The sequence below is a fragment of the Tamandua tetradactyla genome, chromosome 12 (assembly GCF_023851605.1).
Source record: "Tamandua tetradactyla isolate mTamTet1 chromosome 12, mTamTet1.pri, whole genome shotgun sequence".
NCBI classification, from domain to species: Eukaryota; Metazoa; Chordata; class Mammalia; order Pilosa; family Myrmecophagidae; genus Tamandua; species Tamandua tetradactyla.
This window is the reverse complement of record NC_135338.1, coordinates 2,604,568-2,668,090: the sequence shown is the minus strand read 5'-3', so window position 1 is coordinate 2,668,090 and position 63,523 is coordinate 2,604,568. Positions and strand designations below refer to the sequence as shown.

At 39.0% G+C, this 63,523-nt stretch overlaps 1 long non-coding RNA gene across 2 annotated transcripts; it reads left to right on the top strand.

Moving 5' to 3' along the window:
• The first annotated feature begins 2,954 nt into the window (after positions 1 to 2,954).
• LOC143651715 (uncharacterized) lies at positions 2,955 to 29,483 on the top strand. 2 transcript variants are annotated; one of them, XR_013160170.1, is made up of 4 exons: positions 2,955 to 3,196; positions 4,299 to 4,422; positions 26,554 to 26,669; positions 26,780 to 29,483. It is a non-coding gene; the product is annotated as an uncharacterized LOC143651715 (long non-coding RNA). The 2 variants fall into 2 exon arrangements; XR_013160169.1 differs by having other exon boundaries at positions 2,957 to 3,218.
• Positions 29,484 to 63,523: the final 34,040 nt, after the last annotated feature.

The following is a 63,523-nucleotide window of genomic DNA, read 5'->3' as shown; positions in this document are numbered from 1 at the left end:
GGGACAAGATTGAGTGGTGAGAAGATGAGAATTTGGATGAATTCTATTGCAAATGGTAAGGTGTTTTAATATTTAACTTGAAAATCCAAAACTGTTCAGTGGAAGGTTTGTTCTAATCACTTACTACACAAATGCCACTGCCAGGAGAATTGAAGAATTTATAAAATTATTTCCACAGACATAAATTGTCCAGTAAAACTGAAGCTTATTCCTGTGTTCTATTTCTGGCTTTGCCACCAAGGAAAGCTATGATCTTGGGATTACCTTGACCTTTCCTTCCTGTCTTTCAACGTCTGTTAAATTTCTTCAGGCGGCCCCAGATGGAGAGGGGATTTGAGTTATTTGGTGAGTCATTATTGACAGTGGGACAGAGGGTGTCCCGTTCTAGTCTGACAAGGCGCTCTGCACTTCTAGTCTGCAGTGCGGTCCATATGGGTCGAATTAGCTAGCTGCTCCCCAGAGGTTTATGCTCCATAGAGGAGAGTGTGATATGGAGGCTGCCTTCTACCTGAGACACAGGAGTATGTTAAGCAAAGATGAAACAGTTCAGCTCAGAGGATTTACACCCGTTTTGGAGGAGGCAGAGAAAAGGGACAAAGGAAAATATATAAATGACCTTTAGGTTGAGTATGTCCCAGTGTCATTAAAACCTTGGTAGTGACCTTTATGAAATACTTTGAGAAAGAAAAAATATACCTCACTAAGGGCAGAGAGCATTCTCCCCCTCCCCCGCCCCGCCCCAGGCACCTGTGCACACACTTGAATAAGTAAAACACACAACTAATTGCTGTGCTCAGGGCTTGTGTAAGTACACAAACTGATAGCGGCAAAGCTAAGGTGAAGACGAGGATCTTGGGCCAGACAGGCAGACCCATCCGTTATATGCTCTCAATTACCTTTGTCTTACGGGATGCTGGGAAAGAGTGTGAGCAGAGTGGAACTAGCTTAAAATCTAGTATAACAAATACTGCAAAAAGGAATCAGGAGTGTGCTTTGGGAATGTAATAGGGGCTATTACAGGGTAAGCCAGTGTGGAAAGAGACATTTAAGCTGAGAGCTGATGCCTGAGTTGCACCTCAGTCTGAAGCCAGGCTGAAGGGAGGCACATCAAAGAGGCAGCAACGACACGCACAAAATGCCTGGGGCAAACAAGAACACTAACCCTTCGAGGAAATGGAAAAAATCCAGTGTGACTGGGCCTTAGAGAGCAAGAAAAAGAATCTCCTGAAGTTGAGCTGAAAAGGAAGGCAAGACTGATTGAGATACCAGCTCCTTTCTTCCCGTCTGGTGAAAAGGAAAGAAGTAGCGGTGATGTAATTCTGGCTGGAGCCGTCTCCTGGATTTGAGGTCTAGTAGTCTCAAAGGCCTCCGTTCATACCTCACAGCTGAAACACTAACATGACCACAGTCATCTCGCTTTGACTTATTACTTTTTCTGGACACTTACATTTTTTACGTTATCTTTTTTTTTTTACATGGGCAGGCACCGGAAATCAAACCTGGGTCCCCGGCATGGCAGGCAAGAACTCTACGTGCTGAGCCAATGTGGCCTACTCTTAAGTTATTTTTTATTTAAACCTTAGGCTGAACAAACCATTTACTCAAAATTTTTAAAAAGTGTTACATAGTTCCTGGGCCCCAGAGGGAGCAGGGGCTCCTGAGAGTTTTAGGACCACTTCATGCAGTCCCTTCAGTCTTGCACAATACCTGCCTCTGAAGGAGTCAACATGCCACACACAGCAGCACTGCCCTCACTTCAAAGATAGCAACATTTCTTTTTAATTGATCCCCAGTGGTGCTCTCTTCCTTCAATCTGTGATCCTGTAGGGAAAAAGAAGTGGTGTGCCTCTTTCTTAAGTCAGATTCCCTCTCTGAAAAATTTCTTTACATGTTTTGTTATTTTTCCCTTTTCAGTTTTGTTCACTTGCCACCCAAATTCATTCATTTTGCAGCCTTAACATGTTCATCTCATCCCCCAAGAAAAACCACCCCATTAAACAATGACAGCAAAAGCAGTGGTAACTAATATAAATCTAACTTGAGCAAGATAGCTAGCAGAGATAATGCAATCTTTTCTGTGAATTTATACTAAAGTGTAAATGGCTGAAACATGCATAGCTCTCTAGTCTCATTTTGAAATATGACATACCTTTGCTTTTTTTTTTTATCCTTTTTAAAAAAATTTGAAATATGGGCCTGAGATTTTAATTAGCGATTAGATCAAAATGAAGGCTTCCTAACTGTGTTGAGGAAGTAGTTTAGTCCATGGCGGCATTTTTCTGAAATTTCTGTACCATGCCCGCAGGTAGCCACAAACAGCTCCAAAAAAGAATCAGGCTTTTAGCTAATTTTCTAGTTAGTATTTCCCTGTTCAAAATGTATCAATGCACAAACCTGCAGACACAAATGCCAAAAAGCTGGGGAGAAGAGTCTCGGACAGCAGACAATCCTATACAGCTCGCCCCCCCCCCCACCTCCTTATCCCAGGCCACACACATGCCTTCTTCTCTACCCTCGCCAGGATCTCCAAGGCCAGCAGCATTCCAGTGAGAGTCTCGGTGTCCTCACAAGTACCGAGCAGACCTTGCTGCTTCCTCAGTCTCCCTTCCCACCCTCCACTCCAAAACCTGACCCAAATGGGTACACCGAGCTAGCGTCTTCCGCGAGTGACCCCCACCCGGGCAGAGGCGGTCTCCATCGCCGGCCCAGGCCCCGGGAGCAGGCGCTGACCACGCCCCCAGAGCCACAGCCCGCGTTCCCAGGCCGAACCTGGGCGAGCGCCGCGGGGGCTTCTCGGTTTGAGCTCTTTGTTCGCGGCCCCGTCGGCGTTCCTGCTCTCAGCCTCGCCCGCCGCACCTCCGCCAGCGCGCGCGACCTACAGGAAAGTTGCTGCGGAGCCGTGGAGGGGCGTCATCGCCTCCTAGCAACGCTCCTAGCAACCGGGTAACATCTGCTCCCGCTGGTCCAATGAGAGCCGAGAACAGCCGCGCGCCCGCCTCGCGCTGGGAACTCAGAGTGTTGGGCGCTGGGGAGACTGCAGGAGCCAGGGCTGCCCGCCGAGCTGCAGGTGCCGCCGCCGCCGCTATCGCCCCGCGGCCGCGATCGCTGTCGCTGTCAGCGCGGGTCTGAAGAGTGACAGCGCCGCAAAGGCAGGAGCGAGCCCGGAACCCAAACAGGTGCATGCGCCCATCGCCTGGTGAGTGGACCCTGCTCGCAAGGTATGTCTGGGATCGTCCAGCCGGGAGCCCTCCTCTGAAGCTCAAGGAAAGACTCTTTTTTTTAAATCGAGGGTGGGCATTGGGACGTTTCCGGATCCCACCCCCACCCCCGGCTATTGGAAAGTGGTCCCCAAGAACCGGATTTGCTTTATTTATTTATTTATTAACCTTGGGATTGGTTCTTGAGGATTCCTCAGCCCATCATTTTTAGGTTTGTGTTCGGAAGTTTTTAATCCTTGTTCTTCCCTTGAATTGGCTGCCCATGTGAGTCTAGGAGAGCTGGAAGCAGCGAGTACCCACAGGAAAACTGTGGTTAAAGCTAAAATGACATAATGTAGTTCTGCTAATTCAATAAACACATATGGAGATCAAAATTCTTTTTAGGTCCTGCTCTGGAAAGGACTGCTTTGGTCAGGAGCAGCTTTTCACTGTTACTCAATCTCCTGAAAAGTAACCATAGTAACGCACCTCTCTTTTGATGGGATCCTCCTTATTGGCTGCCTATCTTCCTTTGGAAAGCTCATCTCTCTAAATATAGAAGATGATGAGATCTGTAAGCATACATCAATGTAGAAAAGGTGCAGTTAAAAATGGTCCTTTAAAGAAAAACTGTTTTCAAAGAAAAAGCAGCATTTGAGTATTTCAAATCTTGCCAGAAATACTGTGTATTCCAGAGAAAGATTGGGTTAGCTTTAAGTTAACTGCTGGATAGTTACTTGAAGGGAAACACTTCTTGAAATTATACAAAATCTGTCATTTAAAAACAAATTAAGGGTATCTAACTTTGATTTAAAAAAAATCAATTTACTGATCATCTCTCAAAGATAATTGCTCAGTTGCATAGTTATTTCCAAATTTGTTAGGATAGCTGAGATTCCTCATGTTTAAAATTAAATCCAGAGAACCTTAAAGCGAGTGTATGTGTTTGAAGGTCTCTCTACCCTATCTTGTCTGGATGGACCCTGCCTCACACATCTTAGTGTCCTCCCATCACAAGCTGTCTCCTGACTTGATAATCAGCTTTTATCTACACAGTCCTGACTCGTTCAATATTATTTGTGTCTGTCTCCCTGTTTCAAGATCTCAGGTAACCATTCATGAGCCTGAGGCTGTGAGAAATGCTCACTGTGCAAAGGGGGACTCTCAACAGATTTTCTGAAGCTGTCCTAGAAATACACTTTTCAGATTGATTCAGCATTACCAGGTAATAATTAGCTTAAAAGAAATTACTGCTTAACTATATATCTGAGAAATAAATGCAAATGTTGCATTTCCATAACTTACGAGGTCAATATAAAGGGTTGTTTATATAGATCGTTGCTGTGGAAGTCAATAAAGGTTTTCTGTAGACAGAACATTTTGTAGGTTGTCAGATTTTCCTCTTTAAGACTCATGTGAATATGGTGGGCCAAATTAGATAGCCTGACTCTGGGAACATGTCAGAAGCCCTAGGGACACACTGTTGCATGTCTGAATTAAGGAAATGAAGGGAACTCTCCAAGTTGCAAAAAGCAATTGTGGTGATGTTTAAATTTAATTTGTATTAAGGCCATGATGGTAGACACCCCTGAGTTTTATGCATTTTAAATGCAGTTTTAAAGACCGGTAGTTTTGAATTAGTGTTCAGCCCTCCAGGATTGTGTAAGTTTCATATGTACTAAGCTACCCATGTATGGTTTCTGCAGGTCACTAGCCTAGCAAATCAAAGAAATTCATCCAACACACCAGGCTGTATTATTCCCTTTCCTTTATTCCATTTATAATAAGAAATAAATGAAAATTTTTTCTGTTCTGGTTGAATAGTTTGATGGATACCATGAGACTTCAAAGGCACTGATTTCTGTAGTTAGTTATTGAGATACCTGTAGTTTAATACTTTGAAGCATTAAACTTTACAATTTGAACCAACACGAGACCCTTGAAACCAATGTTGGTTTTACTAGCCTTCAGTGCTGCCCACTTCTTCCTTTCCCCATAATAATTACTATACTTTGTGACGAGAAAGAAATCTGAGGAGACCAGTAAGATTTACTGCCATCTGCCATAAGATGTGTTCTATTCATACTGTTAATCTGAGAAAACTTTGAGTAAAGCAGCTATGATGCCTAGTTCATTTCTGTGCGGTAGTCTTGTGCTTTACTAGTTTATATATATCCTATTTCTTATGTAATATGCATAGAAGTTAAAATTATTCAACATCCTTTAATTTATGTGAGCAAGCTTGTCCTTTCATTGAGACCATTGCCACAGTCACAAAGGTCAAATGAAAGAGGTTCTTAAAGTTTAATTTTGATTCTATCATGAATGTATCATGCACCGAAAATGTACTGTACTGTCATGAGCTGATTTGCTTCAAAAGTCTTTCACCAGAAAATGTCATCGTGCTATGATTTAGCCTTAAATAAATAGAAATAAATCAAGTGGCATGATTGTAATATAAACACTTAGTACCAGAGACATTGGTAGATCCAAAGTTAAAGTGTGAAAAAATATTCCACCAATTTGTAATTAAGGTTATAGCCACTGCCATTAATGCTGACACCAGTTGTACTTGTACTTATCATGGATTACAAAGAGGGAATGCATTTAAGGGCGTAAACCATAGATAAAGCCAGGATCAAGCAGGTTAGAACTGAAACCAAATTCTAATTTCAGTCTTCTTTTCTCATACACTCTTTGGGGAAGTTTTTAGGTCTATATGAACATTCCTTGTTTAATTTTATGTCACATTTCCTTCATGGGGTTTAGAAGATGCTTTGAAACACGAAGAAATATGGAAATTTATCGAGATGATGAGGACCTTGCCACCACACCTGGACTTTCCACTGATGACTCATGCCAGCTGGCTTTAGCCGTCAAATCACTGACATCCCAACAATGGCTCTAAAGCCAAGGAATAGCCAGTTTTGATTGCTCTATTTATTTGTCAAAGCAAAATGCTCTGGAAACCCAGAAAAATGTAAAATAAAATAAGCATCCCAGAAACAGAGGTGGGAGTAAACATCTAGCACACAGACTAAGGAAATATACTTTCTGGACTTAAGAGGAGCCAATCCCTTGTCAATTCATTTTTTTCTGTTGTCCCCCCTACCTCGCCCACATAAGTTGTTTATCTGAATAGTATATATTAACTTTAATGTTTCAATTTTTTAACCTCATTTAATTTACCTTATATTTTCTTTTTACTTCAGATTAAATTTATAAAAAAGGCTAATCACTGAAATAACTCTCATTGATGGTGGTAGTAGGATATTAACAAAAATCATTAAGGGATTGATAGTATCATGCTAGGTATTATACACAACTTTATATTTATGAAATTAAAAACTGTTTTTCACACTATAAACTATAGAAAGAAAAGCACAGTAATAAGTCTTCTTGGTAGGTTGAGATATAAGGATCGATCTTCTAAGTATCAGTAATACTTAGTGGATAAGGAAGGGCAGGAGATATTTTTAAAACGTTTATAAAAAGGGAGTATCAGTTTAAAACATCAAGAAAAGTTGGGGAACATAGCAAGGAGAATCTTGACTCAAGAGCCTGGAATTTCAACTCTGTTCCCCTGTGCTACTTTTTTCACCACTTTGGTTTCCTCATATCTAATGTGGGGATCTACTAACTCAAGCAGATTGCTTGAGTTTAAGCATGTTGCAATTTAATGAAGGACCTGTAGCTTTTTAGAAGAAAGGTGCCCTGTAAATGAAGAACATTTCCTCACTAGAGCGACTGAGTGAGGGTGGGGGTGGGGGTGGCAGGTGGGTCCCAAATCAGGCACCGTGTGTGCACGGGCAGAGACTCTTCCAACTTCAGAGAAAAGTTCTCAGATGATCTTGGTGAGTAAATTTAATGACCACGTCCATTTTGTGCTTTACTGTAATCCTTCTGGGAATGTGGGTCTGGATGGATAGTTTGGTAATACACAAAAACATCAAGTGCTGGTGGTGCTGATTTCAAAGTGGAAGACAATGAGCGTGGTAGAGATCAGGTGCTTTTCAAAAGACAACTGCCATGAGGGGTTTAAACCTCCCTCTCTCAGCACCAGTTGGGTATTCAAGGATGTTGCAAAATCTTCATAGGTATATTGGTAATACATTTTTTGGCACCCATATCCAGGAATCTGCTTGCATGTTCAATCTTCTTCCTCACTCACTCCCACCAAAAGGTAGTGTGAAGGAGAGCATCATTTCTCCAAAACAAGAAATATACAGCTGGGGGTTGGTAAATCACAAAGTGTACCCAGGAAGCCCGCCATACTCAGTCTCTATCATTATCACTGGCCATTGCAGAAGTTGGGCTTTGGTGCAGCATCTAAGGTAGTTGACTTCATCATCACATGGCTGGTCACATCCCATTTAATGATGTTCTCTTTGGTTCAGTGACCCAGTGGTAGAAGCACATAGATGTGTCAAACCAGTGGTGTTTATTTAATGTTCCATTGTCCTGTTTGGAGTTATCTGGAGAGGAATGGAATCTAGTACCAGACAATGTTGCTGGTCCCTTGAGATACTTGTTGGCTCTCAGTATCCTTTAAAATTCCTAAGAACATCTTCCAGGAGCAGCAACTTGCTGTTAATTATAACCTGACAATAAAGTCAATATTGTGCTTGATAAATATGGAGAAGAAGATTGCTCCATTGATTCAGAGCTAAAAACTGGCACTGAGTTCTGCTATAATAGAGCATATTGTCCAGGAACATGCTAGGCAAGGTATTGTAAGGAGGAAGAAAGGTGGCTGGTGGAGTATTGCTAAACATCAACAAAGCTAAAAAGATCTACAACAGATATGACATTACAACTATGAACATTGCACCCATCTACCTTTTTGAATATACTCGTAATATTTGATGTAACCCATGCTCAACACTAAAAAGAGGTAAATTCCCTACATATAAATTACTCCTGCTGAGTAGGATATATATTTATAATTTCCAAAATCACTTCCATAAAAATACCTAACGTGTTAAATGGAAAATATGAGCATATGTGATGAAATGCGTCCAAAAGATCATCTCATCTAATTTATATACAACTCAGTGAGTCGGATATCCCCCTTAAAAATGAGGACCCACAGGCCCATTGAGGCTAAGTACTTTCCCTAAAGTCACTAAGCAAATAAACTGTACAGCTAGGACTTGAACTATTGTTGTGGGACAGCATTGCAAGAGCATGCAGTTGTATTTTAAGTCATGCGACAAGGCTACAGAATGTGGCTACTAGATGTGTGACAGGTGGGATAATTCTAAACCCAAGTGTTCACTGCTCTTAGAGGGAGGATGTCACCACCAGAGTATTATTTAAACAGATATGGCCACTTCTACATCTTAAGGCTCCGTGCCATAAAAAGGGCAGCCAGCATGAGACTGGGACACTGAGACCATGATTTGACTTCAATACAACTTAGTTGTTCTGAAACCAGAATCTAACTTCCTTGTCCAAATTCCATCAGCTTCTACCTGTCCTGACTCATAAGACAGTCTAAACTCTGTTTTTACAGAGTATTCGTAAAAATGTTGTGAGCAGGGGAATAAAAACCTTAAAATTAAGATATGTTAAATTCATCACTTCTCCACCATCTCTCAGGCTTTCGTAGTCTTGAACAAAGGATGGATTTTTGCTATAAGAGTTGTTCTTTTACTGTTGTCTGTTCTCTCAAAGTGTTTGTCAATTAATTTGCTGATGATCTTTCCTTGATGTACTGCCCCTGGGCCGTGTAGCAAATGAAATCACTTGAACCAATAATAAGATTTCTTTATAAATTGCACTTGCAAGAACTCGAATGTTAGGACGGTCATTCTGTTTTCTGACTTCTAATTGTTTGGAGAGGTTTTACCCTACACGATGCTTGTGGCCAGGTACAGATGTTTTATGTCCCCAATGGTGACAGCATTAAAAACAACTGCATATTCAAACCAGCATTAGCTATTTCACTTTCAAAGATAAATTTAGGCTCAGCCTAATTCATTTTCATAATTTATGTGCTGTTCTCAGAGGTCAGGACACTGCCTATGAAGACATAAAGTTATTTTACATTTTTGTCTATTTCATCAGCATTATTTGAATAACAGGCTGGACTGAGTTTGGCTTCTTGCCTGTGGAAGAATGACAAATAGATTTATATATGTTTAGTGGATTCTAACAGGCAAACTTCTTTGGATATTCAGATTAACTTTAATTTAGTCTCTAAAAGGTTATCTGGATGTTTAAAAAAACTTACATTTTCTTCACCCAAAAGGTATGACCAGTGATAATAAACCAGAAATATTTTTTGGACCTGTTCTAGTTTTTTTTTTTCCTGTTGTAGTTTTTGTACTATACTTTTTTTTTTTGTATGCTGTATGGTGGGGTCACATTTCATTATTTTTCCATGTGAGTTGCCCATTATTGCAGCTTCATTTGTTGAACTTTTGTTTGGTTTTTTTTGGGAAAGTGCATGGACCAGGAATTGAACCCGGGTCTCCCACGTGGCAGGCAAGAATTCTACCACTGAACTACACTTGCACCCCATCTGTATATTTTTTAACTTGACCATCTGAAATATCTTTTGTAGACTTCTAACTATATAATTATAATCCAGTACCTCTCTAAGGCAAGATGATGGAAAGAGTCTTTGAGACCAGGCTAGGATTTGCTTCTACGTGACCGATTTGTGCCCATTGGCACTAACAGTTAGCATTTGATTGAGTGCTTACTATGTGCTAGGCACAGTGCCAAATCACTTTCCATGAATTATTTCAAAGATCCCACTAGCCAGTATTATTTCTATCCCCACTTTACAAATGAAATTACTTAGGCTTGGAGGGTTTATGTAATTTGTTCAAGGTCACACAATTAGTAAGGGGGCAGAGTTGGAATTCAAACCCACTTTCTTCTGACTTTAAAAACCAAACTCATAGTCACACACCATACTGTAAACCATGGAATCTTTTTGGAGCAAAGTTTCCTCATCTGGAAACTGGATGGGTTGAGCCAGATGAACAATAAATAGTTTCCAGCTCTGAATTTTTTGAGACCCAGTCCAGCCAAGAAAACAGATGTAGGAACTTATGTTCGCCGTACATTTAAGCCTGAAGGTGGCAGAAAGCATCCTCCAAAATTTGATGTCAAAAGCACTGCGAATAGCTTAACAGCCTGCAAAGAGGTAATTGTCGAAGTGATATCAGCTGTGAAAGCTTTTCAGCATTTCAACAACCCATGGGGGTGTTTTTTAAAAAAGCAATAAGCTATGGTGGCTAAGTGTATGGCCCACATAGCTGAGACTCAAATCTATATGCCCTGAGAATTTACTCTGCATTTTCAGGGTCTGAAACATTCAATATCTTAGGCTTACTGCTTGAGTACCGGCAGACAGAATCCTTATGAACCTTGGAGACATTTAGTATGATTTTGTGGTCTTGATATGTTAAAATATCTTCCCTGGAGTTTCATTTGGAAGCCAGAACAATAAGTTTTTTGACATTTGGTTCTCACAGCTGCCACCTGGCCTCCCTTGTATCATACATTAAAAAGTTTTTAATTGGCCAAACATGATATAGACATTGCATTACTTTGGAAAATAAAATAAGCAGAGAATTTTAAAGATATATTTTTAAAATGTCTGCTTATGATATTGTCACGGTTCTCATTTCCAAGTCTTTCCTCATCCTCTCCTAAAATATAATAATTCATTGGACCTTGTAAAAAAAAGTTAGTGACCTGTCAGCTATAATGCTACTTAGAGTCATTAATGCTTCTTAATCTGAACCCAGGAATTCATGTTGAAAAGTGACCTCGTTCTTTCTTCACTGTTGAGCTAATTGCCGTCTGGCTTTGTTCATGATGGTAAAGTATCTCAGCCCTTAGGAGGGAAACAATAGCAAAACAAAACAAAAACAAAAATCAATCAAGCCAATTGCTTGCACTCTGATGATAGCATAATCAGTCCATTGGCTGAATTCTGATGATAACATCATCAGTCCATTGGCTACAACGTGCTAGTAGCTCTGCTGCCATATCTGTCTCATGCTTTGATAATAAATGCTCACAAAGTACAGGCTTGGACCAGCAGCAGCAGCATTACCTGGAAATGGTTAGAAATGCAAATTCTCTACCCATACCCCAAACATCCTGAATTAGAAACTCTGGGCGTGGAGCCCAGCAATCTATATTTTAACATGCCCTATAAATGATTTGATGCTTGCTAATTATTTGATTAAAGCCTTGAAAAATACACCTAACAAAATGCAGTCTACTAAAAAAAAAGGTCCTGAGAAAACTGGGTTCAGCGATGATTCCTTTGTCTTCAATATAATACATTTTGTTCTTTTTAAAAAACCTCTTAAAATCAGTGAAACTCCAGGTAGTCTTTGTTTTGATTATGAAATATCTTTACATATTAGTCTCTTTTTCAACCAGATATGCCAGTGGTTTGAAATATTTGATTCCCTTACAAATCATGCTAACTCTAACAAGGCTTTCTTGGGTTTATCATCTACAGTAGAACCAGTGAATATTTGTAATGCGTAGGCGTCTACTCTGTAGCGTCTCTTACTGGTTTCCAAAAAAAATAGCTGCGTATAGATGCCACCAAGTTGTAGAGAAAACTAAAAGAGGCAGGTTCTTGAAGAGCATATTTGGAATATTTGAGACTTACATACTTTAAGATTTGAAAGAAAACACTGAATGTCCCACACCACAAATTTATTCAACCAACACATTAATGAACTGCACATTCTTTTATGAAGCAGACTGCTTTCCTTTTTAATTAATTTTTTGTTAGAGAAGATGTAGATTCATAGAAAAACCATGCAGAAACGAGGACTCATTTCTGCCCTTCCACAGTTTCCCTGTTATTAACACTGTGCATTATTGTGCAAACTTTGTTACAATTGATGAAACAATATTATTATAACCTTACTGTTAACAGGAGTCCATAGTTTACATTAGGACTCATTGTTTGTGCTGTACCATCCTACGGTTTTAAAAACATACATACAACCCCCAAATTCCCCTTTTAACCACTTACAAATATATAGCAGTGGTATTTGTATCACTCACAATGTTGTGCTTCCATCACCACAATCCATTACCAAAACTTTTCCATCACCCCAAACAGAAACTCTATACCAATTAAACATTTATTTCCTACTCCCAAGCCCCACCCCAGCCCCTGGTAATCTGTACCCTGGTTTCTGACTCTATGAATTTGCATATTCTAATTATTTCGTATCATGAGATCACACATTTGTCCCCTTGTGTCTGGCTTATTGCACTCTCCGTAATATCTTCAGGGTTCATCCATGTTGCCACATGTATCCAAAGCTGATTCCTTTATAAGGCTGAGCAGAATTTAATTGTATGCTGAATCCATCTGCTGGTAGACGCCTGGGTCGCCTCCATTGGTTGGCAACTGTGAGCAATGCCATTTCGAGCATCAGTGTGAAAATATCTTTTCGAGTGCCTGCTTTCAGTCCTTTTCGGTATACACTTAGAGGTGTCTACACTTAACTGTCTGAAGAATCACCAAACTGTTTTCCACAGCGGCTGCCCCATTTTACATTCCCACCAACAATGAATGTTTCTATTCCTCCACATCCTCTCCAGCACTTGCTATTTTCTGTTTTTGTTTGTTTGTTTTTTAATACGAGCCATTCTAGTAAGCTTGAAATGATATCTCATTGTGGTTTTTTTTATTTTATTTTATTTTATTTTTTTTTTATTTATTTTTTTTTATTAATTAAAAAAAGAATTAACAAAACAATTAGAAATCATTTCAATGTACATGTACAATCAGTAATTCTTAATAACATCACATAGTTGCATATTCATCATTTCTTAGTACATTTGCATCGATTTAGAAAAAGAAATAAAAAGACAACAGAATAAGAATTAAAACAATAATAGAAAGAAAAAAAACAAAAAAAACAAAAACAAAAAACCTATACCTCACATGCAGCTTCATTCAGTGTTTTAACATAATTGCATTACAATTGGGTAGTATTGTGCTGTCCATTTCTGAGTTTTTATATCCAGTCCCGTTGTACAGTCTGTATCCCTTCATCTCCAATTATCCCTTCTCTTTTTTTTTTTTTAATTAACAGAAAAAAAGAAATTAACCCAACATTTAGAGATCATACCATTCTACACATGCAATCATTAATTCTTAACATCATCACATAGCTGCATGATCATCATTTGTTAGTACATTTGCATTGGTTTAGAAGAACTAGCAACATAACCGAAAAAGATATAGAATGTTAATATAGAGAAAAAAATAAAAGTAATAATAGTAAAATCAAAACAAAACAACACAAAACAAAACAAAAACCTATAGCTCAGATGCAGCTTCATTCAGTGTTTTAACATGATTACTTTACAATTAGGTATTATTGTGCTGTCCATTTTTGAGTTTTTGTATCTAGTCCTGTTGCACAGTCTGTATCCCTTCAGCTTCAACTACCCATTGTCTTACCCTGTTTCTAACTCCTGCTGAACTCTGTTACCAATGACATATTTCAAGTTTATTCTCGAATGTCCGTTCACATCAGTGGGACCATACAGTATTTGTCCTTTAGTTTTTGGCTGGATTCACTCAGCATAATATTCTCTAGGTCCATCCATGTTATTACATGGTTCATAAGTTTATCTTGTCTTAAAGCTGCATAATATTCCATCGTATGTATATACCACAGTTTGTTTAGCCACTCTTCTGTTGATGGAGATTTTGGCTGTTTCCATCTCTTTGCAATTGTAAATAATGCTGCTATAAACATTCGTGTGCAAATGTCCGTTTGTGTCTTTGCCCTTAAGTCCTTTGAGTAGATACCTAGCAATGGTATTGCTGGGTCGTATGGCAATTCTATATTCAGCTTTTTGAGGAACCGCCAAACTGCCTTCCACAGTGGTTGCACCCTTTGACATTCCCACCAACAGTGGATAAGTGTGCCTCTTTCTCCGCATCCTCTCCAGCACTTGTCATTTTCTGTTTTGTTGATAATGGCCATTGTGGTGGGTGTGAGATGATATCTCATTGTGGTTTTGATTTGCATTTCTCTAATGGCCAGGGACATTGAGCATCTCTTCATGTGCCTCTTGGCCATCCGTATTTCCTCTTCTGAGAGGTGTCTGTTCAAGTCTTTTTCCCATTTTGTAATTGGGTTGGCTGTCTTTTTGTTGTTGAGATGAACAATCTCTTTATAAATTCTGGATACTAGACCTTTATCTGATATATCATTTCCAAATATTGTCTCCCATTGTGAAGGCTGTCTTTCTACTTTCTTGATGAAGTTCTTTGATGCACAAAAGTGTTTAATTTTGAGGAGTTCCCATTTATTTATTTCCTTCTTCAGTGCTCTTGCTTTAGGTTTAAGGTCCATAAAACCGCCTCCAGTTGTAAGATCCATAAGATATCTCCCTACATTTTCCTCTAACTGTTTTATGGTCTTAGACCTAATGTTTAGATCTTTGATCCATTTTGAGTTAACTTTTGTATAGGGTGTGAGAGATGGGTCTTCTTTCATTCTTTTGCATATGGATATCCAGTTCTCTAGGCACCATTTATTGAAGAGACTGCTCTGTCCCAGGTGAGTTGGCTTGACTGCCTTATCAAAGATCAAATGTCCATAGATGAGAGGGTCTATATCTGAGCACTCTATTCGATTCCATTGGTCGATATATCTATCTTTATGCCAATACCATGCTGTTTTGACCACTGTGGCTTCATAATATGCCTTAAAGTCAGGCAGCGCGAGACCTCCAGCTTCGTTTTTTTTCCTCAAGATGTTTTTAGCAATTCGGGGCACCCTACCCTTCCAGATAAATTTGCTTATTGGTTTTTCTATTTCTGAAAAATAAGTTGTTGGGATTTTGATTGGTATTGCATTGAATCTGTAAATCAATTTAGGTAGGATTGACATCTTAACTATATTTAGTCTTCCAATCCATGAACACGGTATGCCCTTCCATCTATTTAGGTCTTCTGTGATTTCTTTTAGCAGTTTTTTGTAGTTTTCTTTATATAGGTTTTTTGTCTCTTTAGTTAAATTTATTCCTAGGTATTTTATTCTTTTAGTTGCAATTGTGAATGGGATTCGTTTCTTGATTTCCCCCTCAGCTTGTTCCTTACTAGTGTATAGAAATGCTGCAGATTTTTGAATGTTGATCTTGTAACCTGCTACTTTGCTGTACTCATTTATTAGCTCTAGTGGTTTTGTTGTGGATTTTTCCGGGTTTTCGACGTATAGTATCATATCGTCTGCAAACAGTGATAGTTTTACTTCTTCCTTTCCAATTTTGATGCCTTGTATTTCTTTTTCTTGTCTAATTGCTCTGGCTAGAACCTCCAACACAATGTTGAATAATAGTGGTGATAGTGGACATCCTTGTCTTGTTCCTGATCTTAGGGGGAAAGTTTTCAATTTTTCCCCATTGAGGATGATATTAGCTGTGGGTTTTTCATATATTCCCTCTATCATTTTAAGGAAGTTCCCTTGTATTCCTATCTTTTGAAGTGTTTTCAACAGGAAAGGATGTTGAATCTTGTCGAATGCCTTCTCTGCATCAATTGAGATGATCATGTGATTTTTCTGCTTTGATTTGTTGATATGGTGTATTACATTAATTGATTTTCTTATGTTGAACCATCCTTGCATACCTGGGATGAATCCTACTTGGTCATGATGTATAATTCTTTTAATGTGTTGTTGGATACGATTTGCTAGAATTTTATTGAGGATTTTTGCATCTGTATTCATTAGAGAGATTGGTCTGTAGTTTTCTTTTTTTGTAATATCTTTGCCTGGTTTTGGTATGAGGGTGATGTTGGCTTCATAGAATGAATTAGGTAGTTTTCCCTCCACTTCGATTTTTTTGAAGAGTTTGAAGAGAATTGGTAGTAATTCTTTCTGGAACGTTTGGTAGAATTCACATGTGAAGCCATCTGGTCCTGGACTTTTCTTTTTAGGAAGCTTTTGAATGACTAATTCAATTTCTTTACTTGTGATTGGTTTGTTGAGGTCATCTATGTCTTCTTGAGTCAAAGTTGGTTGTTCATGTCTTTCCAGGAACCCGTCCATTTCCTCTAAATTGTTGTATTTATTAGCGTAAAGTTGTTCATAGTATCCTGTTATTACCTCCTTTATTTCTGTGAGGTCAGTAGTTATGTCTCCTCTTCCATTTCTGATCTTATTTATTTGCATCCTCTCTCTTCTTCTTTTTGTCAATCTTGCTAAGGGCCCATCAATCTTATTGATTTTCTCATAGAACCAACTTCTGGCCTTGTTGATTTTCTCTATTGTTTTCATGTTTTCAATTTCATTTATTTGTGCTCTAATCTTTGTTATTTCTTTCCTTTTGCTTGCTTTGGGGTTAGCTTGCTGTTCTTTCTCCAGTTCTTCCAAATGGATAGTTAATTCCTGAATTTTTGCCTTTTCTTCTTTTCTGATATAGGCATTTAGAGCAATAAATTTCCCTCTTAGCACTGCCTTTGCTGCGTCCCATAAGTTTTGATATGTTGTGTTTTCATTTTCATTCGCCTCGAGGTATTTGCTAATTTCTCTTGCAATTTCTTCTTTGACCCAGTCGTTGTTTAGGAGTGTGTTGTTGAGCCTCCACGTATTTGTGAATTTTCTGGCACTCTGCCTATTATTGATTTCCAACATCATTCCTTTATGGTCCGAGAAAGTGTTGTGTAAGATTTCAATCTTTTTAAATTTGTTAAGACTTGCTTTGTGACCCAGCATATGGTCTATCTTTGAGAATGATCCATGAGCACTTGAGAAAAAGGTGTATCCTGCTGTTGTGGGATGTAATGTCCTATAAATGTCTATTAAGTCTAGTTCATTTATAGTAATATTCAGATTCTCTATTTCTTTGTTGATCCTCTGTCTAGATGTTCTGTCCCTTGATGAGAGTGGTGAGTTGAAGTCTCCAACTATTATGGTATATGAGTCTATTTCCCTTTTCAGTGTTTGCAGTATATTCCTCACGTATTTTGGGGCATTCTGATTCGGTGCGTAAATATTTATGATTGTTATGTCTTCTTGTTTAATTGTTCCTTTTATTAGTATATAGTGTCCTTCTTTGTCTCTTTTAACTGTTTTACATTTGAAGTCTAATTTGTTGGATATTAGTATAGCCACTCCTGCTCTTTTCTGGTTGTTATTTGCATGAAATATCTTTTCCCAGCCTTTCACTTTCAACCTATGTTTATCTTTGGGTCTAAGATGTGTTTCCTGTAGACAGCATATAGAAGGATCCTGTTTTTTAATCCATTCTGCCAATCTATGTCTTTTGATTGGGGAATTCAGTCCATTGACATTTAGTGTTATTACTGTTTGGATAATATTTTCCTCTAACATTTTGCCTTTTGTATTATATATATCATATCTGATTTTCCTTCTTTCTACACTCTTTTCCATATCTCTCTCTTCTGTCTTTTTGTATCTGACTCTAGTGCTCCCTTTAGTATTTCTTGCAGAGCTGGTCTCTTGGTCACAAATTCTTTCAGTGACTTTTTGTCTGAGAATGTTTTAATTTCTCCCTCATTTTTGAAGGATAATTTTGCTGGATATAGGAGTCTTGGTTGGCAGTTTTTCTCTTTTAGTATTTTAAATATATCATCCCACTGTCTTCTAGCTTCCATGGTTTCTGCTGAGAAATCTACACATAGTCTTATTGGGTTTCCCTTGTATGTAATGGATTGTTTTTCTCTTGCTGCTTTCAAGATCTTCTCTTTCTCTTTGACCTCTGACATTCTAACTAGTAAGTGTCTTGGAGAACGCCTATTTGGGTCTAATCTCTTTGGGGTGCGCTGCACTTCTTGGATCTGTAATTTTAGGTCTTTCATAAGAGTTGGGAAATTTTCAGTGAAAATTTCTTCCATTAGTTTTTCTCCTCCTTTTCCCTTCTCTTCTCCTTCTGGGACACCCACAACACGTATATTTGTGCGGTTCATATTGTCCTTGAGTTCCCTGATACCCTGTTCAAATTTTTCCATTCTTTTCCCGATAGTTTCTGTTTCTTTTTGGGATTCAGATGTTCCATCCTCCAAATCACTAATTCTATCTTCTGTCTCTTTAAATCTATCATTGTAGCTATCCATTATTTTTTCTATGTTTGCTACTTTATCCTTCACTTCCATAAGTTCTGCGATTTGTTTTTTCAGTTTTTCTATTTCTTCTTTATGTTCAGCCCATGTCCTCTTCATGTCCTCCCTCAATTTATCGATTTCATTTTTGAAGAGGTTTTCCATTTCTGTTCGTATATTCAGGATTAGTTGTCTCAGCTCTTGTGTCTCATTTGAGCTATTGGTTTGTTCCTTTGACTGGGCCATATTCTCAATCTTTTGAGCGTGGACAGTTATCTTCTGCTGCTGGCGTCTGGGCATTTATTCAGATTTCTCTTGGTGTTGGACACAGCAAGGTTGTAATATTTTTCTGTGAAATCTCTGGGTTCTGTTTTTCTTATCCTGCCCAGTAGGTGGCGCTCGTGGCACACGTTTGTCTGCAGGTCCCACCAGTAAAAGGTGCTGTGGGACCTTAAACTTTGGAAAACTCTCGCCGTCCGGGGGGTTCGCTAGCCGAAACGGCTTGAGCCGGCCCGGGGTCCGAACGCAGGGAGGGTTGCTGGTCGCCGCAGCCAGGGAAAGAGCCCGTCCGAATTTCCTAGTCGGCCCTGGGCAACAAGCGTGGCGGGAGGGCGCCAGCGGCAGCGGCCCGCCCGAGAGAGTGCACGTTCCCCGGGAGTCACGGGTTTGGAAGGGGCCTCCCCCACCCGTCACCGTTCTCCGCGGCCTGGGGGTTTCCGATCCAATTCTCTCAGTTGGTCCGGGGGCTGCGCGTGGTGTGGGCGCCAGTCGCCTTGGTTTCAGGGGACCGCCTCTCCAATTCTCCCAGCCGGCCCGGGAAGGGGGAAGGGAGTAACTCCGGCCGCTTGCCACCCCGCCCGGTAAGGCCCGCGCGCCTCGGCGATCTCACCCGAGCTGCTTCTCTCAGCCAGCCAGCCGTTCCAGGATGGGGTACGCTGTCTTTTTTATCTCTGTTGTGGCTTTGGGCGCTTTCTGTATCGTTTCTACTCCCCTAGTAGGTGTCCTGGAGAAGAAACTAAGATCCGCGCGTCTTACTAAGCCGCCATCTTCTTTTTATTTTTTTTAAATACCAAAAACACCAAACCAACGCAAACATTCTAACTTTTGACCATTCTACATATATAATCAGTAATTCACAATATCATCACATAGTTGCATATTCATCATCATGATCATTTCTTGGAACATTTGCATCTATTCAGAAAAAGAAATAAAAAGAAAACAGAAAAAAATTCATGCATACCATACCCCCACCCCTCCCCCTCAGCGATCACCAGCATTTTACTCTAACTTTATTTTAACATTTGTTCCCCCTATTATTCATTTTTATTCCATATGTTCTACTCGTCTGTTGACAAGGTAGATAAAAGGAGCATTAGACACAAGGTTTCACACTGTGAAAGCTGTATCATTATACAATCATCTTCAAGAAACATGGCTACTGGAAGGCAGCTCTACATTTTCAGGCAGTTCCCTCCAGCCTCTCCATTACATTTTGAATAACAAGGCGATATCTATTTAATGCAAGAATAACCTCCAGGATAACCTCTCGACTCTGTTTGGAATCTCTCAGCCATTCACACTTTCTTTTGTCTCATTTCACTCTTCCCCCTTTTGGTCAAGAAGGTTTTCTCAATCCCCTGATGCTGAGTCTCAGCTCATTCCAGGATTTCTGCTCATTGTGGTTTTGATTTGTTTTTCCTATTGGCTAATGATGTGGAGCATCTCTTTATGTGCATATTGGCCATATGTCTCTCATCTTTGGGGAAATGTCTGTTAAAATATTTTGCCCATTTTTAAATTGGATTGTTTATCTTTTTGTTATTGAGTTGTAGCATTTCTTTGTATATTCTGGATATTATCATTATTGGATATGTAATATCCAAATATTTTCCTCCATTTTGTAGGTTATCATTTTCATGAAGAAGTCCTTTGATGCAAAAATGTTTTTAATTTTGATGAAGCCCCATTTATTCATTTTTTCTTTTGTTGCTCGTGCTTTTGGTACAAAGTCTAAAAAACCATTGCCTACACGAGGTCCTGAAGATGTCTCCTTAAGTTTTATTCTAAGAGTTTTATAGTTTTGGTTCTTATATTTAGGTCTTAGATCCATTTTGAGGTAATTTTTGTGTATGGTGTGAACTGAGGTCTGCCATCATTCTTTTGCATATGGATATCCAGTTTTACTAATACGATTCGTCAAAGAGACTAATCTTTCCCCATTGAGCAGACTTGACACCCTCGTCAAAAATCAATCAAACATGGATGTCAGGGTTTATTTCTGAACTCTCAATTGAATTCATTGGTCTATATGTCTGTCCTTATGCTGGGACCATGCTGTTTTGATTACTATAGCTATGTGATACGTCTTAAAATCAGGAAGTGTCAGTCCTCCAACTTTATTCTTCTTTTTCAAGATGATTTTGGCTATTCAGGGACACTTATCCATCCAAATAAATTTGATGATTGGCTTTTCCATTTCTGCAAAGAAGACTGCTGAAATTCTGACTGGGATTGCTTTGAATCTGTAAATTGCTTTTGGTAGTGTTGATGTCTTAACAATATGTAGCCTTTCAATTCATGAACTGGAATATCCTTCCATTTATTTGGGTCTTCTTTGATTTTTTCAGCGATGTTTTGTAGTTTTCCATGTACAAGTCCTTTATATCCTTGGTTGAATTTATTTCTATTTGCTTTTTAGTTGCTCTTGTAAATGGAATTTTTTCTTGATTTCTTTCTCAAATTGTTCATCACTATTGTATAGAAACACTACTGATTTTTGCATGTTGGTGTTGTACCCTGCCAGTTTGCTGAATAAATTTATTAACCCTCGTGCTTTGTTTTGGGTATTTCAGGATTTTCTATATATAAGGTATATCATCTTCAAATACAGACATTTTTGCTTCTTCCTTTCCAATTTGGATACTTTCTCTTTCTTTTTCTTGTCTTTCCTCTGGTTAGAACTTCCAGTACATGTTGAATATCAGTGGTGAAAGTGGGCATCCTTGTCTTGTTCTTGATCTTAGAAGGAAAACATTGTCTGTCATCATTGAACTTGATGTTAGCATGACATTTTTCATATATATATATGCCTTTTATCATGTTGAGAAAGTTTCCTTCTAGTCTTAGTATTCTGAATGTTTTTTTATCAAGAAGTTGGGTTGGATTTTTGTCAAATGTCCTTTCTGTTTCAACTGAGCTGATAATGTGGTATTATTCTTTGTTCTCTGGTTACGGTGTATTATATTGATTTTCTTATGTTGACCACCCTTACATACTTGGGATAAATCCCACTTGATCATGGTGTATAATTATTTTAATGTGCTGTTGCATTCAGTTTACTAGTATTTGTTCATCATTTTCACCTCCATATTCATAAGAGTTATTGGTCTGTAATTTTCTTTTCTTGTGGTGTTTTTATCTGGCTTTGATATTAGGGTGATATTGGCCTCATAGAATGAGTTAGGGGGTGTTCCCTCTTTTTCAATTTTTTGGAAAAGTTTGATCAGGAGTGGTGTTAATTCTTGGAATGTTTGGTAAAATTTATCAGTGAAATCCATCTGGTTCTAGACTTTACTTATTCGGGAGGTTTTGGTGACTGAACCAATCTTTACTAGTTATTGTTCTGTTGAGAGAGTCTATTCTTGGGTCAGTGTAGGTACTTTGTGTGTGTCCATGAATTTGTTCTTTTCATCTAGAATATTGAACTTACTAACATATGGATGTTCATAGCATCTTCATACAATCCTTTTCATTTTTGTGGGGTTGGTAGCAATGTCCCCCCTTCTTTTCTGATTTTAATTATTTATGTCCTGTCTGTTTTTTTCTTCATCAGTCTAGTCAATGATCTTTTACTGATCTTTTCAAAGTACAAAAAATTATGGTTTTGCCAATTCTCTCTATTGTTTTTTATTCTTTTTATTAACTCCTGTCTTTATTTCTTCCCTCCTACTGCTTTTAATTTAGCTTGCTCTTCTTTTCCTAGGTCTTCCAGTTGTGTCTGTTTTGAGGCATTTCTTCTCTTTTCATGTAAGTATTTAGAGCTATGAATTTCTCTCTCAGCCCTGCCTTTGCAGTATACCACATGTTTTGGTATGTTGTTTTTAAAATTTCATTTGCCTGAAGTTATTTCCTATTTTCCCTTATTTCTTCTTTGACCTATTGGTGAGTAAAGTGTGATGTTTAATTTCCACATATCTGTGAATATTTCAGTTCTTCCTCTGTTATTGATTTCTACCTTCAGTCCATTGCATTTGGATAAGATACATTGTAGGATGTCAGTATTTCAACACTTGTTGAGACTCGTTTTGTGTCCTTATACTCTGTCTTGAAGAGTATGCACTAGAGTAGAATATTTATTCTGTTGCTCTTGGGTATAGTATTCTATTTATGTGTGTTAGGTTTAGAGTATTGTTCAAGTCTTCTACTTCCTTACTGATCATTTTCTAAATGTTCTATCCACTATTGAAGTGTTGTACTGATCTTCTACTACTAATGTAGAACCATCTATTTCTCCCTTCAAATCTTCCAGGGCACTATTTGCTTCATTTATATATTAGGCCTCTACTATTATATGCCTATGTGTTTATAATTGTTGTCTTCTTATTAAAGTGACCCCTTTATCAGTGTATGGTTTCCTACTTTGTCTCATACAACAATTCTAGCTAAAAGTCTATTTTATCTGATATTAGCATAGCTACCTCAGCTCTCTTTTGGTTACTACTTGCATGGGATATTTTTTCCTTCCTTTCACTTTCAACCTACTTGCTTCTTTGAATTTAAAAGAGTCCTGTGAACAGTGTAGAGTTGGACCATACTTTCATTTATCCATTCTGCTGATCTCTGCCTTTTGACTGGAAAATTTAATCCATTTACACTTAGGGTAACTACTAATAATGCAGAACTTTCTTCTGCCATTTTTTATTTGGTATTTGTAAGACTTACATCTTTTTTGTCCTTTAATTCTTGTATTAATGCTTACTTTCATACTTATTTGATTTTTAATACTGTACTTTTTTGAGTCCCTTCTTATTTCCTTCTGTGTATATATATATATTTATATTTTCAGATATTTTTGTTGTAGTTACCATAGGGCTTACATTTACCAATCTAAATGTGTAACAGTCACCTTTGATTTGATAACAACATCAATGACCTACACAAATACCTTGTCCCCCACCTCTTCTTAGTACTTGTTACAAATTATCTTATTCATTGCATGTCTAAAATCATAGATGAATCATTAGACTTATGCATTTGCATTTTTGAACCTGGAAGAAGTAAAAATGGGAATCACATACCAAAAACACAATTTAGTAGTACTGTCATTTGTAATTGCCCATATATGGTTATCATTAATGGAGATCTTTATTCCTTTATGCTGCTTCAATCCATTGTCTAGTGTCCTATCATTTCAGTCTGAAGAACTCCCATTAGCACTGCTCATAGGGCAGACCTTGTGGTGAGAAACTTTCTCAGCTTTTGTTCATCTGGATATATCTTAATCTCTCCCTCAATTTTTAAAGACAGTTATAACATTTTTGGCAACTGATTTCTTTCAGCACATTAAATATTACTTCCCACTGCCTTCTTGCCTCTTTCTAATGAGAAGTCAGCACTCAAAATTATTGGGGGTTTCCTTGTACATAACATGTTGCTTTTCTTTTGCAGCTTTCAGCCCTCTTTCATTGTTCTTGCCATTTGACAGTTTGGTTCCTATTTTCTTGATCCTGGTTCTCTTTGAGTTTATTCTGTTTGGAGTTTGTTGGAACTTTTGAATGTGTTTATTCCTATTTTTCATTGCATGTGGGAAGTTTTCTGCCATTATTTCTTTGAAGATTTCTTCTGCCCCTTTTCTGTCTTTCTGGCACTCACATAAAATGTATATTGGTATACTTGAACAGGTCTCAAGTTCTGTTCTTTCTTTTTTTTTTGTAAGCGGTATGTATTTTCCATGTGAGTATCACATTATTGCAGCACCATTTGCTGAACTTTTGTTTGTTTGCTTTCTTGTTTGCTTGTTCGCTTGTTTGGGGAAGTGCATGGGCCCAGAACCGAGTCCGGGTCTCCCACATGGCAGGCGAGAATTCTACCACTGAACTCCTCTCCTACCCCCAAGCTCTGCTCACTTCTTAAACTCCTTTTTTCTTCCTGCTTGAAACATTTTAATTGTCTTATCTTTGAATCTACCTATCCTTTTTCCTCCAGCTACACTCTGCTGTTGAAATTCTCTAGTGAATTTTCCATTTCAGTTATGGTGGCCCTCAATTCCAGTATTTTGCTTGGTTCCTTTAAAGTTTCTCTCTCTTTATTGAGATCCTCATATTATCCATTTAGCACTTTGCTGATATCCTTTATTTCTTTCTCCATGTTTATCTTTATCTCCTTTAACATATTGAAAATCATTCATTAAAGTCTTTGTCCATTATATCCAAAGTTTGATAGTCTTCATTGATGGATTCTGAATTTTTATCTTATTCCTTTAGGTGGGTCATTATTTCCTATTTCCTTGTTTGTTGTGTAACCTCTTGTTGCACTCATTTAAGTATTTAATATTTTGTTGTACGTTTTAATATTTTAACGTATTAAATGGAATTTAGTCCCTGAGCTAAGTTTGCTTTTAGTTAGTGATGTGATAAAAATTTGTTTGAGTGCCCAGCACTAACAAAAAACAAATAAACCAATGCAAAACACCACCTTTTCACAGTTTTGGAAATTGGCTCTGTGCTGCTTGGTGCTGTCTTTCAGAGTTTAGCCATCCTATCAAGGAGATCACTTTGAGGTGAAAGTGGAGTACAGGGTCCTCTCCATCTTTTTGAGCCTGTATATTATCCTGGGCTTGTGCTGCTAGTAGCCTTTTGAATTACCCCATTTACAGGAATATGAATGTCCCTTCCACTCCCTAGGAAATAAATTCTCCCACCCCTAAGTGCTCTATTATGTCTTAAAGCTTGGAATCCTTTGTCCAGGCTGCTTTGACTTAATTGTTCCTTGCACTGCTTTAGCTGCCCACCAGGGATGGTGTGCCAGGGTCATGTGTCTTGGTTCAGTCTTTCAGGCCACCCCCTGATTGACACTGACATGCAGGCAGCCCGGCGTGTGCACCGTGTGCACCGGGGTGACTCTCCTCCCTCTGGGGCAGGACTGGGGACCCACAATGACGTCGGAGTCCACCCTGCACTGGGGAGGGTATAGAGATGGGGCTAGCCACAGCGCCACAAGCTTCTCCTGCTGTGTTTAAAGCTGTGCTTTCTTGATTTGGCACTCTCCCTATTACCACGACTCTTTAACTTTCTCGAGTTTTGAGGAAGATGGCTCTGCCAGCTTTTGCTAGCTGCTCAAAGATTCGGTGGGGTACATAGCGCCGCAGAACTTCTTAGTCCAGTCAGTCAGAAATCTAAAATTTTAACATAGAAACATAGGAGTTTATGGATTAAGGATAAAATAGATGTTTAAAACTGAACTTTCTTTCTAGTTTGGCCTCCTGTGGTTGAAGGAGGGCTGAACTGGATTCTATTTGCATTGTAAATTCATTCAGTGCTTTCACTAGGAAATGGGCTTCTTTTGGGTTTCCAGTTGAGCTTGTCTCTTCTCTGTGATATGAGCACCACCTGGAGGGCATACTAGGAACTCCATCTAAACCAAACCATCACTCTTCTGTTTTGTAAGCAAGTCAGAATACTTAATAGAATAGTATTTTACAGGGGAAAACAAAGGTCTGCGTTTTAATTATTATTATTATTGAACTAAATCTCTCATTACTCATGATTGGCCTCAGTTATGCCATGTGTTATGAGGATCATTATATCATAACCTTAGAGGGTTCTGTCAGAAGACACACAATTATTTCTTTAAAGTGTAATTGAGTCGTTAACCATTTCATGCCAACTTGATTAATTTAGCAACACTATGGGCTCTGTATAAACAGGCAGTTTAACTAAAAGAGTGTTGAAAAATCACTCATCTCCTTTCATTACGTTTTGTGAATCAACTACAGATAGGTGCGTTTAACATTAAGTGTCATGACATTAAATAGAGTATTGGTAAGTATTTGATTTCCTGGGGCTTTATAGGGGTATCAACATTAATATTTGACTAGAATGTCTATTTTGTCATTGAATGATGGCATTTGCCTGTCATAAGACATGGCTTAGTGAATGAATGAATATAGAATATCAATTGCTCATATCACCATCTTCTTTTGTATCACTTATAAGTACTCTTTGCCACAATAAAATCTGATCTGACCTTTTCCCACTTATTTTATTTGTTTAGATTATCCAACGAAAGTATCAACACACACATTAACAACGTCGAAAGTAGCCTACTTTAAGAGAAAATATGCAGAAGAAGAAGATTTACATCAAGATTACCATGGGTATTTTCCAAAAGTAAGGGTCCCTTTATTATTTTATTTTAATTTGTGTGAGTTGTGTCAATACCGAAACACTATTTTAAAATGTTCTATAATGTAGATTTAATGATTGTGTTTGCTTTCTAGCACCTGATATTACCCGAGGATCGGACTTGCATTCTCAAACTTTCTCTGGAGAAGCTTAGGTTTCTTGAAGACCCGGAAACCTATTTAAGGAGGTCCGTGTTAATTAACAATTTGCTGAGGAAGATACATTTAGAGACAGAGAAAGAGAGCTATGAATACTTTAAGGAAGCTCCCTGTTATAAAACTGCTTATTCTGATACAAGAAAACGGCTGAAGTTTATGGTACAGGAATGCTGTTCTCAATCTCTCTATTACGAAGAGCTGCATTCGTATCAAATTGTGCCTTATGCTTCGGAGAATGCCATTTATGGAATGGGCTACACTAGCAGCCACTTGGAGCAAAATTCTCAGTTGCTTATTTATAAAATGAATTAAAGTGACTGCGAAGTCCATTGATACTTTGTTTCTAAATGCCTGAATTGTTTATAATGAAGATGTTAATATATGGCACTAGTTGCCAGTGCACTTGAGATCAAAGATGAGATGCATGCTGAACCGATTGGAGAGAACCCTGGTTATTATTCAGCAGTCCTTAGTATCATCAAGTCCAATTGAAATGATGTCCACATGATATAAAGCTGGCGAATGAGTGCTTTAAAAGCAGAGATCTTTTTTATTTTAAAGATATGTAGGAAGGAACCCATATCAAGTTGCTATATAGCTTTGAAAATTTCAAGCCCCCATCTCCTAATTCTGCCACTTTTAGTGGAAAGTAACAAGAAGAAACAGACTAAACTGATAACTTCCATGTCCCTTGGGATTAAGGAGGAATGAAATTAATTTTCCGTAAAGGATAAGAGGAAGACAAGGCTCTTTCTAAAACATTTGTTTTGTCGAGCATTGTGCCAAATAATTGACATCATTCTCTTTTTTACCATTAATCGAAATTCAAGATGGGGCTAACATATATTGTAATTTATCTGCTGAATGAAACACCAGATTACTCCAAACTGATCCATTTTACTCTTTTTTTTTTTGGCTTGGTAGACTTTTCTCTTTAAAAGCAAAATAAATTAAAATAGCCTTGCAGATAGGCTTATCTCTAAATTCTCGAGTTGGTTAAAATGTGGTGGACCATAAGTTAGGTTTATGTTTTATTTATATTTTTTGTAGGCTGCGAAGCTCAGGAAAATGGTAGACAGGTAAAATTCGTTCTTATGGGTTAATGATTTTTAAAAACGTATCTACAAAAACTATTGAGAACAACAGGAATTCTATATGACATTATTTCTTTATCCAGCCAAGAGCTCACCCAGAGCTGCCTGGCTGAAACTTTGCACTGATAGTTGTACGATAGTCAACCATTTACCATTTGACAAAGTGTTTCAAGATGCCTTTGGTAGTAAAGTTTCAGAACATCCCTGTATTTTGCAATTTGAGAAATCATTATTTAAGAAGTTGGATAGATTCACGAAATTATTTGAAGTGGTCATTAATATTCTTTGAGGTTTGAATGAGACGTCTGACTTCAGTGTCTGCAGTTTTGTCCTATGGAACATATCATTTAAAGAAATGTCATGAACTGAGCAAACGGATGGGAAAAACTAGGTGCCAAAGGTATATATCCCAGAAAATACCAAAGACCCAAAGATGAGCGTTGGAAGACTGTGATAATGAATATAACCATTTACACTGAGGATTGCACAGGTCATTAGAAGAACATTGTTAAAGGGTTTTGGGATTATTTGCTTATTCATGTGCTTTCAGAGCCCTTTAAACATAATAATGATGATCAAAGGCACTGCTTAAATGAAGATATTACAGGCCTTCAATAATCATATGTCTTGGCAAACTTAAACTTTTAGCAAAGTATTTCCCTTCCTTGAAAGACGACATAATCAAGAAGGCCTTTTTCTATTTGAGAGATTTTTGTTTTAGTTTTGAACACTGCGTGCTCCTTCTAATGAGCCATGGTGTGATCAGCATGAAAGCATTTTGCATAATTTTGGTGCCGTAATTAACACGCATTGTCGAAGAACCCATGGATGCATAAGTGGTAAAAGGGTCAGATTTATATTTAATCACACAATCAAAATCAGGAACAAAATCCTTTGAAGCAAATGGAAATATTGTTTAGATTAATGTTGTGGAAAATTAGTATAAACGGTGAGATAGCTTTGAAATACAAGTATAAATATTTTATAGATTCAGAGAAAAATTTGTCATCAAAGTTTAAAAACTTTATTTCTCTGCTTATAAAATTCTTAATTTCTAAGAACACATATTAAAAAAATAGATTTCTTAAGCAACAGGAATAGTACCTACACAGACTCCAAATTTAACAGGAGGAACAACAGTATAATTTTTAAAGTAGAATTAGTGCTCTAATAGTTTCAAACCTTTTACTGAAAGGAAAATCTGCTTTGGTTTATGACAGTGTCTCCGAGAACAAAAATTAATGCAAACAGATGTGACTTTCGAAAAAACACATTGAAATTGGTTGAGGATAGAAGTCTATATACCTTGGAAAAGACAAGAGAGGCAGAGAAAAAAATTACGCAGAAAGTGTGAAATTGTACTATTTATTGTATGTTAGAAATCTTAAAGCAAGAGCTCTTGGAAAGTGGACCAGTAACAGCTGTATGAGTTTGTTTTAGTTGGTGACATCACTAACCATGCTCACTGATCTATACATTCTTTGTAGAGAAGGAACTGTCTTGAAATACAGTGCTATTTGTGAATATGCTTTTTTTTAAAAAAAATGTGTTGTCATAAAAACAGTTATTTAATTTAAAAATTTATCTTCAGGGCATTTGAGATTTTTTTTTCAATAAACAGCTCATAGATAAGGAGTTGACTAATGTTATCTTGATTTAAAAAATAAAAATTTGTATTTAAGCTTTGTAAACTTTGCGTAAAGTAAATAACAAGATTACAGGTGTTTTACTGCGGCAGCACTAGGCAGACTTGCTGTATTACGGAAAGTGCAAAATGTGGGATACCAGGTAGGACCCTTTTGAACCTGTGGACCTTGCTCAGGTGACAAGAGCCATCCTTAGGGTAAGGTAGGTGGGATGGGAATCTGAGTGCCTTTGGTAATGCACTTTTGTGGGTGCCCAACCAGCCTATAGACCCAATAAGGGAGAAAAATTAAATAAAAAAGAAAAGGCAAAAGATGAAAAATAAAAAGGAAGAAAAAAAGATGTGGAGGACAAGGAATAGTATTAGTAAGTGAGAGAGAAGGTTGTTTCTGTGAATGGGGTGCTTGCTTATTAGTCTCAATTTTGCTTTTCTGTGTCTCCTCGAGACCACAACAGTTGATGTCTGCAGTGTATTGATTTTTTCATTTGCCAAAAATGCATACAATTAGATGCTTTTCTTATACGAGTTGAAATGTGGATATTACTGCAAAATATCCCTGACAGTGTACTCCTTGGGCGAATGAGCAAAGGAAAACTAGACAGTAAGTTGGGAAAAGGACTAAATGGAAAGTTTGTGTAAGCCTGGATAAACTCATGTTCAACATTAGATTATTCACAAATTCAGGGAAAGGACATGGAAATAAATGCAATCTAACACCACTTTGAACAAAAACTATGAGCAAGACCTGCTCTAGAGGTGGAGATGCAGAGGTAAATGATGTGCTGTCCCTCGCCTCAAGAAATTCCCTGATGAGGAGAAATGCGGGGCTGATTTGGTTTTGTTGTGAAAGGGAAGAGCTGTTTACCGGAAGCAGCACTTGCATTTTGTCAAACTATGCGATGGCTTGTAAAGAGGCGTCTCCCAAGGTGTTTGTGGCTGAGAAGATGCACAGGGAGAAGGGAAGATTTACTGAACCCATTTCTTAGAACAGAAGATGTGTACACATTCTGCTTTGCAGCGTGTCTTAGACTTGGAAGTAGAATACAAAGCTGGCTTTGCAGGGAGGAAGTGTGGCTGGTATTAGCTCATCGCTGGGATTTAAGAGGTGTGGGAGGTGGGAAGAAAGTACAAGTTGGGGAACACTTCATTCTCCCCCCACCTTTCTAGCTTTCATGTTCTTTTATGGGGGAAACCAGATGAATATTAATGTCAAAGAAAGCCTCAAAGGAGAAACAGAATCTCGAAATCAGAGTCTGAGAGATATATGATATGTGCAAGGTTACAGAGGGGCAGATTTGTTTAATCCGCCTTTGGCTGGTGTATTGCTTGAATGGATCTCAGGATTTCCTAATACCAGCTATTGGAGCCATCCGCCTCCTCTCCCACTCACTTTCTCTCTGAGTCATAGCGCCACCCCCAGTCTTTGCCGTCCACTGTGAGTAGAGATTATGGTTCTAATTTTTATTTCCCCTCTGTCCTCCAGCATTGGTAGTGACTTGCTCAAAGACACTCTGAGGGAACTTTGCAGTACTGGCTAAACCTCTTTTGGGAAAGAGTTTCCAGAGTGTATAATACTAGTAATGTGGTCATTATAGGATTGGCACAAATCTCCTAAAACTATTTTACTCAGTCAGTAAATCACTGTTGACTAAGGTAATTTTCATGTTTCCAGAAGTCAGTGTAATAGTTAACAGCCGTACATGTTTTGCTAAAGAAAATACCTTAGGTTGGAACACAATGGAAGATTGCATGTAATTAATTCAAGCAGTTCCTGAATATTTACGTCATACGTGGCATTTTAATTTGCATATTCGTATTCTTAAACCTCATTACGATACACCAGCAATGTGACTAGTTCCAGCTTTCGTGTTTCTTTATTAAGTGGACCATGTCTGAAGTTGTTGTTACATTAATGGTTGACCACTTGGGACAAAATTTTTTCCATTAAAATGATTGTCTCTCCAAAAGGATCCGCCTGTAGTTAGGTGGACTAAGAATATTCCTCCATGTCAACACTTCTCAAATATTTTCGTGTGTACATATTTGAGTGTGGGGTTTGTTAAGATGCAGATTCCTTTTAATAGGTCTGGGACGGGACTTGAACATCTGCTGTGCTCCCATTTCCTAGGTGATGTGAATGGCCTGCTCCGTAGAATATAATACTTGACTAGGAAGGCTCCACCTTACTTTTAGAATGAAAATATACACAAGCCTATGTTGTTACCACTTTCAAATAATATGCTTTCACTTCTCTTTTCTACAGGTTTTTTTTTCTTTAAAGAAATAAAGGGCAGAAGGTAATTTAAATGTCATTCAACCATAAAGCTGATTTTCCAAACAGGCCACAAAGATTACAATATTTTATATAACAAAATACAGAGAAGAATCATTTCTCATAAAATGTATCTACACCAAGTACACAAAACGAACATGAATATCTTCATGTCTCAGTCTTGTCACTCAGGAAATGACACATGGTAAATTAACTCTTCTTGGTTTTCTCCCTTAATTATATCCAGAAGGGGAACTTGGTAACACCAAAGTTGATGAAATTCTGTTCAAAGTTAAGAAGAATTTGGTAATTTCTTGCTTGGCCATATCTGAGAAAGTCTCATAAAACCACATTATATTAAATTCAGATTTATGGCTGACTGCATATGATGAAGATTTTGGTAAATTTGATCTGAAGAAGTGGCACCAGGACCCCTTAACTTCCTGTTCTGAACTCTTTCTTGAGCTTCATTCTATGGGAGATCCTCCCCCTGCAATGGACTTCCTGCTTCTCCTCAGTTGTCAGGGTCTGAGTAAAGGGTGGAGATTTGGTGTAAATGAGAGAGTCACATAAAAAAATTGTCCAATTTGAGCATGCCAAGTGATTTTTGTCAGGCTCTCTTTAGGTCATAAATTGTTGGTATAGCTATTGTGAAATATAGTGTCATAAATGTGTCACAAACCATTAATGAAGGAAGAAAAGAAGAAATTTACTTCTGTGGGAATGCACTCAAATATCAAGTAAATGGCATTCTATAACATTTATTTTGGAAAATGTGTATGTGTTACATAAACTGAAATATGTCTTTTTCACATGTAAAATAGTTGGGTCATGATTTAGAATTTTTATTGGATTGTTTTTTTAAACTGTGGGAAAGAAGAAAGGTAACTGTATTTTAAAACATATTTGACATGGTACTAATAAAATTTTATTTCTGGTGAAATAAAGATTCCTTTATGAGGTGGGGTCATGAGAACTTGCAGTTATTTGATGTTCCTCAATTCCAGAGGTCTCATTTTGAAGGTATATAGTCGTGTCTCTTTCAGCAGTTGGTTTTCAACATAGGGTTTGCTTAAAGATTTGGGAGACAGTCCCAATCTCTCAGCAAGTTTTCTTCATTAAAATTGACCCTGAAATGGCTTGGAGGCAGCTCATGTCATAAAAACACGATAAGACTGACCCGATTTCAGCTGTGTTCACACATGATGACTATAAATCTCAGTGTCAGAGAGTTTCTCCAGTCATAGGACAGCAGCAGTGTGCCCATTAGTTAGTGCTTATAGCTTTGTTAGGGGAAGTGGGCGGGTAGAATGCACCAGGGAGAGAGCATCCTTCTCTAGCAAGAGCATCCTTCTCTAGTGTTTGCTATTAATTTTGCAAACCTATGCTTGTGAAGTTCCCTACAACCCATTAACCTGCTCGGGGGCACTCACGCCCTAATGTAAGGTATTTCCAAGTGAGCAGCAGTTTTTTGTGTTTATTCAGCAAGACAAAGGGCTTGACTAAATGTACAGTTATTTAAGCAACCCAGGAATAATGGACTCACATAAATGGCAGAGACTTGCATATATGTGTTAGTAAAAGCTTAAGCACATTTGGATGGATACATCTAAGGTTACCATCTCACCATCTAAGATTACATAAAGAGCCAACTGCCCTTTTCTAGGAGTAAAGAGACAGCTGTATGTCACATGTGGGACTTGGAAAGTTCTTGGTACGTATGGAATGGTAATGAATGGTGTGGTCCAAGTGACTCAATCTTTTTTCTTTTATAAATGTGTTTCTTCCATTTGTGTTCTTCCTTTGAGTCTAGAAGTACATGGTTATACTTTTCTTTCCTATTTGAAAGTTTATGGAACACACACACATACACACACACACAGAGAAACCACAGGTTGCAGGTGGCTGGGCTTCTTACTACTTTGTTATTAAGAAGTTTTAGAAAAGGTGCTTTGTTTTACTCCTGGTGCGTCTCCCTAGAAGCTTGGTCATATCTGAATAAGAGTTCCAAGCCGTACTGAGAAGCATAAATATGGTGGCATTGGTGAGCTGATGGTAGTAATAAAAATCGGAAATTTTAACATCAAAATAAAGGTCCTTCTTCAATCCTTACATTATGGATTGAATCATGTCCCCAAGACAGACATGTTCAATTCCTAAGCCCCAGTCCTGTGATGTGAACCCATTTGTAAATACCACCTCTGAAGATGTTTTCCGTTAAGGTGGGGTGAAAAAGAATCAGGGTGGGCTTAATCCAATATGAATGGGGTCTTTATAAGCAGAGGAAATTTGGACATAGGAGGAAACAGACAGAAATAGATGGCTACGCGATGATGGCAGAAACTGAGTCTTGGATTGCCAGGAACCAACCACCATAATGCCATAGATATTAGAGAAAGTATGGCCCTGCTGACACATAGATTGAACTTCTGGCTCCCAAACCTGTATGACAACAACTTCCTATTGTTTGAACACGCACTCTCACACACACACACACACCAAAAAAAAAAAAAAACAAATCAAAAAAGATCCACCACAAAAAAGATCAAATCTTCTCTTCTCCCTACTCTTATCCTGTTTTACTTCTCTACCTCATTCCATCCCATTCTTGGCCCAAGGCCTATGTTTGTGTCCCAACTATTGTCATTGAAATTGAATAATTGTTGCACCCGGACAAATTTTTACAAAGCCTTGGCAAAACGACCCCAGTTGTTCTTTTATATTGCTTCAGTTTTCTTAAAACTCTTTGATGTAAAATAAATTTAAAAAAAAACTCGTTGATGTGTATTAAATATGTTCCATATTGTGAGTCCACCCCAAATATTCATTTATCCAGATAATTAGAGAAGTGTGTAAACAGTGCTGGGGAAGCACAAGATGTGCCAAATTACTATGATTATTCTCAAAGTAAAAGAAGACATACCAAATACATTATTATTACTTCCTACACATAAGAAGGATATAGCACCATTTTAGCATTTCCATAGTTTTTGAAGAAGTAGAATGCTGAGGCTTTATCTGTGTGCCTCATAGGCCCTTTTCATCAGTTCACCGTACAAAATTGGTCACAATTCTTTGAAAATTGGGCAGGGTCCAGTCTCCCTCCTGGGAAAGCCCTTCCGTGAGAGGCTCCAGCCCCATTCACGCTGGTTACTAGGAAGTTGCAGGTGGAGAAGAGAGGGGGGGTATTTTGGGGTGGCTGATCGTGGTTGGCTCCAATGCCACCTGGGGCTGCAATGACCCAAGTGGCAACGCAGTGTCACCATGGAAACCGCCCCAGTCCAGGACAAGGCCTTACTTCCTAAGGCCACAGGGAACAGGGCGACGGCTCTTTCCCCTTACCATGGAAACTCACCCTGATCATCCTATTTAAGAAAAACACACTTAGGCCAAACTCCTTTTCATGTCAAACTCTCCAGGGAAATTTCGGCAGTTGATACTAAATAATTAAGAGACCTAAATAAACGAGCAACTCCCACCTGTTTAGCTTTCAAAGTGAGCCGATTCCAAAACCTCCCTTACTCTGCTGTAGTTGATAGGCCATTAGGGACTGGGAAAAAACATCTAACACACCAAGTAGCTCACTGCCTCTGATTTGAGTTATGTTCCCTTTCCCGGATACCTGCATAATCGGAGGGAATGGAACTGATGCAGTCGGCGCAGGAGGAGAGAGCTTTCTGCTGAGAGAGGAGAAGCAACCACATTGCGGGTTGGCAGAATCACAGAAACAACCCTGACAGTGGGCGCAAATGCTCCAGGGTCTTAAATATTTATTTCCCTATTTAGAAGAACGACCCTGGGCACAAGTCCAAAAAGTAGACGATGCTGGTTCTCTTTCTTTGAATTTGCTTTGAGGGTGTGAATGCCTTCCAGACACACGGCTGAAATGCTTTCAACTCAAACTTGAGGATTGCACGATTAACTTATTCTTATTGGTTTGGTGTATCTCCAAGACACTTTTATATTTATTTACATACTAATGGCCCCCTGCTTTAGGAAACGTGTATTCTATTACCGTGTAACAAAGACAATCACGTGAGGCATCACCCAGAAGAATTTAGGTGGTATCTTCAGCCCAAAGCAAGATTTAGGGATTGGGAAGATGTCCTGGAGTTGATTTTGCACACATTTCATACCTGAATTAAAATATGGCAGCATTTTAGTAATGGTTCAAGCCCTTTCTCTAATATCCAGTACTTTCCCAAACAATTCTATCCGTAAAACACGTTCCACTCCCAAAAAGAAAGTCACTAAGGAGATGCTGGCTTTGGCCTTAACTTCTGAGTCCAAGCCTACAGGGAAAGTGTATCACGTATGCTTTTGCCCCAATACCAAAAAGCAATCCCAAGAAGTTGTTTTCCCCATATTTTCCCTTCCCTCCACCAACAGTCTCCGTGGTTTGTTTCTCTTAGATATCTATTTGTAGATTCATGGTACCAGTTGGGGGCTGCCTGGGATATTGAGAAATTTGAAATGCTGATTAAATAAAAATTAAAATAGCTACCGTGTGTTGAAAATGTATTATGTCCCGGCCATTGAAATTAGCGCTTTGTGAGTTTTTAATTTGCTTCTCGCCAACTGAGATACAATTTTATTACATCCAAATTTACAGATGAGGAGACTGAGGCACAGAGTTTAAGGAACTTGTTCAGTGCATCCAATCCATTAGGAGAAGAGCCAATATTTGAAGCCCTGGGATCTGACACCAGAGCCTTCAGCACGAGAGATTGTGTATTGCGGTGCTGAAGAGAACGGGTTTTGGAGTCAGAAAGACCCTATTTCAACTCTTTTTTTCCACTTTGCAGCTGTAGAACTTTGAGGGCAGTTCCTCTCTAAGCTTCTTTAAACTTTTTTTTTTCATTTCTAAAGTAGGGGAAATGATTTCACCTAGCTCTGAGAAAACCTAGCTACTATGAAAACCACATGCATTAATATATGTAAAATCATTTAGTACCAGGACCCTGATCAAAAATATTTAGCCCGGTGAACCAAATAACAATGAAAAGTAAAAATGTCAATACATTAACCCAATTAAGTAAATTTCTTTTATGAATTTAGAAGTTAGGAGAAATCTTTAGTTTTCCTTTCCTGAGTAAGGAAATTTGAGTTCCCCTTCCCTCCAAATGGCCCCACATGAAATGGTTCCAAACAAATAATTCTGCTGCTTCTGCTGAGAGTTCAGAAGCATAAGATATTTTTTTTCTCTATGAAAGATGCTTTATTCTAAGACATTTTGTATGTATTTAATGAACTGTTGCAGGGGCAGGGGTGGACTTCAAAATAGGAAGAGGTCTTCTTTCCTCCCAAGGACAAGTGGAAGAGATCTAAAACTTATTCATATGCCACAAATAAATGGGGAGCAACTAATGCTGGGGACAAACAGTAAAACATGGCGAGAACATTCACCCTTATACATTTCCTATTAGCTAGGCTATGCCCACACTTCACAGCTACACATACAGCCTTCCCAAGCGCAAACCTTCCTCCAAACAGAAAGAATCTGACTCGATGCTTGTGGCCAGAGTCCGAGCAAGGAAACTTCCCCTAGCTTGGCACTTTTTCCATCTGCACTCAAGAACCAAATGGGTATTGGTCTGATTCGAAGCAATGTGGTATGGTCAGCTATGACGTGTCTAAATTTTTATTCTTATGCAGATATTTTATCCTGAGAGGGAAGCAGCACAGCAAGGCAAGTTGGCAGCGTATCAAAACTACAAAGCTCGTGTTCATAGGTACGTGAAGGGTTTCAGTTTGGATTGATTCTAAAAAAAAAGTTCCTTCTGTAGTCTTTAGGACCAGGATTCATAACATGTTATAGGCACATAGGATACTAGAGGCCAGCTTGCTAAGCCTTCTCATTTCATAGGAAGACTGGAACCCAAGAGGCAAACTCTTCACCAGACCTGGACATTCAGAAGTAGTTATAATAATCTCTTATACAGTTATCCCAGCAATCTTGTAACATCATCATTGGCCAAATGCTAGAGAATTTAAGGGTTTAGCTTCAATATTACCTTAAGCATGTATTGCAGCCCTCTTACTCTCTGTTCTCACCAGTCATTTCGTCTGTCTCCTTCTTTACGCTGCGAGGTCTTCGAGGAAAAGATGGTCTTTTTTCTTCTTTTCATCCTCAAGAACTAAATAAATGTTTCTTGAGTGAATAAATGAATATATATGACTGTCTGTGAAAGTCTTTTTTACAGGGCACTACACATGTAGTGAAACTCAAATAGGCCCATACTTATTAGGATGGAAGTGAAAATAGGCCCTAGGACCTAAATAGACATAATTCCTGATCAGTCGATGTATACAATTGAAAAGAATCAATATTGCAAATGAACAGCTAATGGACAAGTGAAACTATCAAGTTAGAAGCCCTGCTAACCAAATGCCGATGCTAACAGGTAGCTCTCTGGCAAACGCATGTGCTGCTAGAAAGGGAACTTTCAGGACAAGGGAAACAGACAGAATCCTCAATCTCTGCAGGCATGTTCATAGGGAATGCCTGGTGTTCTAGTTTGCTAGCTGCTGGAATGCAACACACCAGAGATGGATTGGTTTTTAATAAAAAGGGATTTATTTAGTTAATGTATAGTTCTTCAGAGGAAAGGCAGCTAACTTTCAACTGAGGTTCTTTCTTACGTGGAAAGGCACAAGATGGTCTCTGCTGGCCTTCTCTCCAGGCCCCTGGGTTCCAACAACTTTCCCCGGGGTGACTTCTTTCTGCATCTCCAAAGGCCTGGGCTGAGCTCTGAGTGCTAAGATGGGGAATGCTGAGCTGCTTGGGCTGTGCTACAGTGAGCTCTCTCATTTAAGCACCAGTCAATTAAATCAAACATCATTCATTGCAGCGGGCAGCCTCCTAGCCGACTGCAGATGTAATCAGCAACAGGTGAGGTTCACGTACCATTGGCTCATGTCCACAGCAACAGAACTAGGTGCCTTCACCTGGCCAAGTTGACAGCTGAATCTAACTACCACACCTGGCATCAATGTGGACAAAGTCAGAAAAAATCTTTAAACAGATAAATAAAAATGAAACTAGTAAAGGAGGTGGGGGTGTTATATAATAGTTTCTGAGTGCATTGCAAAAGAGTATAGTAAATAGATAGAAAGATTAGGATTAATACTATGTCTTTATTCATGGTCAGGAAAGGCTTTTCAAAAAAGTTTTGAGGTGAAATCCATTAAAATCAGAGCAGCAGAAGATGGATTGCTCCATCTTACATTGACAGTCAGAAGTAGGTAAATACAAACTTTGAACTTTGAACTTCAAACCCAGCGCAGAGCTCACTGCCCTCCCAGGTAGTCTCTGGCGAAGTGCACTTCACCAATGAGGCTGGAGTTTAGCACATTTAAAATGCAATGTACTGGTAAGGATTGTAGTTAAAAGTGCAATATATATATATTTGGTATTAGAATAAAAATAAAATAAAATAAATCCACTGAACTGCCGAACACAGTGAACCCTAGGTTAAACCACAGGCGATTGTTAATAGTACAATGCCAAAAATGTGCTTTCATCAATTGTAACAAATGTATCCCACCAATGCAGGGTATTAATAGCAGGGAGGTATACATGAATCCTTCATTTTACGCATGATTATTCTGTAAACTCACAACTTCCCTAATAAAAAAAAGAGGTAATTATTTTTTAAAATGCAATATATTGATAAGGATCTTTTTGGTTGTTCCCTGTGACAGGAAACCCTACTAGTTTATGCATAAGGGGAAAAGCATCAACCAAGGTTAATTCTGGATATTTAAAGGAAATGATGTTGGATTAGAGAATTCTTCTCTCTTTCTCCTGTGCCTGGTTCTGGCAAACCATGCCAGTTGTTTACTGTGCTCTTTTGGAAAGTTTGCTTTAAGTCAATGTTGAACAATTGCTTCACTATTCTTGGCTTTATCTGCCCTTCCTTTGCAGCAGCAGAATCTCTCAGCTTTAGTGTGTGGAGTAAGAATTTCTGAAAAAAAGAAAAATACATCTGGTAATCTTTCAGAAATATTATCCTAGTACCCTGGTTTTTGGCAGACTTGGGTTTCTGCTGACATTTGTAAGCCCAAATGGATTGTAAATACTCTTGAGTAATTAGCATTATTAATAAACTATGAGTAATTTCAAAGACTTCAACATATTTTAATAGTGTATTGAAATATTAAATTTCTATTCACCCTCTTCCACCTGGTACTAGTTGAGGCTGAATTTACCTGTATTTTTCCCTTTGGGCAAATCAAGTCATTTTCGAGTTCAAGGATTTTTAGTTCGTGGGTAGCCTCAATAATTCCTTGGCAGATTTATGAACACCTATATGAATAATAAAACTTAGTTTGAGAGAACAATGTAATGTAGACGTTTTTGTTGAAATCTACCTATTAAGAATTCATTCAACCTCCGCCGGCGGCGCTCCCGCCGCCATCTTGCCCTTCTCTTTCCCCTTCTGCTCCGGCGGCGCTCCATCCGCCATCTTATCCTTCCCTTTCTCCTCCTGCTCCGGCGGCTCTCCAACCACCACCGTGCCCTCTTCCGCCTTCACCAGCTCCTCCGCCACCGTCCTCGACAGCCTTGCCACCCTCACCTTTCCTCCTCCAGAACAGCTACTGGGGGAGTGGAGACAATACAGAGCAGCTCCTGGAGCCACGACAGAGATCAAAGGGACGGCGTACCCCATCCTGGAACGGCTGACTGTCTGGGAGAATCAGCTCCGGTGAGATTGCCGAGGGGCGCAGGCTTTCCCGGGCGGGACGGCAAGCGGCTGGAGTCCCTCCCTTCCTCCTTCCCAGGCCAGCTGGCAGAATTGGGCAGGCGGTCCCCTCAAGCCGCGGCGGCTGGTGTCCCCACCACGCGAGGCCCCCGAACCAACTGAGATAGTTGGGTCAGAAATCCCCAGACTGCGGAGAACAGTGACCAAGGGGTCCCTTCCAAACACGTGACTCCCCAGTCCGGCTGGGAACAGTGCACTCTTCCGGGCTGCGGCAGCTGGTGCCCTCCCACCACGCTTGGCGCCCCAGGCCGACTAGGAAATTTGGTCAGGCGCTCTCCCGGGCTGCGGTGGCCGGCGCCCCTCCCCGCGTTCAGACCCCCGGGCCGGCGGGCACTCTTCCAAGACGCTTCGGCTGCCGAACCTCCCCTACGGCGAGAATTTTCCAGAGTTAAAGGACCCACAGCACCTTTTACTGGTGGAATCCGCAGACAAGCATGTGCCACGCGTGCCACCTACTGGGCAGGATAAGAAAAACAGAACCCAGAGATTTCACAGAAAAATCTTTCAACCTGTTGGGTCAAACACCCAGGGAAATCTGACTAAATGCCCAGACGCTAGCAGAAGATAACAGATCACGCTCAGAAAATTGAAAATATGGCCCAGTCAAATAACAAACCAATAGTTCAAATGAGATACAGGAGCTGAAACAACTAATACTGAATATACGAACAGAAATGGAAAACCTCTTCAAAAACGAAATCGATAAATTGAAGGAGGACATGAAGAAGACATGGGCTGAAAAAAAAGAAGAAATAGAAAAACTGAAAAAACAAATCACACAGCTTATGGAAGTGAAGGATAAAGTAGAAAAGATGGAAAAAACAATGGATACCTACAATGATAGATTTAAAGAGACAGAAGATAGAATTAGTGATTTGGAGGATGGAACATCTGAATTCCAAAAAGAAACAGAAACTATCAGGAAAAGAATAGAAAAATTTGAACAGGGTATCAGGGAACTCAAGGACAATATGAACCGCACAAATATACGTGTTGTGGGTGTCCCAGAGGGAGAAGAGAAGGGAAAAAACTAATGGAAGAAATTATCACTGAAAATTTCCCAACTCTTATGAAAGACCTAAAATTACAGATCCAAGAAGTGCAGCGCACCCCAAAGAGATTAGACCTAAATAGGCGTTCTCCAAGACACTTACTAGTTAGAATGTCAGAGGTCAAAGAGAAAGAGAGGATCTTGAAAGCAGCAAGAGAAAAACAATCCATCACATACAAGGGAAACCCAATAAGACTATGTGTAGATTTCTCAGCAGAAACCATGGAAGCTAGAAGACAGTAGGATGATATATTTAAATTACTAAAAGAGAAAAACTGCCAACCAAGACTCCTATATCCAGAAAAATTGTCCTTCAAAAATGAAGGAGAAATTAAAACATTCTCAGACAAAAAGTCACTGAGAGAATTTGTGACGAAGAGACCAGCTCTGCAAGAAATACTAAAGGGAGCACTAGAGTCAGATACAAAAAGACAGAAGAGAGAGGTATGGAGAAGAGTGTAGAAAGAAGGAAAATCAGATATGATATATATAATACAAAAGGCAAAATGGTAGAGGAAAATATTATCCAAACGGTAATAACACTAAATGTTAATGGACTAAATTCCCCAATCAAAAGACATAGACTGGCAGAATGGATTAAAAAACAGGATCCTTCTATATGCTGTCTACAGGAAACACATCTTAGACCCAAAGATAAACATAGGTTGAAAGTGAAAGGTTGTGAAAAGATATTTCATGCAAATAACAACCAGAAAAGAGCAGGAGTGGCTATACTAATATCCAACAAATTAGACTTCAAATGTAAAGCAGTTAAAAGAGACAAAGAAGGAAACTATCTACTAATAAAAGGAACAATTAAACAAGAAGACATAACAATCATAAATATTTACGCACCGAACCAGAATGCCCCAAAATACGTGAGGAATACACTGCAAACACTGAAAAGGGAAATAGACACATATACCATAATAGTTGGAGACTTCAATTCACCACTCTCATCAATGGACAGAACATCTAGACAGAGGATCAATAAAGAAATAGAGAACCTGAATATTACTATAAAGGACCTAGACTTAACAGACATTTATAGGACATTACATCCCACAACAGCAGGATACACCTTTTTCTCAAGTGCTCATGGATCATTCTCAAAGATAGACCATATGCTGGGACACAAAGCAAGTCTTAACAAATTTAAAAAGATTGAAATCATACACAACACTTTCTCGGATCATAAAGGAATGAAGTTGGAAATCAATAATAGGCGGAGTGCCAGAAAATTCACAAATACGTGGAGGCTCAACAACACACTCTTAAACAATGACTGGGTCAAAGAAGAAATTGCTAGAGAAATTAGCAAATACCTCGAGGCGAATGAAAATGAAAACACAACATTTCAAAACTTATGGGACGCAGCAAAGGCAGTGCTAAGAGGGAAATTTATTGCCCTAAATGCCTATATCAGAAAAGAAGAAAAGGCAAAAATGCAGGAATTAACTGTCCACTGGGAAGAACTGGAGAAAGAACAGCAAACTAATCCCAAAGCAAGCAAAAGGAAAGAAATAACAAAGATTAGAGCAGAAATAAATGAAATTGAAAACATGAAAACAATAGAAAAAATCAATAAGACCAGAAGTTGGTTCTATGAGAAAATCAATAAGATTGATGGTTCCTTAGCAAGATTGACAAAAAGAAGAAGAGAGAGGATGCAAATAAATAAGATCAGAAATGGAAGAGGAGACATAACTACTGACCTCACAGAAATAAAGGAGGTAATAACAGGATACTATGAACAACTTTACGCTAATAAATACAACAATTTAGATGAAATGGATGGGTTCCTGGAAAGACATGAACAACCAACTTTGACTCAAGAAGAAATAGATGACCTCAACAAACCAATCATGAGTAAAGAAATTGAATTAGTCATTCAAAAGCTCCCTAAAAAGAAAAGTCCAGGACCAGACAGCTTCACATGTGAATTCCATCAAACATTCCAGAAAGAATTAGTACCAACTCTCCTCAAACTCTTCAAAAAAATCGAAGTGGAGGGAAAACTACCTAATTCATTCTATGAAGCCAACATCACCCTCATACCAAAACCAGGCAAAGATATTACAAAAAAAGAAAACTACAGGCCAATCTCTCTAATGAATATAGATGCAAAAATCCTCAATAAAATTCTAGCAAATCGTATCCAACAACACATTAAAAGAATTATACATCATGACCAAGTAGGATTCATCCCAGGTATGCAAGGATGGTTCAACATAAGAAAATCAATTAATGTAATACACCATATCAACAAATCAAAGCAGAAAAATCACATGATCATCTCAATTGATGCAGAGAAGGCATTTGACAAGATTCAACATCCTTTCCTGTTGAAAACACTTCAAAAGATAGGAATACAAGGGAACTTCCTTAAAATGATAGAGGGAATATATGAAAAACCCACAGCTAATATCATCCTCAATGGGGAAAAATTGAAAATTTTCCCCCTAAGGTCAGGAACAAGACAAGGATGTCCACTATCACCACTATTATTCAACATTGTGTTGGAGGTTCTAGCCAAAGCAATTAGACAAGAAAAAGAAATACAAGGCATCAAAATTGGAAAGGAAGAAGTAAAACTATCACTGTTTGCAGACGATATGATAGTATACGTTGAAAACCCGGAAAAATCCACAACAAAACTACTAGAACTAATAAATGAGTACAGCAAAGTAGCAGGTTACAAGATCAACATTCAAAAATCTGTAGCATTTCTATACATTAGTAATGAACAAGCTGAGGGGGAAATCAAGAAACGAATCCCATTTACAATCGCAACTAAAAGAATAAAATACCTAGGAATAAATTTAACTAAAGAGACAAAAAAACCTATATAATGAAAACTACAAGAAACTGCTAAAAGAAATCACAGAAGACCTAAATAGATGGAAGGGCATACCGTGTTCATTGATTGGAAGACTAAATATAATTAAGATGTCAATCCTACCTAAATTGATCTACAGATTCAATGCAATACCAATCAAAATCCCAACAACTTATTTTTCAGAAATAGAAAAACCAATAAGCAAATTTATCTGGAAGGGCAGGGTGCCCCGAATTGCTAAAAACATCTTGAGGAAAAAAAACGAAGCTGGAGGTCTCACGCTGCCGGACTTTAAGGCATATTATGAAGCCACAGTGGTCAAAACAGCATGGTATTGGCATAAAGATAGATATATTGACCAATGGAATCGAATAGAGTTCTCAGATATAGACCCTCTCATCTATGGACATTTGATCTTCGATAAGGCAGTCAAGCCATCTCATCTGGGACAGAACAGTCTCTTCAATAAATGGTGCCTAGAAAACTGGATATCCATATGCAAAAGAATGAAAGAAGACCCATATCACACACCTTATAAAAAGTTAACTCAAAATGGATCAAAGATCTAAACATTAGATCTAAGACCATAAAACAGTTAGAGGAAAATGTAGGGAGATATCTTATGAAACTTACAATTGGAGGTGGTTTTATGGACCTTAAACCTAAAGCAAGAGCACTGAAGAAGGAAATAAATAAATGGGAACTCCTCAAAATTAAACACTTTTGTGCATCAAAGAACTTCATCAAGAAAGTAGAAAGACAGCCTACACAATGGGAGATAATATTTAGAAACGACATATCAGATAAAGGTCTAGTATCCAGAATTTATAAAGAGATTGTTCAACTCAACAACAAAAAGACAGCCAACCCAATTACAAAATGGGAAAAAGACTTGAACAGACACCTACCAGAAGAGGAAATACGGATGGCCAAGAGGCACATGAAGAGATGCTCAATGTCCCTGGCCATTAGAGAAATGCAAATCAAAACCACAATGAGATATCATCTCACACCCACCAGAATGGCCATTATCAACAAAACAGAAAACGACAAGCTGGAGAGGATGTGGAGAAAGAGGCACACTTATCCACTGTTGGTGGGAATGTCAAATGGTGCAACCACTGTGGAAGGCAGTTTGGCGGTTCCTCAAAAAGCTGAATATAGAATTGCCATACGACCCAGCAATACCATTGCTAGGTATCTACTCAAAGAACTTAAGGGCAAAGACACAAACGGACATTTGCACACCAATGTTTATAGCAGCGTTATTTACAATTGCAAAGAGATGGAAACAGCCAAAATGTCCATCAACAGAAGAATGGCTAAACAAACTGTGGTATATACATACGATGGAATATTATGCAGCTTTAAGACAAGATAAACTTATGAAGCATGTAATAACATGGATGGACCTAGAGAACATTATGCTGAGTGAGTCCAGCCAAAAACTAAAGGACAAATACTGTATGGTCCCACTGATGTGAACGGACATTCGAGAATAAACTTGGAATATGTCATTGGTAACAGAGTCCAGCAGGAGTTAGAAACAGGGTAAGATTATGGGTAATTGGAGCTGAAGGGATACAGACTATGCAACAGGACTAGATACAAAAACTCAAAAGTGGACAGCACAATAATACCTAAGTGTAAAGTAATCATGTTAAAACACTGAATGAAGCTGCATCTGAGCTATAGGGTTTTTTTGTTTTGTTTTGTTTTGTTTTACTATTATTATTACTTTTATTTCTTTTCTCTATATTAACATTCTATATCTTTTTCTGTTGTGTTGCTAGTTCCTCTAAACCGATGCAAATGTACTAAGAAACGATGATCGTGCATCTATGTGATGAAGTTAAGAATTACTGATTGCATATGTAGAATGGTATGATTTCTAAATGTTGGGTTAATTTCTTTTTTTTCCATTAATTAATAAAAAAAAAAAAGAATTCATTCACAAGAATTCCAGTAAAAATTCCACTGTGAAGTCACACCCACACTCCCTCTCCCCATTACCCTCCTTCCAAAGGCCAAGAACTCACCATATCTTTAGAACTAAACTGTAGCTTATCAGGGACTACTTTTCTACTATCTAAGCTAAATGCAGCTGAAAGGATTGTTGACACCTATTTTGCCACCTGGAACTTAAACTCATCACCATCGCGCTCTCCTTCTCTCTCCCTACTTGCTTTTTGACCAGGGCTCTTTTTTTGGATGTTGAAACTTCCAGAAAACAACAGGCAGATAAATGAGTGGGTGGGGAGGTGGCAATTAGTTTTGCTTTGCATTGCTGGAGGTGAAGCCCTGATATATAAAAAGCCTGTTGGTGGAGGCAAAAACAAGAATAGCACTAGGACTCTAATGGTTCACTATGTCAGAAAACCAAAAAGCTGGAGTAGGTGGTGATTAATCATCTCACTGAGATCCAGCAGAGTCCTAACAGAAGAAATCTCCAAAGTCTGGAAATGGGGCTAGACACTGTCTATAGCAACATGCCTTCCAGTGTAATGAGCTGTGCTAAGGCTAAGCCACAATCCCTGCCTGTTCGCAAATGCTGGGTTGAGATCTTTTCTCATTCCAAGAGGAGTAAATTGAAAAACAAGAACAGACAGCAGCTCGGGTGTTGCTCAACATGTAAAACCACTTCAGAATAAAAGAAACATTGCATAACCCTTACAACTCTTGATTGCTTTTTAGCAATCTCTTCAAATGATTTATCCCTGGAATCAGAAAAGTTTAGAAAAATTTGCATCCCAATAACATATTTAAAGATGTGACATTTATGAAACAGGGACAGAAAGCTATAAAGAGAAAATGTTGCAAAGAAAAGTTGAACAGATGAGCTGAAAAGTCAGTAGTTAAAGGTGAGGATGGAATGGGGTGGGATGAGAGGAAAGGAAATCAGGGCCATGGCTTATCTGTTGCATTCAGAAACACCATCATAATTTCATTTCAAGTTGAAGAATATCTTCTCTGGAACAAGGTAAATAAAAATATTATAAGTATTTAGAGAAGAAATATGAAGACATATAAAGGACCATCAATCAGCCAAACAAATACCAGACGATAATAGGAGCAATACCTCTGGAGTTTTGAGAATATACCTTTAAAGTCAAGACTTTTAAACTTGAGGTATATTCAAGTAATGGAAAGTCGTAGACATGTTTTCCAGCATATGAAATAAGTCACCCAATGACTTATATGTCATCTTGGTCAGTTGTCTGGTCAAGCAAGCACTGGCCTAACTGTTCCTGTGAGGATATTTCATGGACTTAAATCACCAGTACGTTGATTCCATCTATGGTTGATTACATCTACAATCAGCTATGGAGAGTGTCTTCAGCAGTGAGAGATGTTCAATCCAGACAGCTGAAGGCTTTAAAAGAAGAAGTGATGACTTAAGCAGTCAGAAAGAGAAAACATTCATCTCTGCTTCAGCCAGCCAGTTTCTTCTGGGGAATTCATTGAAAACCTTCATTGAAGTTGCCAGCTTGCAACCTGCCCTGTGGAATTCGGACGTGTGCATTCCCACAGATGCTCAAGACACTTCAATAAAAGTTCATATTTACAGATATCTCCAGTTGGTTCTGTTTCCACAGAGAACTGTGTCTAATAAAGCTTTGGTACCAGGGGTGGTTCTTGAAAAACAGAAACTTGAAAATGGGTTTTTGCAATTGGTTTTCTACTCTGATTAGATTCAAAGGCACAAATAACTCCAATAACGGAGATGGCACTGACAGTTCATAGTGGGAGTTGGCAATAAAAATACACAAAATATCACCTTTGGATACTGATACTAATATGCTTATAAGAGGCAAGACTCTGGGTGAGAGTGTTTTTGACACCTTAACAGAGTTTTATGGAGTTAAATAGTATTATAATGTTGGCTGTTTGTTCCTAGATATTCTGGATACAGTTATTAAAAAAAGGGATGAACTGAAGGCTTCAAATTTGCAACTTAAGTCTTGTATGAAAGATATAAAAGTTTCTATTCACACTCTGAAAGAAAATCTTATTTCCTGTGCTGCACACTTGAGATCTCTGAAAACCAGACCCAGAGTCTCATTATGGAAGTGGTAGAGTTACAACATAAACTAAATTCTCAACCTTGCAGGATGTCTGCTGCTAAAAGTGAGAGCATTGATTGGAAAGGGATGGGATTCTGAAAATGGAAGGAGGACATATGTGTTGATAATGATGGCAGGGGACATTGAAACACTAGATTCTGCTGAGTCTTAGCTAGGTAAACCTGTAATGTTCTGCCCTGAGGGGGTAGCCACCAAACCTCCAGTCTGCCCTGAGGAATCTGCCATCCGATTGAGGCAGGGTAGAATAGGGTATCTGAGCTATGGCAACTGGTCTTCCACCCAGACCTGAAACAGTTAAAAGTTTCACCACCAAAGCCTCAGAAATTAAAACATAATATCATCACTAGCCCAAGGCTGCCAAGCTTGCAAACTAATCTCCCACCCAGCCAAAGGCAGTAACTCTCTTGAAACAACGTAATTAGGGCTAACAAGAAGACTACAAGCATGCAACTCTTTTTGGAGCAACACAATCTCCCATGGTCATGCAAAAATGAAAACAAATTACTGTAGGCTAGAGCCCCTATAAAGCTAGCCAAACCTACCCTCCCTGGGGTATAACTCTCACCTGAGCACACCTGTGTGAATTCATTTAATGTGCACTCTCACTTTAATAAATCTTGCTGTTTGTCTTCACTGTATTTTCTCTCAAAATCTTTCCAGAGGTGAGAATACAAATTTGGAGAGGGGCTCGGCTCTGGTGCCAGCAGAGCCCCAGTAACACAACTCCTACCTGAAGAATTAACCCGACTGTGCCTGATAAACCTGAACCACCTGCCCTGAAGCAAAAGCCCACACTCCTCCGTCTGGAGAGAGTATTCTTATTTCACCAAATGAAACTGCAGTGGAATGCCCTGTCGTAATTGGCTTGAAAGACACTTCTAATTCTTTTCATGACCTATCCCCGCTACCATCTTTTCTTCCAGAACTTTAAAGTCCTAATGGGCCCTGAAAGGTGAGGTAAAAAGCGTGATTCATGAGGAGGAACACTATACTTCAAAATAACTGCATGAGTTTTTCCAAGTTCTATAGACAAAAATCAGGGGGATATGTGTAGGAATGAATTTTAGGGGTGTGGGATAGTGGTGGAAGAAATGTAAAGTTAGACCAGGCTGAAGTTATTGACATAAGCCCACTACGTAGAGATTTGGGATTCAATGTTGTAGCTCGAGGAGTTAGAAAGGGCATTAACAGTTTGGGTGGTTGGCTGAAATATGGATCAAAATGTGGCCAACGTGACCTGAGGTTGAAATGACAGAACTGCCCTGGTATAATGTAGATGAGGGGACTCAAAGGTGTAGAGAGTTTGGAACGTTAGAGTGGATTTACCATGTAAGACCTGGTCACCAACCCCAGGAACGAGCAGAGAACACACCTTTGACTGTGAGAAATGCATTCGTGAGACTAACTCCACCATCTCTGAAGAGATGGGTTCATCTCTGGGAACTGCTGTCACTGAGCTGGAATCCTTAAATACAATGGGGATGATCAGGTCCCGAGTTGGCAAAAGCCATATGGGAGGGCTTAATCACCAAAGACAATGTGGGTCTGTCTACCCTAATGGGCAGCAGACTCAAAGCAGAGGTCAAAATAATCTGATTCACAGAGACGTATGACGTTGGTTAGTAGATCATGAGGTACCTAGGAGTAAAAGAGATCAGTAGGCTACTAAAGTCTTACTAGATCTGTCTAAGCAGAAGAGTTCTAGGTCAAGTGAACAGAAATCTAACTTGAATTACAAAAACAGAGAGTCATGGCCCCTCAATCAATTCCCACACTTGAGACAGTTTACAGACCGAGAGCTCCTTGAATGACGGGAAGGCCAAGTACCCTTGGGACTTTGTCACACTGCCACAAATCTACACTGTTAACCTTCTCTCCAGCCTTCCCAAAGAAGATCGACAGACTTTTACCAGGGTAACTTTGCACTGGGGAAAAGGAAATTGAAATCAGCTGTTTGGAGGATTATTAGACATTGGCTCAGAAGTGACATTAATTCCAAGAGATCCAAAATGGCACTCTGGCCCACGAGGAAGAGTAGAAGCTTATGGAGGAATGATGGCGTTTTAGCTCAGGTTCATCTCACAGTGGGTCCAGTGCATCCCCAGACCCATTTTTTGGTTATTTTTCCAGTTCCAGAATGCATAACTGGAATACACATACTTGGTAATTGTCAGAATCCCCACATTGGTCCCCTGATTCATGGAGTGAGGGCTATTATGGCAGGAAAGACCAAGTGAGAAGCCAATAGAGATGTTCCTAAAAAAGCAAAATAGTAAATCAGAAATAATACCAGATTTGGGAAGGCATTTCAGAGATTAGTACCACTCCTAAGGACTTGAAGGATGCAGGGGAAGTGAATCCCAGCACATCCCCAACTCTCCTATTTGGCCTGTGCAGAAAGCAAATGGGTCTTGAAGGATGACAGTGGATTACTGTAAACTTAACCAGGTGATAATTCCAACTGCAGCTGCTGTTCCAGATGTGGTATCATTGCTGGAGCATATCAGTACATCCTCTGGCACCCAGCATGGAGCTATTGATCTGGAAAATGCTTTTTTCTCACTTGCTATTACTAAGGACCACCAGAAAGACCAGCATACATTTACTGTCCTACCTCAGGGGTATATCAACTCTCCAGCCTTATGTCAAGGCATAATCTTGTCTGCAGGGACCTTGATTATTTCTTCATCCTCTTTCACTAGCCACTACTGTTTTTTGATGATTGGGCTCATGAACAAAGTGGACATTGTGGTAGGGATGGAAGTTATGCATGGGCTCAGAAACATGGACTTCCACCCACCAAGGCTGACCTGGCTACAGCCACTGCTGAGTGCCCAGTCTGCCAGCAGCAGAGATCCATGTTTACCTGCAACAAGGTACCATTACCTGGTGGCAGGTTGATTACATTGGGCCACTTCCATCACGGAAGAGTCAGTGAGTTGTTCTAACTGGAATAGACAAATACTTAGGATAAGGGTTTGCCTTCCCTGCACACAATGCTTTTGATGAAACTACAATTCATGGACTTACAGAATGCCTTATCCACCATCATGGTATTCCATACAGCATTGCTTCCGATCAAGGACCCCTCATCACAGCAAATGAAGTGTGGGGATGGGCAAATGCTCATGTAATTCCCTAGTCTTATCATGTTCTCCATCATCCTGAAGCAGCTGGATTGATAGAACAGTGGAATGGCCTTTTGAACTCAATTATGGTGCCAACTAGGTGGAATACCTTGCAAAGCTGGGGCAATATTCTCCAGGAGGCTGTGTACGCGCTGAATCAGCATCCATTCTATGGTGCTGTTTTCTCCTATAGTCAGGATTCATGGGTCCAAGAATCAGTGGTGGAGATGGGAGTGGCAGCACTCACTATTAACCCTAGTGATCTACTGAAAAATTTTGCTTCTGGTCCCTGTAATCTTAAGCTCTGCTGATCTAATGCTCGTAGTTCCAAAGAGGGGAGCGCTTCCACCAGGAGACAACAATGATTCTGTTGAACTGGAATCTAAGACTTTCACCTGGCCACTTTGAACTTCTCATGCCTCTGAATCAAGTATTACTGTACTGCCTGGGGTGTTGATCCTAACTATCAAGGAAAAATAAGGTCTGCTACTACACAGTGGAGGTAAAGCAGAGTTTGCTTGTAATACAGAAGATCCCCGAGGGCATCTCTTATTACTACCATGTCCTGTGATTAAAGTCAATGGAAATCTACAACAATCCAATTCAGGCAGGCTACCAATGGCCCAGAAACTTCAGGAATGAAGATTTGGGTTGCTCCATCAGGCAAAGAACAAAATCCAGCTGAGGTGTTTGCTGAGGGTAAAGGGAACATGGAATGGGTCTTGGAAGAAGATAGTGATAAATATGAATTATGACCATATACATGACCAGTTACAGAAACAAGGATTGTCATTGTGGGAGTATTTCTTCTTTGTTTTGCTATGAATATGTTTATATATGTACATAAAGTAGATATCTTTGTCTCCTTCCCTATCCCATCTCCTTATCATCATATCACATAAGCTGTATTGTTCATGTTGCCCTATTTAAGTTACAAAATATCAAGTTTAAGAGTGAATATTACCTGAGGACTTGTATTCCATTCTGGAGAGATTTATGCATTTCTGGTTGTATGCAGGAGAGTTGAGTATTGTTAGATGAGAAATACGTCTGTTATTGTTTTTTGTTTAGAGATTAAGTATGGTTTAAAGTGGCATGTATAGCTGCTAAATTGACAAGCGGTGGACTGTAATGGTTAAGCTCATGTATCAACTTGGCCAGGTGATGGTGCCCAGTTGTCTGGTCAGGCAAGCAGTGGCCTAACTGTTATTATGAGGACGTTTCGTGGACTTAAATCTTTACCAGTAAGTTAATTGCATCTATGGCTGATTACATCTACAATCAACTAAGGAGAATGCCTTCAGCCATGAGAGATGTTTAATCAACTGTAGGCTTTAAAAGAAGAAATTATAACTTCGGGAGTCCAAAAGAGAGAACTTTCATCTCCGCTTTGGTCAGCCAGCTTCTTCTGGGGAATTCACTGAAAACTTTTATTGGAGTTGCCAGCTTGCAGCCTGCCCTATGGAATTTGGACTCTTGCATTCCCAAGTTGCTTGAGACCCTTTTATAAAATTTCATATTTACAGCTATCTCCTGTTGGTTCTGTTTGCCTAGAAAAACCTGATTACCCTACTTTTTTCTGTGTCAATTAGTGCTTGTCCAAAACTTAGTGACTTAAAACCTCAGACATTCGCTATGGCTTATAACTCTATAGCTCAGCTGGGCAACTCTGTGGATCTGATTCTGGTTCATCTGAGCTCAGCTGGGCTTGCTCATGTGTCTGCCATCATTTAATGGATTTGAGGATAGGATGGCCTCACATACAGGTCTGATAGTTTGCTTGCTATCAGCAGAGGCAGCTGTCATGAGGGGGCCACATATAATTCATCAATCGGCAGTCTTTTCCAGTTGAAGTGGTGTTAGGGTGCGGGAGTGCACAAAATCTTCTAGACCCAAGACAGGCACAACCTATTCCCACTCTATTGATTTGGTCAAAACAAGTCACAAGGAAATAGACCCTACCTCGACGGGAGGAGCTTCAAAAGAATATTGAAGAAGACATGGATGTGGGAACAGGTGAAAAATTGAGGATTTTTTTGCAATCCTCAATTGCAAAAAATTCTTATAAAAAATTACTGGTTCAAAAAACTGACAGTGTGCATTAAAATCTGTTAAACATTAAGTTAAGTATAGATTAATGCCGTAAATATGATAACAACACTGGATAAAAAATGAAAAATAGTTCTTTAAAATATACACTGTTAAAAACAACAACTCAAACTTTATATTATCCTTTAAAATTGTTCTGAGAAAAAAAATTGACAGTTATGGATCCCCCTGAATAGTTTAAGAGAAAAGAAATGAGACTCATTCGAGAGAGTGGAGTACAAAATCTGGCAGCAGATACGTTGAATTATAGACCTTCATCCTCCCTGTGGTAGTTAGATTCAGTTGTCAACTTGGCCAGGTGAAAGCACCTAGTTCTGTTGCTGTGGACATGAGCCAATGGTAGGTGAATCTCATCTGTTGCTAATTACATCTGCAGTTGGCTAGGAGGCGTGTCTGCTGCAATGAGTGACGTTTAACTTAATTGGCTTGTGCTTAAATGAGAGAACGCAATGTAGCACAGTCTAGCAGCTCAGCATTCCTCATCTCAGCACTTGCAGCTCAGCCCAGGCCTTTGGAGAAGTCACCCCGGGGAAAGTTGTTGGAACCCAGGGGCCTGGAGAGAAGACCAGCAGAGACCATCCTGTGCCTTCCACGTAAGAAAAGAGCCTCAGTGGAAAGTTAGCTGCCTTTCCTCTGAAGAACCAACAAAATAAATCCCCTTTTATTAAAAGCCAATCCGTCTCTGGTGTGTTGCATTCCGGCAGCTAGCAAACTAGAACACTCCCCATTAGTTGTAGGGGCTCCAACCATCTCAAAAGCAGCTTTCTTGAGCACTTATGTTTTTTTGTGCCTCAGAAAACTCCCTTCCACTTTGTACCAGTAAGTGATGGCACGCTTAGCACATGTCAGGCCAGACTTGTGGTCCAGGCAAGCCTCGTCCTCAGCAGTAGCTGTGATGCTGCTCAGTTATGGACATGTGCTGGTCAGGCCTCCATAAGGTAACTTATGGGAGGTAACTGAGGACAACTTTGAAGCTAGTGGGGCAGCAAGCTATAAGGTGCATTCCACACTTAGTCTTCATGTGCCCAAAGCAGCACGGACGTACTGAAAATCAGAGAATCCAACACTACAGACAACAATGAATACTGTAATGAGAGTGATACTTAACCGTCTAAATAGATGTCTTATCCCTTAGTACATTCTGCTGTAGTCAATCGTTTATGATAGAATTTCTCAATAGCTGTGGCTGTGGCATATACGGCCAGATGGAAGTGGATATGTGGATTGAGTTGTAATCCTGTTAATTCAGCATTCAGGACATGATTAGTTGTCAGGAAAAAGGTGATGGGACACAGAGTTTTAGAATTGGGCGGGCTTGGTCTTAGCCTGGGTATTCTAAAGAATAGAGACTGAACTAAGGGTTAAAAGGCCTAACACTTTATTTGGGAAACACACAGGGGTAGTGAAGATGAGGCAAAAGTGAAGTGAGGCAAGGAAAGAGGCGAAGCAAAGCACTGGCTGCTGCTTCACGAGGAGTACGAAGAGGCATGGAAGGTGGCTCAGGAGGAACTTGGCATCCTGGTAGTGTCTGGAAGGGCGGGAAGGAGCACCTGCATTTTGGAAAGGAAAAAGGAGGGGAAATTTATCTGGCCAGCTCCCTCTCATTCTCCCTTTCCCATTGGTTAAGGTTAATCCCATGTTTTCAAGTGAGAACACTTTATAGGTAAATATTGAGGAAGTCTGTGGTGTGCCATTTCATTTATGTCCAGAAAGAGAAGCACCTTGGTGTGGAAAAGCTCAAGGAGATAAGCAAGGAGGAAGCAGCCAAGCAGATCTGAGGAGGGCCTGCTATGCCGGCCCTCCATACGCATGGTTGAGATTAGGGTCATTTGGGCACTCAATCCTGAAGTTTCTGCCAATGACCCCACAGATAACCTTATGGTCTTCAGGGGAGGAACCATCAGAGAACTCTGTGGTGGTGGGGAGGGCTTGGCCATGGAAACCTGAGGTACTGGGGAAATAAGAAATTTCTGTTGTGATTTCATATTATCAGTAACCTCACAGTTATCAGAATTAGACCTACCACTCCTACTGTGGAATGCCAAGAGACCTGGCACATCTGTACACTGATCATAAGGTTTTGAATCCTGTCAAGAATAGAGTCAACAATTTCATTGCCAGTAACGTATTATCCGCAGTGTCTTCTTTGCCAGTAGTTGGATGCTGTGGATAGAAAAACTTCTAGGTCCACTCTATATGGCTTTTGAACTGCATTCTTATGTTGGCTGGTAGGATTTTCCTAGTTCAAGGCATAATGCAGGTACGGATATTAAAATCTAAACCCCTAAGCATATATTAAATTCAATTATTTCTCTGGGCCATAGGACATATGAAGTAAATAACATGGGTGCTTTATTTCTAACACCAGGAGAATTTTATTTTGTCTTTTTGTTTTGAGCTGAGCCATGAAGAATATAACTTTAAAAAATTCTAATTGTTGGGAATCAGGGATATAGTGATCATGGGGTTTCCCTCATTTGCTTATTCAGCTATCTTCACCAGATGTCTCTCAAGGCTTCTGTCCAATTGCTTGATATGCAATCCTTATCTTGTGTTATCTTCCACGTTTGTGAGGATCTGTCCCTAAAATCTCTGCTCTGCCCGACTGGTGTGGTTGCCTGTCTGTGTGCCATTGCTCCACCACTTCAATCTTGAGGAGCTTTAAGGAAATCGTGATGTCCTGTGTGGTAAATCCCCACTTGTTTGCACATTTTGCTTTGGAGGTTCTGTGTGTACTCATTCCAGAGCTTGAGAATCAGCTGTGAAGTTCAGTGTTTAATGCAGACTGGTTCAAAATTATATTTTTACAATACTGAATCATTCAATAAAGGGATACCCTACATCTGTCTATTTACTAAGTTTTCTTTAATGCCCCTCAGTGGGGTTTTACAGTTTATTTCCCTAAGGCTCTGCATATTCACTTTAGCTATACTGTTTAGGGTTGCTCTAATGAATTAGACCTTTACAAAAAAGAGTTATATTTGCTAATCTGTCAATATTGGATTATAGAAAATCTGTTGATTTTTAAAATCTTGATCCTATCTTGGCACCTCATTTATAGCAAAAACTTTCTAGTTAATTCATTTGGATTAACAAGGTAAAAGATTATCTTTTTAAAAAGGCAGTTTTATCTCTTTTAAGTGATCATTTTAACTTTTATTTACTCTTTATTTTTATATTTTATATTTTTTAATTTTTATTATTGCATTGTTTAGACCTTCAGTGTAATGTTGACAAATAACAATAATACTGGACATGTTTGCCTTATTAGTCACTTTAGTGGAAATACTTTTAAAGTTTCACGATTAAGTATAAGTTTTCCCACAGGCTTCTTAAAGATGATCTTTATTAAATTAGCAAAATTTCTTCAATTGTAATCTTATCGAAGGATTTCGTTAGGAAAATATGTAGGATTTTTTTTCTTTTTTTCATGGGCAGGTACCGGGAATTGAACCCGGGTCTCCGGCATGGCAGGCGAGAACTCTGCCACCAAGCCTCCATTGGACCGCCCTGTGGGATTTTATTAAATGCTTTTTTTTTGGTACCTGTTGACAAGATGTTTTGATTTTTTTGCCCTTAATAGAGTTTCTAATGTTGAACAATCCCTACATTCCTAAGATAAACGCTATTTGGCCATAATTTATTATTTATTTAATTCCTTTTGAATTTGATTTGTTGAAGTTTGATTTAGGAAATTTGCTTCTCTATAAATGAGATAAATAGATGGGCTTTTTAAATTTCTCTTTTCTTTTGATCTCAGGGTTGGTTGATGTAGGAATCATCCACTGAAAAGACTAAAAACGAAAGGAATATTGTCCATTTAGGCAATGCACATTATAAAATAAGTAAGAAAACAAAATCCTAAAACAAAAAACATTAAAACTGAAGTAAAACTAACATAAACTTAACATAATAAATGCAAGTGATTGCATTAGTGGAAACTTTACAGTTAATTGAAAATAAACCATATCAAAACGTGCTATGGTGGAACATGTGCACAGAGAAATAAATTAGCTATATGCTTTTATTATTTAAAAGAGCAAAGGAAAATAAATAAATCACATATTCAACTCAAGTATATGGGAAAATTTAAAGCCAAAAAAACCCATGACTAAAGCAGAATTAAAATAAATATGACTTCAGAAGTTAATGAATTATTAAAAAAACAGAAATATTTGTAGCATTGGTAAATAAATTCAGCAGTCAGTGTTAGAAGACCAAAATAGAAAAAACCACCTCCAAGTTGAATTAAGAAAAATAGACAGCTAGAATTAAGAAAACTCTATAACACCTAAAACGGACAAGTTTAAAATAAGAAACAGATATGTAATTTAATGCACATAAATCTGAAAATAAGACAGCTAATTTCTTAGGGCTGCCATAACAAAGCGCTATAAGCTGGATAGCTTAAAATAACAGAAATTTATTTTCTCTCAGATCTGGAGTCTAGGAGTCCAAAATCAAGTGCCAGCAGGGCTACACGTCATCTGAAACCTATAGGGAGGAATCCTTCCTCGTCTTCTAGCTTCTGGTAATTGCTGGCCGTCCTTGGTATTTCTTTGCTTGTAGATGCATCTGCCTCTGTGTCCACGTGGCCGCCTCTATCTGCGCTCTCCTCTCCCTTCCTATAAGGACACCAGCCATATTAGAGTAAGCCAGCCCTGGTCCAGTCTGGCTTCATTTTAACTGTAATTAGTAATTATCTTCAAAGATGTAATTATCTTCAAAGACGCTACTTCCAAATAAGCCCACATTCATGGGGCAAGAGGTTAGGGCTTTTTCATGCCCATAGTTCAGTCCTTCCAATGACCATTTCCTGTCCAAAAGGCACCTTACACACCGAGTAAAGAGATACCAGAAGCACTTCCACTGTAATCAGGAGTACATTTAGGATGCCGATGGTTGACCACTTTTATATAATGCTGCCCTGGGATTTACAGGTATGGGTACAGGAAAGCATAGATATTATTATTTTTAGATATTATACTCTTTCTACTGTCAGAACAAGACAGCATACTGAAAAACCATTAGCAGGAATAAGACAATGTAGTTAGGTTACTGGTTAAAGAATAGAGAGGAAAAAAAAGCTTCCCTACTAATTAGTAGATGTCTGAAAAAGAAAAACCAATGACAAAGGAAAAGAATAGCAATTAAAGTATACGTAACTAAGATGATAATAGCAGTCATGGAGTGTACCTATGTCATAAATCTACCGCTATCAACAGGACACGTGACAGAGCTGGTCTTTATTTTTGGATGGGCTGCCTGAGTACTATAAACATATCAGTCCCTCCCAATTAATTTATACGTTAAATAAAATCCTAAAAAAAATCTACTTCTAAAAAGCTTCCAGCAATAAGATTCTAAAGTCCATCTGAATGACTTACAGGGATGGACAATAGATTGTTGTTTGACTCGTTGAGCCAAACATTGACTATAATTATAAAGTCATAATATTTAAAAATAGGATCCTACAGGTGCTGAGAGTGATGGGATCTAAACTATAGCTGTAAGATGTCAAAGATGACTTCACAAAGGAAAGTTTATTCAGTGAATCATGTTAAGGGCACAGTATAATGCACAATAAATAGCAGCAAAATAGAAAAGAAAATCAAGCAAGAGGGGTGGAGGCAATGATCAGTACTGTTATTGCAGGGAGGAGCCTCTACATTCAGGAAGCCCCCAGATTAGGAAATTGAATACAGAGTCTGGGGTGTCAACACAGCTGGCAGGAGTAGAGAAATACCACATTTCTAATCAGGAGTGGTGCTTCACCATCAGGGAGAGGAAGTGGCAGAATTTAGAACCCCAGATCAGGACTTGGAATTAATAAGTGGTAGAGAAACCAGTCATTAGGACAAGAATTGAAGCAGAGAAGGATTGATTATTAGAGTTAGAATTTATTTTTTCTCCCTTGCTCATTCACACATTTATCAGTATAGTCTTATACTATCCTGGGTTTATCTGCTATTTACAAATGCTAAAATGAGCAAATTACTTAGTCACTCTGAGCCTCAGTTTTCTTTTGTGTACAATGAGAATGATAGTACTTACTTCCTAGAATTATTGTGAAAATTAACCATACTAATATATATAAAGCTATTGGAAAATGCCTGGCAAATTGTTCTCTGTATGTTAGCTAATAATATGCATTATTATTTCTTATTATTTCTGAGCTCCTTCTATGGGGCAGGCATTGGAGACTACAGAGAAGTAGTCTGTGAGCGTCTCACAATCTAATGAGGAAGGTGGCCAATTTCAGCTTTATGTAAAGAATGCTATAATATTAGCTCTCTGTGCAAGCCCAGTAACTGCTTCTCTCAGAGGTGACATTTGAGTTGGGTCTTGAGCTATGATCTGAAGGAAAAGGTGGGGATGGTGGGTGGGGGAAGGAGACAATTCCAAGAAGAAGGAGGTTGTTGGGTAGAGATAGTGGTTGGCAAAGAGCACGGTGAGTTCAAATAACAGTGAGCAGCTCATTGCTGCAAGGAGTCACAGGAAATTAAGTTGAATTGATATTTTGAACTTCTTAAAGGTAAGGCAGAGGCCGTTATGCTTGATGTAATGCATGGCAGAATGTCACTGTGGCTTCTTGAGCAAAGGATAAGCAAGATGAAAGTGATTTTTTTAAAAGAAAGTTTTGGCTGGCAATTGTGTGTGAGATGTACTGAGGTGAAGAAAAAGTGATGGCAAGGGGAGCAGGATGCTGCTTAGTACGCCAGGAGCAGAAAACTTAAGGGAAGGGAGAGAAAGACATAAAGGAGAGAAGCTTTGCAGAGGGAACAGTCACTGGAATTTATAATATATCGATTGGATCTGAAGAAGAGACAAGAATCTAAAGCGGCCCCAACATTTCTGGGGGACTAGAAGAATGGGGGATCTTACAAAGTGAATTGGAATGGGTGGGAAGGAAAGTTGTCTATATGGGGGGTTTCATATAGACAGAAAGTGGGAGTGACGCTTTTCAAAATGAAGAGAAAAATTCCATCATACAGAAGAAGAGGTGTTGGGTTTTGAAGAAGAGCCCTGCTGTGGTTGGATTATAAAGGGGATGTTACAGCAAAAGAAATTCTCTGAAAATATAAAATTAGTTATCACAAAGAAAGAAAATGCATTGTTTATGTTAGCTGATGGCCATCAGATTTGTGTGCTCAGCTTAAGAAGTTTGTACCAGAAAGGATTATATACTCTAGAAAAGCCATGTCTTAATCCTGATCCAATCTTGTGGGAGCAACCATTTCTTTTAATCCTTAAATGTGCATTACTGAATCTAATCTTTTGATTAGATTATCTCCACAGAGATAAGACATGCCCAATTGTATTAACTTTTTGATTAGATGGAGATGTGACTCCACCCATTCCAAGTGGGTCTTGATTAGTTTACTGGAATCCTTTAAAAGGGGAAGCCAGAACCATGAGAACCCACGCAGCCAGAGACCTTTGGAGATGAAGAAGGAATACGCCCCAGGGGAGCTTCATGAAACAAGAAGCCTGCAGAGAAAGCTAGCTGATGTCGCCACGTTGGCCACGTGCCCTTCCAGTTGAGAGAGAAACTCTGAACGTCATTGGCCTTCTTGAACCAAGGTATGTTTCCTGGATGCCTTAGAGTGCACATTTCTATAGCCTTGCTTTAATTGGGACATTTTCACAGTCTTAAGGGAAGGGAGAGAAAGACATAAAGGAGAGAAGCTTGGCAGAGGGAACAACCACTGGAATTTATAATATATCGATTGGATCTGAAGAAGAGACAAGAATCTAAAACGGCCCCAACATTTCTGGGGGACTAGAAGAATGGTGGATCTTACAAATATAAACTTATAAACTAGCAACTTAATAAATTCCCCCCTTTTACAAGCTATTCTGTTTCTGGTATATCGCATTCTGGTAGTTTCCAAACGGGAACAGAGTTCACCCTGCTGGGCAGCTCACACATCCCAGTTAAGATCCAGGTGGGGTGAATCTGTGAGCAATCCTGGTGTTTGTTTGAGGAAGGACAGGTGGCTGTGAGGGCAAGAAGTTCCTAACACCTGCTCAAATTACCCCTCAGAGTGAAATCTTCCTCTGGCCAAGTGCCCCTGCGTTGGTAAGTATCACTGCGCTGGCCCTGCCTGAGCTCTCTCCCATCCCCGCCTTGTGAGTGGAGCTGAATGCTCTCTGGGTTCTTGCCCATCTCAGTACACCCTCGGGCAAAGGCTTGGCGTGACATCGCATGATCTGGAAGTGGAAATGTCCTGTAGATAAATGAAAAGACTCTAAATACCCTCCAAGTTGCTGTCTTCTGTGGAGTTAAAGGCCAGACGCAGGACCCTTTGGATTTCAGCATTGCTGAGACCCAGTGGCCATGTTGACTTCCTCACCCAGGAGACGGTGTTCATTGGTTGTAGCTCCATGCCTGGGCTCCACACCCTCTGGGTTTTGTGGTAACTAACACTACTTGGTGTGTAAGAAACGAACGAATGAAAACAGATAAGGGGGGATACGCGTGTACTTGAGTTCCTTCTCCCAACGTCAGCGTGAATGTTCACACAAATTCCCTCAGTGAGGCATTTTCCCTGTGATTTTTAACCAATTACAGATAAAGCCTCTGCTATTTTTTCCTCCAGGGAATTAAAACTATTATCGTTGTGAAATGTCCTCTCAACTTGATTATTCCCTTCCCACTTTTCGGGATGTAACAGAACATCCTCTGAAGTCACATAAGGTAATAAATAGCCCACTAATGACTCTTTCTAAATCAAGGAACTGAATTGTCTGTTTATATGTTTGCTTTAAATTCAGAAACAGTTCTCTTTTTCACCAGCAAACTGCCAAATTTCTTACGTATGGAGCAGATATCTGGGCTATTGGCCAAGTTAATTTTTTTCACACCCAGGAAGAAAAAAAAACATTTTTAAATAAGGTTTTTGTACCTTTTGCTTGTATGTATGAGTAATGTGGTCTCTTGGCTACATTTATCTATGTATATACATTTAAAAGAAGGGAAGAAATGAGAACATGCAATATAAACTATAATTTAAGTGATAGATAGCGCATGCAATCATATTGTTAATAGAAACTGTGCTGATATCAACAACAGCCTAGCTTACCAGTGGGCAGCAAAACCAGTTTATTGGCGATTGGCTCTCAGGACTCCTTATATCAATGAAACACCCATGGCGGCTGGCTAGGCTGAATAACAACTGAGGGGAGAACTGAGCTGACAGCTTTGACTTATACCAGAAAAGCCAAAATTAGTCTCATTTGGGAAATATATTTCATCAATTTATCGTTTATTTACATAAATTCGCATAAATCAACAAAAACAGTTATGAGCAGACATTGTTTGGTTTCCCAGGCTCAAGGTATGGGAATTTGTATACCGCTCTTTTACTTGTAAGTATCTTGAAAGTGTGTTTTTCTGTTATTAACTCTCGGTAAACATCCTTTGCTATAAAATATTTATTCAGGGAGAACTTTTTGATGGACATTTAAATAGCTACTTCAAATGCAATTAATATCGTATTATCTTCTGATATATAGTCTTAAATTACATTTCAAAGTGTTGACATCGTAGTATCTGAAAGTGCACATGCTGCCACACCTCAGTAATGCTGTTTGTTTATCTTTCAATGAATGATGGCATAATAGTTGACCGCTATTAAAGTGTGAGTCAACCTTGGAATATGTAAATGTGTGCATATGTGTGGTGAGAGT